This window comes from Lathyrus oleraceus, chromosome 4, assembly GCF_024323335.1.
Source record: "Lathyrus oleraceus cultivar Zhongwan6 chromosome 4, CAAS_Psat_ZW6_1.0, whole genome shotgun sequence".
Taxonomy (NCBI): domain Eukaryota; kingdom Viridiplantae; phylum Streptophyta; class Magnoliopsida; order Fabales; family Fabaceae; genus Lathyrus; species Lathyrus oleraceus.
Window position 1 is genome coordinate 167,179,334 of NC_066582.1, and position 72,089 is coordinate 167,251,422.

Genomic DNA, 72,089 nt, shown 5'->3' on the forward strand with positions numbered 1-72,089 from the left:
AGTGTGTATCTTCCTAACTCACAAGCACAAGGTAACCCATAAGATGTTCTAAGAGTACAACCACATATTTTCCTGTTAGTTCTAACATAATCAACTCTCAATAACTCTTCAGCAATACGTCTCAAAGCAGCTCGAGATACGGAACCACGCAAATAACCATAAAAGGGACTTATGTGCGCGTGCTCAACTTCGTAAAAACTCTTTTGAAAAGAAGCTCTAATGTTTCCCAGTTGTAACCTCAAGTTGTTATTCATGGCTCCCCAACATTTGACCATGTCACCTATATTGTTTCCTAACATCTGCTTTAACTTCCAATGAGCAGATTCAACCCTAAAAATATTGAAAATAACACATAAAAAATACATATAAATAATATCACATATAAAAATAACACATACAAAATTATAAGACGTACCGATTAGTCGTTGTGTTACCCAAATGTAGCACTCGATTAATTCATGCTCCAACAAATCTATGCCTATGTGGAGTCAACCATGTGTCTTTCACATAATTAATAAATCCAATATAATCAACACATGCTTGCTCAAGTTGATGCAACCGTTTACCATACTCAACCTCATCACTAGCCCAGACAACTTCCATCCATAATGTGTCTATCGTCTTTTGCAGGTCATTCACCACATGTTGTTTGCATTTGGCACCAAGGTTTTTGTTAATGTGAAATCTACATAGAAAATTAATCGACCTGGGAAACACAATTTCAATTGCTTTCATCAAAGCAAGATCTCTATCTGTCAAAATCACTTGTGGACACATGTCTTTCTTCACAAACAACTCTTTTAATTTCTCCAATACCCAGCAAAAATTCTCTGTTTGCTCAAACTCCATATACGCAAATCCAACAGCAAAAGTCAACTCGGTCGATGTCATGCCAACAATTTCAAACAAAGGTTGTCTATATTTATTTGTCTTGTAGGTGCTATCAATAACTAACACAATCGGAAAAATATTCAACAACTTAACTGAATCAGGATGTGCCCAAAATATCTCTCTCGCCACTTCCGAGTCATCCTTTTTTCTACTCCAATAGACATAGCCTGCATCCTCAATAAGCTTAAACAGATGTTGTATCTCACTCCTAGGACCTCTTATCTCTTTTTGTATCACCCTCTTATGCTTTTATACTTGCGTAATCCGAGTGACATTCTCAGGATATCGGTCTTGCAAGGAAAGCAATATGTGTCTAGGTGGTACATGTCTCTTTGCCAAATCAGCGACATGTTGCTTCTCATCTGTGGTCAACCTACCAATAAACGAATGACCTTCTAATCTATCAGGTAAACCATGATTATGTAACCCACATTTTACATCAATCTTCCAACCAGATCCATCTTTCGCCGGAGTCGACCTGATTTTAAATGGGCATCCACATTTCTTGGACGCACTTTGGGTACCACTATCACTAATCTTGTGTTTCCCACCTTTATCACAACCAAATATTATTTTGTTACTTCTCCCTCTCTTCCCCGTTTCAGTATCTGAACGACTGATAATAACAGTTACTTTATTATCGATTCCAACCTCTTTAATCCATCTGAATCTGATAACCTCTTCTCGTGTACCAAATCTTTCCGTCGTCATAAACGCATCAGTAGTATCTACACATATTTGGGGAAGATTTTCCATTCCTGCAAAATAAAAAACAGATAAAAAAATTTAAAAAAAATAAAATAAAAAAAAAACAAACCGGAACACTTCTTGAAAGAGTTCCGAAACACATATTATACAAACCGGAACACTTCTCCAAAGAGTTCCGGTATGTGTAAATTTGTTCACCAGAACTCTTTCAAGAAGTGTTCCGATTTGTAAATTTTTTCTGATTGAACTGGAACTCTTTCATGAAGTCTTCCGGTTCATTGTTTTGTGTGTTCCGGAAGTCATTCTTGAAGTCTTCCGGTTTGGGAAAAATACATACCGGAAGTCTTTTTGCAGGAGTTCCGGTGCGAGGGGTGTGAAACGTGTAATTTCTGAAATTTTCAACTGAATGGTAAAAATGAAATGGTAAATTGGTTAAAACCAATTAAGGGTAGAATGGGAATTTTTAAATTTTTGTATGGGTATGAGGCTAATCGTAGGGGTACAAGGTAAAATTTTCTAACTTTTTCTTCTAATATAACTTAATTTTTCATATTATTAATTTCTAGATCTGATTGAAAGATTATATGTTTAGTGAGCATTGACGAAATAAGTATTCCACATAATTTACAATAAACTTGTGTGTATATATCACAATGGTTGCTTAGCACAACTGTTGTTAAATGTTAAGCGTTAAACTTTCATTACGGTTGTTTAATGTAACTGTTGTGATAGATAACACGTTACCTAGTTTATAATCACGATCACACGACCGCGGTGGAAAGTATCATATTTACAACCACCCTTACCTCACCACGGTTGGTCAACTGTGGTGGTATCCCTTTTTTAACCGTGGTGAATTGGATCTTATGTAGTAGTGATTGTATGTTATAATTTCCAAGGTTATATACTAACAAGTTTTATTATTTGAAATTATAGGTGTTTAAGGTCAAGACACCAAGAGACAAGACACACTCCTCACGTTGTAAATATTATTTGATTTAATGATGCATAAATTATATGTTGTTTTGTGTCATTTTGGTTTTGATGTAATACAACTTTTTTATTCTTAATACTTACCAACTATGTGTGTGATTCAAAAATGGTTAGTGTTGTTGTTTCTGGTGTATTTATGATTCACAAAAATACAGCTTAAAAATGTGAATTATCTAAAATCAAAAAATTTGTATTTAAAATAAATAAATTATTTCACCATGGTTGGTTATTTCAACTGTGGTTATACGTAGTGCACTATCCATATTAATAAATGCCAAAAATAACGTTGTTGGATATCGAACCCAGGCCATTTTAGTTTTTCACTATTGTTATTTATTACAACCATGATGATATGTAGAGTATTTTCCAGTTTATTACCATAATCAATAGTCAGTGGTGGTAAGTATCTCTCTTACTATCACACGCTACTTTACCACGACCGTCATCCATGGTTATATGTTTGTTTCAACCATTGTGAAATCAGTAATATATAGTAGTGAGAGTTTTTCTTTTTTTTTGCTTCTTCTGTTTTTTCACTTTTGGCCCATTAAGGGCTTTTTTTATGTAACGACACAACAATTCTATTTTAATCAAGTTTTTGTAAAATGATCTTTCATTTGTTTCTTTCATTTTCTTACTTTCTTGTATTTTTCGATCTCATGGTGTTCGATTTGAGAACTTGTTCATTCTTGCGACATCTTGTTGGTCCAGAGACTGATGTCCCGTGTATAGGTCTTGGGTTAAGCAACTCGGAGAGCCCAGTGGGTTCCGGTCAATTCCCTTTTGTAGAGGTATGTTAAATAACTTATAGAGCCCAGTGGGTTCCAACCAATGCCCCATGTGGAGGTCTTAGGTTAAGCAACTCAGAGAGCCCATTGATTTTTGACCAATGCCCCATGTGGAGGTCTTGGGTTAAGCGACTCTGAGAGCTTTATATGTTCTGGTGTGTGCTTCACTGATACCTGAAAAAACATAATTTTATTGTAACGCCAAGCGTTCATCATTAAAAACCTTTCCATTGCATGGAAAAATATTGTTACCCCAGGCCGTCCTTCATTGAAATTTATCAAAGTTAAATTTAAAATTTATTCTCAACAACAAGAAAAATCAACTAAAATAATACCTTAAGCTCGTCGCATTCTAGGTTTGAGGGAATTCTTCTCCTTCTAGGATCTACAACTTATATGCCCCATGCAACAACATCTAAAATACCTTGTACGATTCATCCTAATTGAGGTGCAACTTGCCTTTCCTGGGCGGATCCCCCACCCGATTCAAAATTAGATTGCTTTTGGCTGCACTTTGGTGTTGTACCTCCTTTATGCCCTCTACTTTGCTGCATATTCCTGAATGTGGGCTATTTTCCATAATTCTTCAACCAAGTGTGCAACACATCTTAATTCTTCCTGGTTGTCTTCTTCATTAAAGTGTTCTCGCCTCCAGGTAGGAGTGTTGATTTCTACAGAAAGCCTGGTGTCGGACCCGTAAACCATTCAAAATAGGGTGTCCTTGATTAAGGAGTGTGGGATTATATAGTACGGTCACAACACTACATGGAGTTGTTAAGCCCACAAGCCCTTGGATTTGTACAAAATTTTATTCATACCTGACAACACGATTTTATTGGAGGTTTCCGCTTGTACATTAGCCTAGGGATGCTTGAAGAATATGAATTTTGTTTGGTTCCCTAGATTTCAATATACATTTTTCACGGCTGAGCTGGCGAACTGCATGAAATTGTCGGAAATGATGGTTTTAGGGCCAACCAAAATGATAGATGATGTTTCTCCAGTAAAAACATATAACTTTCTCAACCGTTATCTTAGCTATTGTTTCCGCTTCTACCTACTTATTGAAATAGTCGACCCCGAGCAATATGAATTTCAGTTAACCTGGCGCCAGTAGAAATGAACCTAGTATGTCCACGCCTCATTTATTTATGACCATGGCGAGATGAATGAGTGCAATAGCTCAGTAGGGGTGTGGATGAAAGGTTCATATCTTTGACATTTGTTGCATTGATTGATGAGTCTAACATTATCTCTGGCATCTCTAGCCAATAGTACCCGACCTTAATAAGTTTGCTAGTTAAGGATCTCTACACTATGTAGCTTCCATAAATACCTCCATGTACCTCGACCAAAACCAAATTTACTTCTTCCTCCTCAATGCATCTTAGCATGGGAGTTGATTTTCCTATTTTGTAAAATTCGTCTGCCACCATGGCATATTTGGAAACAAGGTTTCATATCTTCCTAGCTTCCAACTCTTCTTCTGGTAGATGCTCATTGGTCAAGTATTCAATGATAGGAGTCATCCAGCTTTCTCCGCTCTCAGTCATCATAACCTTCTCAACTTCAGTTCTTGGGAGGTCGAGAGTTTCCTCTATCACTGTCCTATTTAGGCCCAACTTTTTAGTACTTGCAAACTTTGCCAAAAGATCAGCCCATAAATTTTATTCACAGAGGACATGCATTATTTCAAATGTATCAAACTCTTTTGACATATTGGGGATTTATTGTAAGTATTTGGATAGTAATGGCTCATTTGTTTGATAATATCCTCGTACCTGGCTAGTGGCCAACTAGGAGTCACTTATGGCTCGATGATGGGTGGATCCTACTTCATGATCCAACTTCATTCATGTTATCACATTGATAGTTGCGAAAGCACTTCTCATGTCCCCTTCAACAGGTTACCACTCTGCTCCCTTTAAATTGGATGACCCATCCACTGATAAGAACCAAAGTCATGTGGACTCTGCCTCGATGGGAGTGTTGAAATCTACCAAGATATACACTAGGACTTGGGATTTGATGTTGCTTCAGAGTAAGAACATTATGTCATACTCGGACAGTTTCACCGACTAGGCCACCATTTTCCCTTCTAGATTCGGCTTATTTAGTACTTGTTTGACCAGATAATTGGTTCTAACAATGATCGAATGTCCTTGGAATAAGGCCTCAATTTCCTAACTATAGTCACTACTGACAAAGGCAATTGTTCTATCTTTTGATAATGTTGTTTGTCTCCCTATAATATTTTACTGACGAAGTAGATCGACCTCTCTCACTCCTCGCCTTCTTATACCAAGACTAAGCTCATAGATTTCTATGTGACAGATAAATATAGTATCAATGAAGACCCTTCTTTTTGTGTGAAAGTCCCGGTGGGGATGACAAGAAATTTTTCAGCTCCTTAAAAGCCTTCTCACAGTCTTATTTCCATTAAAAACTTTCTGCCTTCTTAAGTGTAGCGAAAACGTGTACGGACTTATTGCCCGAATAGGATAAAAATCTAGAAAGTTTTTATATCCTTCATGTAAGTTGTTTTACCTCTTTAATCGAGGTCTGATTTCTTATGTCGATGATCTCTTGGAATTTGTCTGAATTGGGCTCTAGGCCTCACATGGTTAACATGAAGCCTAGAAATTTCTCGCCTGTACCCTGATGACATTCTGTCATTACATATTTTATGTTGAAGAAATAAAGAAAAAAAAGTTGAAGAGGATCAAATTTGATGAATAATGGCCAAAGAACAGAGCAAATGACCACGTGTGAAGAATTGGGGCCTTAAAGAAATTTGGTTGAAAAAGGAGAAAAAGCGAGCAAGCTACTGGAACATTCATACGCTGCATCGCACTCATGCGATGCATCGCGCGTGTGATAAAAGAGAGGAAAAGTGGAATTGGGTGCCATCGCGCGTGTGGAAGAGCTGCAAAGGCAGCATCGCACGATGCAGTCTATTGCATGCGCGATGGCCCATTTTCTGGGAAATTTCTAATGCATTCTGGTACGAATTGATGGCTATAAAAAGGCAGACTTTGGATTTTTTAGGGGTTTTACGATTGGAGACTGGATTGTACGATTTACAACACCAGGAGTGAGTTTTGAAGCGCATTCGAAGCCATTTGGGCCAGATCTTCAAGGAATTCTTATGAACTTGTTTCGAACCTGTTGGGACATATGTTTAATTTGATGTTGCATGATTACCTTGGTTATATTTCTATTTAATTGCTTCTTTTATGTAAAGCGTATTATCTGAGATACTCTATTAATGTGATTATGGACGTATAAGGAATACTAACCCTTAGCATATATGTCTGATCTAGGACAATTATCATACTTATGTTGGTTGAATAAGGATAAGAAGTAGTGGCCTTAGAGTTAACATAGTGTATCATCGCCTAATTTCACTTACGTTGGTTGAATAGGGATAAGAGACCTCTAGTAGGAATCATTGAGCTATACACCAAGGAATTGGGTATAGTGGTCTTGTTAACTCGTTGTGGAAATGTAATGAAGCTTGGTTTATGTAATGCATTAGACATCAACAAGGGAGAAGTAGGGAATTCTAGGAGAAACCATACCACTTTCTCTAATTTTTCAGAACACTTCTTTTATTTTCAACTCTAAACTTGAATACCCCCATTGTTACTTGCACAACTATTGCTTTGTTAAATAGCAGTCCCATGTGGATATGATACTCTTTTTATTACTGTGACAATATCGGTACATTTTTCGAGAAGCCATCAAGTTTTTGATGTTGTGGATAATTTGAATAAGGAAACGCTTGTGCAATGTTTTTAAATTTAGTTTTTATTTTTGTTTCCACATAATTTTTTTAATTAAAGTGCCAGTGATGTATTTCTTGTTTGTGAATGCGCAACTCGGGATCAAAATTGACACCGCTTGATCACGAAATTGAAAGGACTGCACGTTCCAGCAGAAGAGCGATTAGAGAAGCGACACTAACTCAAGGGACATTAATAGAATAAAAATCACTAATTTCTTTGGACTGCAAAGAGGAAATCATCATGGCAGCCGTGTGTGTGCATCTTTCTGTTTAGGTAGGTTTTTGTATGATGTCAAAACTAGGAATTAGCGTTTATGTCTATTGGACGGTATCATCTGAGTCTAGATGTGCATTTTAGCGTTCTTGCAAAAGGGAAATGGATTGGAAAAAGATTGTGCATCAAAATATTGTGTCATTCATGAAAAATAGGTTTTAGTTAAAATTTCACATTATAGGTGGATACATGCGTGAAATAGGTCGACACATAGCTCATCTGCAAATGCATAGGTCTACACATTGTAGGAACAAGTCGACACATACACTGCAAGGAAGTAGCAACAACAAGTGAATTAAAGTGACATTGTTGGTGTCTTGATCAATCTTTGATCAAGGTTTTTGGCGTGCTAGAGTCAAGAACAAACTTAGGGTTTGTGGGACTTGACCTCTCATATCTTGTATACATACATTTGCAAATTAAAATTTATTATAATAATATCTCAATTCAAATTCAAATTGAGGGAAGACGTACCCATAACGGGGTCGATTGGGGAATTGCCTAAACAAATCCTTGTGTACTCTCTCTCTCTCTCTCTCTCTCTCTCTCTCTCTTTTTTTTGATTCGCAAATTGTCGATTTCTTTTATCATTGGATCAACATAGTTTGGATCATAATTTTGATTACATTTTAAATCTTGTGTTTTTTGTGTTGATCATTAACCATTTGGTTGTGATTGGATTTCTTAGAATAACAAACACTATATAAAATTCCAAACTTTGTTTTTCACACACCAAGTGTTCGACAAATTGTTTGACTTAGTTTTTTGTATGTGAATATCATTGGAGAGACTTTTACTATTGTAGAGTATTCAATTAGTTATGCTTAATTTTTGTTGATTGACTTGTGGATTATTACCATAACATTGACACCTTTATGCATATCCGAGCTATTCAATAGTAGGTTCGGTTAGACGATTTTTGATCCAGGAAATATTTGAAACTTGCTTCCGCGCCATAAGTTTTTCTATGTTAAAATTTGGATAACTTTTTTTTAACTTGGGATCTATTCACCCCCCCCCCCCCCCCCCAATCTAGATTTAAGCTTATCGTCTAATAAGTCGTACTACCACCACCCACTATGGGGGACTACTGCAAAAGGATTGATGAAAGACATGCTTTTAGAGGGTTTTTTCTGCCAAACCCCCCTAACTTTAACATAAAATATTTTATGCTTTCAGGTTTGAGAGACAATCCATTCGACGAGAACGCAATTCGAGACCCATGGGAGCACCTTGCTCGCTTCTACGAAGCAACCTCAATGTGCAGGTTAGCTGATGTTAATGAAGACCAAATACAGCGAAGATTGTTTAGTTTCTCGCTAATTGGAAGAGCTAAAGATTGATTGATTTTCCTTCCAAATGGAACTATATGAACATGGAAAGAGTTGGAGGACGAATTCTTAGAGAGATTTTTTACTACCACTCAGCTTTTGATTTGTTTCTTTTTTCTTCTCAATTTTGCTGCTATTCTTTCATACAATTCTTTCTTTTGTGTTCATCTTCTTCGATCCATCGATTCAAACCATGCCTCAGCACGTTGCTCCACCAGGTCAACAAGGTGACAATGAATCAAACTACTACATTCATCCCAATGAAGGTCCCAATTCGGTTTGCATTTCTCCAAAGCTTAATGGTTCCAATTATCTTGCATGGAGAAAATCCATGCAACGAGCTTTAGATGCAAAAAACAAGCTTTAGTTCATTGATGACACTGTTGATATTCCTTATAATCATGACCTAAATCTCAAGCAATGGGAAAGGTGGAATTACTTGATCCATTCTTGGTTGGTAAACTCTGTTTCTAAGCAAATTGCATCTAGCATCATATTTCATATCAATTTCATTGATGTATGGAATGACTTAAAAGAAAGATTTTCCAAAGCTGGTTGTATTCGTATTTTCAATCTTCGATCTTTAATAAGAAATTTGAAGCAAGCAACTAAGTCTGTTATGAATTACTTCATTGAGTTGAATGGTTTATGGGAAGAATTCAATGAACATCGTCCACTTTCTGCATGTTCATGTACTCATCGGTGCAGATGTTTAGCCATGCAGAATGTTCGTGCTTATCAACATGAAGATCAAGTTATGCCATTTTAAATTGGTTTAAATGATCAATACTCAGTTGTGAAAACTCAAGTTTTGTTGATTGAACCTTTACCACTGATTAACAAAGTCTACTTCTTAGTCGTGCAAGAGGAGAGTAATCAAAAACATGCCACAATCACTAAAGAAGATAGCTCATTATTGGTCAATGAAGCTCAAAGATTTGATCATAAAGGTAAACATTAACACTTCAAGAATCCTCCTAGACAATGTACATTTTGTAATAGGCGTGGCCACACTGTAGATTTCTATTATCAAAAGCATGGCCACCTAAATTTCAACAAGAATAAATCCCAAGTTAATGTATCCAACAAACAAAACTGTGATCTTTCTCAAACAAGTGATACTTTTGCAGTTACTTCCCATGCAAGTAAAAATTCTACCATTTCTCAAGAACAATAAGACCAATTAATTGGCTTGCTCCAACAAGTTAATTTTCTACCTTCATCAAATTCTTGTAATATTGTTACAACCTCCTCCATGATTCATGATAATCCATCAAATGTTACCTCTTCAGGTATTATTTGCACAACTTATAAACTACTACCTCATAATCAATTTTGGACACTTGACTCTGGTGCTAATGACCACGTATGCTCTTCATTTCATTTGTTTACTTCAATTCATGATATCAAACCTCTTAACATCATTATGCCAAATGGCCATTCTATGTGTGTCAAACAAGCTGGTAACATCCATTTTTCATCTACCCTTTATTTGCATGATGTTTTGTATTCAGCTAAGTTCCATCTCAATCTGATATCCATCTCCAAGCTTTGTCAATCCTTAAAATGTAAAATTATTTTTCTATCAATGATTGTGTCATACAGGATTTGAGCACAATGAAGATGATTGGTTTGGGTAAGCATATTGAAGGGCTACACAGATAGCAAATGGATGATTGTTCCCTTGTTGATGACACAAGACCATATCAGTATATGCCTACTGTAACACCCCGAATATTGTTAGATTAATTTAAATATTATTTTAATATGATTATTTGAAGGTAAAATGAATTATTAAATAATATTGGGAATTATTATTATTATTATAGATGTTATTTATTTTAATAATAATTAAATAAATAAAATAAATGGAATATGAAGAGTGGAAGGGTAAAAGTGGAATTTGATAAAAGAGGCCAAAGTGAGAACTCAGAGTGTTTTCACGTATTTTTGCCTCAGAGTCAGAGAAAGGGAGAAACGCTGAAGAGAAAGAGAAGGAAGAGGAAAAGGCCAAAGATTGCTCAGAACTTCCTTCAATCCAAAGAGGTAAGGGGTCTGAACCTTATTAAACGATAATATGCGAGCAAATTCATGATATATGTTGGATTGTTGATGGATTTTGGGGATTTTAGGGAGATTGGGAAAGTTGGGGTTTTGATGGAAATTCTCCGATCGGTGAGTTTTGTTGAGTTATATGCATTATAATCGAAGTATGTTGTGTATATATGACTGTTAAATGTTGATATTGGGTTGTTAGCTGTGGGGTATGAGTTATGGCGAGTAGAGAAGCAAAGCTGCGCTGGTTTCCGTAGCAGATGGCTTCTGTTCGCGCGCGATTCGCGGCGCGAAGCCCAGTTCGCGGCGCGAACTGGGCAGGATTCAGAGGAGTTTTGTAACGCATCGTTCGCGGCGCGAACCCTGCTGCGCGGCGCGAACTGAAGCGAATTAATTGTTCGCGACGCGATCCTTCGTTCGCGGCGCGTCCTGGAGTAATGGAGGAGTTCGCGGCGCGTCCCTATGTTGGCGGCGCGAACTGTGTTGTGAAGCTAATGTTGGTGAGTTTTTGAGTACGTTGAGTTGCGAGACTCTTAGTAAGTCGCTGTAATTGTATTATAAACAATTAACAGTGATTATATGATTGTGTATGAGGTGTTTATGATGATGAGATGTTGAATTTACGTGTTTAGTTATAAATGTGTTATGTAACGATGTGATATCGTTGTAATGTTGTTGTTGTTTTGTTGAGTTGTATGTCATGCTATTAATGATGATGATAACATGACTATATGATGCTGTTGTTGCTATGTTGATTATGATGCATGTTTGGTGTGCATGCATTCATGAAAGGCCGATGCCTAGTGATGAACGGACTGAGTTCCAATGATGTTGTTGACTCCGGGCTTGTTGAGAGGCTTGGTTCCTTGCGGGGAACTCGGATTCTATGGTGATGAATCTGGGAGTGGTGATCCTGTAGTTGGTCACAAAATGGGTATACCGAGTCGTGTTGAGTCATGCATGGGTGTGTGCATTGCAATTGATATGTTGTTTTGTTGATGTTCATGAGTATGTTGATTATGATGATTATGATGAGCTGTGTTGGCATATGTGAAATATATTTATGTTTATATTTCTGTCGTTATATTATTATTTAATAATGTAATTCTCACCCCTTCTGCATGTGTTTATGTTCATCTATGATGAGCAATGTGCAGATAAAGAGGAGTAGCTATTGTTGAGGTTTGAAGAATAAGTGTAGAGTTATTCTACAGAGTCGAGTCAAATGCTCTGGTCATGTGACACCGGGGTTATGGGATTCGATAGATAATTGGTTATTATTTACGTTGTTTATGATGACTAATATGTTGAGATGCTTTGTTGAGATAATGTTGAAACATTATTATGAATTGTTATATGATGAATGATAATATTTGTGTTGTTGTCCGCTGCGAAGTTTTAATAAAATAAATAATATGTTTTATGTTGTGATGCGATAAGTGTTATGTTGTAAGAAATGTAAACTCTTCTACATGTTGTACTCTGATAATCTATTTAAATATGTCGTTTGGGTAGAAGGGTGTTACACCTACCAGTATCAATACCATATTACTTAGTAATTCATCATGGTACTTTAGGCTAGGTCATTTTTCAAATAAAAATCTTAGCCATATGACTTTGTTGTATCCATCTATTTCCTTTGATAATAAAGTTACTTGTGATATTTTCCACCTAGCTAGATAAAAGAAACTTCCATTTTTTCATAGTTCTAGCACTACTAATTCCAAGTTCGAATGCTCCATCTAGATATATGGGGGCCTTAATTTATACCCTCAGTCCATAATCACAAATACTTCCTAACAATCCTTGATGACTATACAAGATATGTATGGATTGTTCTTTTGAAAACCAAAGTTGAAGTCTCTACAAAAGTGAAATAGTTCATCACCATGATTCAAAATCAATTCCACATTACACCTAAAACGATAAGAGCAGGCAATGGCCCTGAGTTTTTGTTACATAACTTTTATGAGCCCATAGGAATTAATCATCAAAGGTCTTGTGTTGAAACCCCTCAACATAATGGGAGGGTAGAGAGAAAACACCAACATTTACTCAATATTGGAAAAGCATTACTCTACCAAGCCAAACTTCCTAAACAATATCAGTCCTATGCATTCCTTTATGCCACATTCATCATCAATAGAGTTCCCATTGCTACCCTAAGCAACCAGTCCCCATATCAGGTATTCCATGACAAAATTCCAGAGATTGATTTATTTAACGTTTTTGGATCACTCTATTATGCCTCCACACTTAGTGTCCATAGAACAAAACTTGACCCTAAAGCCAAAAAAAATCATATTCTTGGGTTATACCAATGGCATGAAGGGTTACACTCTACTAGACCTTAACACAAAAGAAACTTTTGTCTCAAGAAATGTGTCATTTCATGAGCATATACTACCATACACCACACAAACACCACAAACATCTCAATTATGGACATATTATCCTAGTACATCCATTGAACACTCCAAAACCTCTACACCTTCTTTTACTAACTATGCATCAATCACTGATCCACATACTAGCTCTACACAGCACAACTTACTACATCCTTCCATATATGATATTCTTGAAGACCATCAACTACCACACATTACTAACCAACCTATTGCGCCACTCATTGACCTGCATACAAGTCTTGCCCAACCAACTTCATCACATCATTCTAACCTTGACAGTCATGAGATTCATCAACAACCACCTAACATTAACCAACCTACTGCACCTACTTGTACATCTTCAAGGGTCACACACAAGTTATCCTATTTTCATTATTATGTATGTTCCACGTCTCAAAATCCCAATTTATCATCTAAAGGTGTGTTATATCCTATTTCTCTTTCCATGTCTTATGATAACTTGTCTACACCATATTGTCACTATTACTTGTCTTTGTCATCACATACTAAGCCTAAATCTTATGATAAGTCTTGCAAGCTTGAATGTTGGAATCAAGGTATGCAAACTGAACTTACTGCACTTGAAAAGACAGGTACTTGGATCATAGTTGATTTTCCTCCAAATACTAAGCATATTGGATGCAGGTGAGTGTACAAGGTCAAACACCATGTTGATGGCACAATTGAGAGATTCAGAGCTAGGTTAGTTTCCAAAGGCTATAACCAAATTTAAGGACTTGACTACTTTGAAACACATTCTCCAGTTGCCAAGTTAACAACATTCAGAATAGTTATAACTCTTGCTTCCATTAATGGCTGGCACCTTCACTAACTGGATATGAACAATGTTTTTTTGCATGGAGAACTTCAAGAGGATGTATATATGAAAATTCCACCAGGTGTTAAAAATGATAAACCTAATCAGGTATACAAGCTTGTTAAGTACTTATATGGATTAAAACAAGCTAGTAGAAAAAGGCATGAGAGGTTGACTGCATTTCTCACCAAACATCAGTACAAATAAGCTACTGCAAATATGTCATTATTCACAAAGCAAGACCAAAATTCATTTACTATAATATTAGTCTATGTAGATATGTTATTTTGGCAGGTAACTCACTATAAGAAATGAAACAAATTAAGGAGAAGTTGCACAAATAATTCAGAATCAAAGAGTTATGTTAGTTAAAATACTTCCTTGGAATAGAGGTTGGTCATTCCAAAGTTGGCATTTCGTTATGCCAAAGAAAGTATTATGTTTACCTTTTACAAGATTCAGAAATGTTATGTGCAAAGCCAGCTTCCACTCCATTGGATCCATCAGCAAAACTCCATAAGGATGCTAGCATGCGATACCATGTCATTCCTGCATACATAAGACTAGTTTGAAGGTTGTTTTACCTAAATGTTATAAAACCTGATATATACCATTTTGCACTCAACAACTGAGCCAGTTTCTACCTGCTCCAACAATGAATCATTTCAATGCAGCCACTCAAGTTTTAAGATACCTAAAGTCATATCCTGGCATAGGAATATTCTTACCAAGAAACTCATAGATCAAGTTGCAGGGATACTCGGATGCTGATTGAGTTGGATGCTCATATACTAGAAGATTCATCACATGTCAATGCTTCTTTCTTGGAAGATCCCTTATATCGTGGAGGACCAAGAAACAACTAATTATATCTAGATCATCGAGTGAAGCTGAGTATCGGGCTTTGGCTGCTGCTACATGTGAGCTCCAATGGCTTGCTTACTTGTTCAAGGATCTGAAGGTCGAATGCATAATGGCACCAGTGTTATATTGTGATAATCAAAGCACATTACACATTATGGCGAATCTCGTGTTTTATGAAAGAACCAAACACCTGTAAATTGATTGTTACATTGTAAGAGAAAAAATGTTGAAAGGATTAATGAAATTGCTGCCATGTTCTTCAAAAAATCAACTAGCAAATTTCTTCACAAAACCATTACTGCCTCAACCCCTCAATAGCTTGTTATCCAAGTTGATGATGCTTGACATTTATCAGCCATCAACTTATAGAAGGGTGTTACATGATACAGTTTCTTACCACACAAGTAATGAAGAAGACATTAAGAGATAACCAACATAACTACTTTCGATTATGACACTTATGAGTTAGTTATGGAATATACCTTATAGGTGCTTGTGTAATGTAGCTAACATAGAGCTTACCTATTCTATAAGTAACACTTGTAATCTCCATATTCAATCAATGAAGATTAGATGAATTTTACCAAATATGCTCATTCATAATTGTTCATAATAATAATCGTAGAAACGCGGTTTACAAAGAGAGCCAAACAAGAATATATATATGTACTAAAATATCATATCAGCCAAAATAAAGACGATCATCATAAATTTTAAAGAAATCTTAAATTCTTTCAGGAGAGTGACAACACACATAAAAGGCAAAAGAAAAACGCAAAATGAAATATAAAATAAACACAACCTCAATTATATTTTATTTGACGGGATAAAAACAAAAACATAAAAGTAAAACAATATCAGACCAAAATAACAATAAACAGAATACGATTAAAATATATTTTTTAATTATCAAACATGTCATACTCTGATACTATTTGTTGAGTCAATAACGAGTCATATATACATGCTCATACTTTATGTAGAAACCAATTTAATAATCATACAAACGTGTATAAAATTAAATGATCGACAAATTGATCTTTAGAAATATTTGGATCTATTAAGAAAAATATTTTGACAATAATCCTGAAAAACAAAGGTTTAGAGATAAGCAACAAATACTTGATGTCTTCTTGAATTCTTTTTCAAATGCAAAGAACAAATCATTTACTTATGTAGGATACATTAGAGACCATAATTTATATATAGGATCATAACTAATTATAGTTCTCATTATTTTAAAATAGATCATTCTCACATTCATTCATATTTAATCAATTAAGACTCTTAACATCTTTCAAGTTTTTCCTGTGACATGGAGTCAATTAAAATTAAATGAAAGGATAATGATAGTAATTAAAATTTGTAACTTTGTTGAAAGACTTTTAAATATGTAGATTCCATTTGATCAATATATACTGTAATCATTAGTTTGCATGCATATTTGCATGACCAATTTCGTGGAGACAGAAATTCTAGAGTGCATGATTTTGTTTGAGAAAAGAGGTCGAAAACGGAGTTTTTAGTTATGAAAGAAAACATACATTGCAGGACCAGACCAGGAGGAATGTTAGGAAATAGAAAAAAACACTCTTTTTGATTGTAGTAATCATCACTATATCCACCCAACAACCACTAGAGACCAATTATTTTGCACTAAAATTAAACTATTTTTGTGAAAGATAAATAAAGAATCTCCTATTCACTGCCTTGGTCAAATTTGCTTTCTTTTCATTCACCATGCTCTCTTTTTTTCTTCTTTGATTTGGACTAGCTAATTAATACAATTATTTGTTAGCAACATATATTAGGTTTTTATAGGGAAGAATCTATTTTATGTCTCACTTTAACTAGAAACATGGTCATTAATAAGGTTTATAAGTGAATATTTCTTACTTTTTTTCAGGACCAAAAGGGTTTTTACCTTAATAATTAAAGTTTAAAGATTGTGACTACATAAATCTAAAAGCTAAGGCAATTGAACAATCATCACCTTCCCTAAATTAATAATGGAGTATGGATTTGTGACTTAAGTTTATACGGTAATTCACAAGTTAGTTTGATAGCTTAAGATTTATGACTATCTGTCTTTTTTTTTCTTTTTTAGTTTAGATTCAAATCTTTTAGATGTTAACAATTGTTAATACTAAAACCTATTATTAATTCAGTTGAAATTAGGGTGACATACGGGTATATTTGTTTTCTTAAGTTTGTTCCGGAAAAAAAAATGGAACGTGACGGACATTGTAGGATATGAATTTAAAACCTTGACATGTCCTGGAAAAAAAAGGGTGGGATAAGATGGATATGGAACTTGACAGACATTGTAGGGTATGAATTTAAAACTTTGACCTGTCCCGGAAAAAAAAGAGGGTGGGATAAGATGGATCTGTGGGCACCATACATTTTTAGTCTAAAAATTATAAAAATTATAAAAACATCTGTAAATGTTCACCTCCACAAAAGTCTACAAAAAAAACGGGACATGTTCACGTCCACAAAAGTCTAAAAAAATGGGACATACATAAAGATGGGTCTGCGGGCACCACACATTTTTAGTCTAAAAATTATAAAAACTTCTGTATATGTTCACGTCCACGAAAGCCTATAAAAAACGGGACGGATATATTAGAGGGTGTGAATCTAAAATCTTAATCCGCCCTACAAAAAAGTGCGGGCAAAACGAACATGTTCAATAGGTCGGATGCGTTTTATCACCCCTAACTGAACCCCATCGGTGGGATTGATTGCTTAGATTAGTATTAGATTAGTCGGATATCAAATTTTTTTAAAAAAATTATACTACAAGATATTGTTCATATAATCATGTAGTTGCATATCAAATGTTTGGCTACAAAATGGCATGTGTAATCTACATGTGTATTATAACAATTAGCACCATGCTATTTTACCCCATTTCTTACTAAAACAATAAGTAGCTAGTATAAAGTAACAAAATGATATTTTCATATCACATTACAAAACAGTATATAAATTATTCCTTTGACTCAAACAGTAAACAGTAAACATTGAAACAAGAATTTTGATCATAAAGAAAATGATCATACAAATTCTCAAATCAAACCTTTCTATTAAGCCCAAAACGTGAAGAAAAAAACATGTCTCTAACCCAAAGAGGAGACCAAGAAAGTAAGGCAAACAAACCAGTCATGTGACCAAAAACAATTTGCTTAGGTGGTTTAGAACCCAAAACCTTATTAACAACATGTCTAGCAAAAACTCTACCATCTGTTGCTTTTTCACCTTGAGAAGCTCTAGCTCTTTCACCTATAACTTCCTTAAAATCCTTATAAAGCTTCCAATCATAATCACTTAATTTCTCCAAATTAGCTTTCCCCAAATTTGATCTAACTGAACCTGGCAAAACCAAAACAACATTGATCCCAAATGGCTTCAATTCTAACCTCAAACTATTTGTCATTGCATGAACACCACTTTTGCTAGCACAATATGACCCTGCCCATGGTGTTGAAATATTCCCAACTACACTTCCAACATTAACTATGGTTCCAATTTTTCTCATAGCCATGTGAGGTACAACTTGTTGCACCATTCTTAGTTGTCCCAATGTGTTAATTTCCCATGCTTTTCTAACAGTATCGAGCGGTAACTCGGCTAACGGACCCGTGCTACCTATTCCGGCATTATTAATCAGAATATCAATACGACCGTGTTTTGATATAATAGTGTCCACCGCTGAAGTAGCGCTTTGATCAGACGACACGTCGAGTTCGAGTGTCTCTATGTTGTCGTCTGACTCCAAATCTGACATGTCTTGCATCCGCGTTGAGATGTCAGAGGCAATGACGCGACATTTTTTCTCGGAAAATACTTTGCAGTATTCGTAGCCTATGCCGCCCTTAGCACAACCCGTCACTAGAACAATTTTTTGGTCACTCATAGTTTGATTTCTTCAATTGAATGCTTATAATTATATATGGATGTGTACTAATTTAAAATGAACATCAAATTATCCATCTTATGTGAATGTTGGACATTATTAATTTGTGTTTTTTGTCACATTATTATTATGCAAAGGAATATTCTTTTGAACATATGCTTATTTGTTGTTGGATTGGCCGTCTGGCCGGCTATATGTTGGAATTGTTTTCTTTATGGTTGCAGTGTGATGGAGATGTTATATTCCTGTCACTTTCTGCTGGACAATTTTGCAACAAAACAAGGCTCCATAGGTACAAGACATTTTCAGCTTTTAATGACAGCCACTCTGAAATTTTTTGATAATGTTATGAGAACCTCTAACGTCTTCAACCGAAATTATGGTTGCAATATTGTTGATGTGGTAGTCTCTGCAACCGCATCATACTGCAATCCAAATCACGCATTCTTCCACATTAGGAACCGCATTTGACATCTTTACTAAAGTTTTTTAATCATTTTAGAACCCAATATTTAGTAACCTTAAGTATTTTTTATGGTGTATTTGAAATTGTTCTCAATCAAAATTTACGGTGCAACAATGATAATGTGCATCGCCGCAATCGCAACCATAGCTGCAACCGCAATTTAAAACCATGTTCTCAATGTTACAAACAAAATTCAAATTTTATTGTATACTTACTTAGACGATAAGTAACAACTGGATTCATCAACACTTGATTGTGACTACACACAAACTAAATATGTAAGCATTTACTTAATTTGTCAAAAACATCATTTCTAGTGTGAAATTGATTAGTACATGAATAGATAAACATGAATGGAGTATTATTTAGTCACAAAGTGTAAAAAGTTGGTCATAAATAATGTGAAGAGACCACAAGTAAAAAAGTGAAATTGGATAGCAACTAATCTGATTAGTATCCAAACCTGTTAAGAATACTAGAGTGTATGCATGAGAATTGAGAAGAAAAAGGTGTGTTTGCACTTTCTCTTTCTAAGTATATTTAAGTAAAACCTTTCATTGAACCCAATGAATGCCATTTTCTTCTGCACATCTTAGCCCCATTACTTCACTTTACCCCACGCCCAGTCCATTTCCTCCCCCCTCTCTCTACCATTAATGTTGCATGTCGTACTATTGGGTGAGAATCTACTTTGCTGACCACAGCATTCAGAATTCCCTTTTACTTTTACACTAATCTTACTTCCAAATATATCCAACTAAATATTGCAACACTATTTAAGAGTCGTTTATAAGTGTAAAGTCCGTTTCGTAAAGTTGAATTAGACTAAACCGTAAATTTTAAGATGGTATTAGAATCTAGTTTAAGATCAGTTGAGCCGTCTATTATTAGATTTCCGTGATTTATTCAATCTTGGACGTGTTTATAAGTGAAGATAATTTTCATTTTAAGTATCAGTTTTGTATCATTGTCAAAGAATTAAATGATTTTGAAATATTGATGTATCATAAATTGCATAGGACAATTGTGGGATCAATCCATTCAGAGATCCAACACATTTCTAGTACTCCTTTAGTTATGATACAGGCAAGACGACTACCTAGTCTAGATTAATTTTAGGCCTGCAGCAAAGACCTACTAGATTTTGTTTCGTAAGAAAAGATAAACCATAAGATACTTGGTGAAATTTGTGGGAAAAAATAAAAGAATAGCTGACCCTTTTGCATCCCAATTTATTAACGTCTATCCAAACTAAAACTGTTCACATTCCTAGGACAATGAAAGAGACCAAACAAGTGCAAAACAGGGTGGAATTGCAATGTTACATTTAGTGGTATGGTTGAGAGAGTATGCTAAGGGCTTGTTTCAATTCAAAACAGCAAAAAGCCAAACCTTTTCTCACACATTGGACTCACTCACAGGTTGCTATCATATATCTTCTACAAGTCTATAATAACTCACTAGCATGCTGCTTTTTTAGGTAATCATCAAATTCATCTTTAAAAAAAGTTTGTTAGTCTCTAAGACTGCTCTGGAATTACATGATTCTTTGTGGTAGTAAAATAATGATGCGATAGGTTAAGGGTAATGTTTTATTTGGAGTCTCAAACGTGCATTTAGGTTCAAATATATTAAAATGGGTTGCTAGTATTATATTTTTAATAAAATGGATTTCACTTATGTAAAATGTGGAAAAATATAAATGAATAATCCTTTAGTCAGTTACTTGTATATATAATGAAAAAATAGAATTTTACCTAAGGGTAATTTTGACAAAATACAATTAATACTATCTTGAATTTTGTAAGTGATAATTATCTTAAATTTTGTAAGTGACAATTAAAAAGAAATATATTTAAAAAGAAACGGATAGAGAGTAGTGGTTTGTAGCTAATAACTCGTAGCTAATAAATTAATTTGAGTATTTGATTAATTAATATATATAGCTGATAAATACAAATAACATAAAAGGATATTTTTTAATATATATATATATATATATATATATATATATATATATATATATATATAATTTCATGAAATATATGAAATAATAACATTCAAATAAACTAGTTTTTTTTGTCTTACTAAACATATTCTAACTATCTATTGGGAGTTTTTAAGGGAAGAATGGAGGGAAGAGTTCTTTAAAAAAAAGAGAATGAGTAAATGAAAAAAATTGAAAGATTTTGATTGGAGAAATTTAAGGGAACTGTTTTTATTCATAACATCAAAAACTATTTAATTTGAAGAATTCAAAATTTGTATTGAATGAGAGTTTTGGAGAATTTACGTAATATTTCAAAATATGTTTTATGTTAGTATTCTGAAAATTAAAAATACAATAATCAACACTTCTTTTCATTCTATATAAAATCACTTTTTTTTTAAAATATCAAATACTTTTCTTTTTTTTAAAATTTATTTTCGGAAGCTTTCTCTTTTCCTTTCTTCCAAACTCTCAAACAAAGTCCAAAAATTTTTAAACAAACAATTGAAAATCTCAAATTAACATTACATCTTCCACATATTTCCCACCCTCGAAAACCACTAAGTTAGTGTGCATTATAAAACACAATTTTATGTCATCCCAAAATATATTTCAAAACTCAAAAACAACAAAAATCAAGTCTTATCTCATTAAATAAGATTGCCTACATATATCAACTTTCACCGTAATATATTTCTAAACCAAAACACTTTTTTTCAAATTGAAAGTATACTTGAAATTACGTAGTTTAACAACAACAAAAAAGTGTTGTGGATAAAGTTGGGCTAAAATAATCCAGCTTGGGATAAGGGCCCAAATAATATAAGGCCAACACAAGTACCACCATGACAAAGCCCACTTTATTAAAATTATATTATCATCATTAGTGTTATTTTCAAATTTTCAGTTCTAGGTAAGTACAACAATTTACAACTTTCATTATAGTCATTCAAATGATTGAAACAAAAACAGCTTACATATGTGACAATTGCCATTTCTAACTCAAGTTTTGGTACAATATACTTAAGTTCACAATGAACTACTGTATGTAATAAATTACATAAGGTTTATAGATTGAATTATATAAATATGATTTTTATATGTTGGCTCTTGTATGATTCACAGTGAATCCTATTCTAACAACAACACTCTTCTTAAACTGAACATTCCTAACGTTTTGCAAATTTACAATTTTATACAGTACAGTTAAGCAACAGGAACTTTGCAGCAAACATCAAAAACATCATCTAAAGGTGCGTGATCACCTGTTCCTTCGTCTTTCCTTGCATATAATAGCTCTTTCCCTCTAAACACAAACATCCCTCCCTGACAGTACAAATTGATCAATTTAGGAAACCTTAGTTGAAAAGTAAAATATTAAGTTTGATTTCACTCTTTTGCAACCAGAGTAACATATCAAACCTGTTGCAAAACCCCACTTCTATCATCTGGAGTGGCTTCTATTGTGTAGTTTTTGGTCGCTTTTTGCAAAGCATCAAATCTCGATAGCACCTTTGCCTGTTAATAGCAATTTTGTAGCCAAAACATGTTAATCCGCATGCGAAATGGAAAATGTCTAACAAAAAATACATAGTATTTCATTTAAGTCCAAAGTAAAGATTACACTGGCTGGATTGAAGAAAGTACGCCCAAACCCATAGTAGAGGTCTAGAAAGTCATATGTCTGAAAGACGGGGAAATTGGTTAAAATAGACATTTACAAGATGAGATCTAGTGGGTGAATATTCAACATGCTATCCATGCATTACCTTGCGGTCAGGATCTGCATAAAGGCAATCCATTGGAAATGGTAACTGAACATACAATATCAATTGAAAAAGAAAATATTAGTTTTGAGTCTTGACATCAAGTACATGTTCATACTAATAGTATATAAATAAGTAAATTACAAGAAAGTTTTCAAATTTCAGAATACTTAAAAGTATAGAGATCCATATCTCTGGCTGACTTAATTAAATTAAAATGAGCCTATATTGATATTGCTACCCTTAGCTAATTTACAACACAAACGGTGGGTGACCTTTCAATAAAGTGGATTTAAAATTAAATTACATACCATTGAGCTGAAATATACTTGGGACTGGTAACTCTGTAATTTTCACAACTATAACAATTGATCAAAAAATCTTAATAGAAAACTAGTTGCCATGGTTTCCTACCTTTCGCCAAACTAGGGTCAGCTGTACATAGCATGCATATCTTTATCTCTTCTCTATCACTATCATCACTACTACTATAATCTACAATTAAACCTCATAACTGACAAAAACACACTCATGTCGATTCACCAAAACTCATAACTCTTAAACAAATTAACCAAATAAAGGATAATACAGCAAATGGTGACACTAAGAGGAGTAGAGCAAAAGAAAGGTTGTGTGAGATGAGGACTAAAAAAAGAGAGGTTGTGTGAGTCTACAAAGAAAATAGCTCATAAGAACAGCAAATGAGACAAACCTTAAAAGAATCTCTTTAGCCTTATCTCTGTTCAATCTCTTATATCTATTGTTTTCAAATTGGTGAAATTTACCCTAAGCTAGAAGCTACCATAAGACGGATAGAAACCAACTGATATAGAAAAGGAAATAGGAAAATCCCTTTGAATTATAGAATAATATTGCAGAACTTCGAGGGTCTGCACCTCCCTAATGCTAAAATGGCACCTTTCTATTCAAATCACATAGTAAACTCTATCCTATCTTCACATATTTATTCTAAACATAAATAACCCACATAATTGATAACACATAACTACTCATAATAACATAATAACTGCCACTAAAGTGCTACTAATAACATAATAACTGCTACAGAACTCAACAGTCAGTTTTCTTTAATTTCTTAATGAGAGGTCTAACAATACTCCGCCGTAAAGACTCACCTTGCCGTCTTTCATCTTGTCCTCATAATTTGATGCAGAAAGATTGAGTTGTACATGAAATAAGAAAATTTTCTCATATCAAATTTGCTCGCTAATGACAGTCCTCTCGTGATCAAATGTTGGGGCGTCGGCAGCACCGGTAGTGGAATTTTCTCGTTCCTAGACTTTATCTTAGGAATAGTAGCAAATGTCGTGGGAGACCCAACATCTACTAGTTTCGGCAATGGTGGTTGTTGGCCTAACTATTCTGGCGTTGATTGCTTATTTGGTCCATCACTGAGTCTCAATTCTCTAATTTTCACTATTGTAGGATTTCTTAAGCTTGATGACACAGGTGACATCATCAGACCCAACATCTACTAGTTTCGACAAGGTAAACCTGAGTCAGAATCCTTGTTTGGCGGATATGTTTTATATTTCTACCAGTTATGTTATATTAATTAATTGTGTGTCAATTATGTTGCCAGTTACTCCCTCTGTTCCACACTAGAAAGAAATGTCCCAAAATAAATGACTCATTTCAATTTCCAATACACTTTTTCCTTTAATTAATATCACTTTCATCATTTCCAATACTTGACAAGGGCATTTTAGTAAAAATATCATTCTCTCTTCTATTTTATTTTTTTTAATCGGTGTGAAATGGTCAACTGGATCACTCATTGTGGGACGGAGGGAGTAGTAACAATAAATAGAAAGAGGGCAGGGCATAGTTGATTATCTAGGGAAGTTATTCAGTGGTTGTTGGGAATGGAGAGAACCAAGCTCTCGGAAACTTGGTGAAACAGTGTCTGTGTTCTTGTTTTCTGTGTGTAATATTTCAATTCTGCAGCAGTGTACATGTTTGTACTCACTCTTTTGGAGACCAATCTCTCTTGCCAAGGATCTAGTGAGTCAAAAGTTCACCCAGATTTTCTCCATGTATTTCTTACAATAATATTTCATAATGTACCAAATCTTCCATCACCAATATTTTTCTTTGATATGAAATTTTAATTTCTGATATTAAAAAATAATACTTAGTTTAATTGAGATATTCTAAACTTATTTTCTCCTGCCGCTTTCATGTTTTCAACAAAGTGATATTCCTGAAGTTATATTTGCCTCTTCCATGTTTTGCATAGGGTTAATGGTTTGTTTTGGACCGGTTGAGTATAATTTGGTAACAAACCAATTGGGAATCAAGTGTCATTATTTTTTAAAATTCTTAGCAAGGTTAAAATCTAAAGCATGATTAAAATACTAGTATTCTTAATTGATGTCAAGTTTTTTGTAATTTCACCAGTAGCCTTCTATAGAATGTGTTTTACGCCAGATTTGTGAGCATTCATTATCCGTTGATGTTAGTTATATATGTGTCAAATACTAAGTTGAACTCAATTTGATGGTTTCTTTTCTTCCTCTATAGCCTATCTCTTCCCTAACAACTTCAGTCCCCAAATTAGAGAAAGTTAACCTGGATTGGATTTGCAATGAGACAACTTCTAGATGCCACAATGGGAGTTTTTATGTTTCTATTCGTATAAATTATACAAATAAAACTTAAACACTATATGATGCTTACACTAGCCATATGTGCATTGTAGAACCATGCATGTTTCAATTATAAGAGATCAAAATATGTTTGATTTTCATTTATATACTCAATCTTGAAACCCTAATAATTGAGACTGAAGCCATACAATTTGCTTTGGATTTCATGGAAAGATGCACATGGTATACAACTTCATTATTTTAAAGCATCATAACTAGCTAGAAAAATACTGAAATGACAAAGGAGGACGAAAAACCTTACTCGTTCGGCAAGGATACGGGCTTTATCGGGGGCACCAACACCCACTGCAATTAACTTGACACCAGCTGAATCAAACCTTGATTTGGATTCTTTCAAGGTTGAAGCCAGTTCCCAGCTAAGAACAAAAGAACACAATCCAGTGTAAGAAGAATTATCCCTCAAACAAATTCTGATTAATGATAACAAAAACCCAAAGGTGAAAATCATTTAATTACCAGCATGGGCATCCAAAGTGCCTCAAAAGTGCCACCACAGCTATTCCCTGCAAGAATTAACTCCAATCAGCAACCACAAATCAACCTATTATTAACTCAACTAATTAATCAAATAAATACTACTTCAAATTAATATTCCAGAAAGTAAAAACCAAAATTTTAGGTCAAAACGTTTGTGTGCCCAAAACCTATGAGATGGGTAAAAATCAAAGCTTTTGTATATGAATATAAGCATGCTGACCTGTTCTTGGTCCCAAAGATCTTTGAACATGACAGGCTCACCGGCGGCGGTGAAAATGCTAATGTCACCGAGGTTTTCTGTAACAGTGGGACTGTACTGCGAATTGGAGGCTTTGGAAGAAGACACTGGTTTGTTGCGGGCGACGGCGACAAATGAAGCCTTGAAGGTATTCGATTTGGGGGAGAAATGGACGGTAGAGATGGGGAAAGGGTGTGAATTTAGGGGTGTGATAGATGGAAGAAAAGGAAATCGTGGAGATTGAAGAGTTGTAGCCATTAGTTTGTTCCAAATCGGAATGAAGATGACGCCTAGAGAAGATGAATTCGCGGTGACTCGAAGCTAGCTGTGTGTATGGCTACTACGAACAGAGAGCGAGCGAGGAACAATAGTAGTTCCGTGGCGGGAGAGGTTTTCCTTTCTCCACGCCAATATATTTGATAATTTTATTTTTAAAAACGGTTTTAAAATTGTATATTAAAAATTGTTTTTTTTTCTCATTTCAATTTTAAAAATTATAAAGCAAATTTTTTTAAAATTTATTTTAGTTTTTTAAATTTTTAAAATAATTTTTAAAAGTATTTTGATAAAATTAGTTTATCGAACAAATTTTATTATTTTCAAATTTTAAAAACTATAAAATATTTTTAGAAAACCAAATCAAACATGTGTTAGACCTCTGAATGTCCATTTTTATAATTCATTAATACGAAAATTAATATTAAACATCCTTCTCTACTTGACTTTCATGTCACTATTGTCGCACCGCGAAAAATATCTGAACGCATCGCATGTTCGAAGATACAACAGAGTCGTCACCGAATATTATTTATTCCAAAAGAAAAGAAAAAATATCGATAGAACTCAAGGGGGGAGAAAAAGAGTAAGGAAGACGGTTATGCAATGGGAAGATATTAGCATCCCTCACATCTGTTATATTCAACCGGGATCATTTTGATTGTTCTTTGCTCGAATGGGTTTTACTATCTAAAGGTTACTTGTTACTGATTAAAAGGGGAAAAATAAATTTATTAATTAATGTGCTCGTCAAGGATTCGAATCCTCGTGCGTATTCTCATAGTGCAATGAGAAAATCAGAGCTTCATAGTTCGTGGTAGAAAATACGAATGTGTTGGTTGTTTTTAGATAACAGTTATAATTGTATCCTAGAAGTGTGTATACATTAGCTTATTTTGATATTTGTTTGAATGCTCTAAGATTTTAGTCAAACTGCTAAGGAAGGATTATAATAGTTCTTTTATGAGAAAGAAAGAAAATTATTTTGAAAATTTTGTGTGATAAAAGAAAAAGAAAGAGTTGTTTGACTTGAAAAAAGAAAGAGAACTTGCTTGAATTGAAACATAATTGCTTAAAGTGTAAAAGAAATGTTGAAATGAGAAAAGTGTTGTGAAATGAGAAAGGAGTCATTTGTGTGTAGTGACAATATTGTTTGAACCAAAGGTTGTGTTGTTTGAATCCATATTCTAGGTGTGTCTGAACCAAATAGTGTGTGGCGTTAATCAATAGATGGTGTGGCCAATGTAAGGATTGTAGGATTTTTCCTAGATCCAAGGATCAAGACCTACAAGAAGGGAATTGCCAGAGCCTGGAGCTCCACAGGGCAATGTATGAAGGTTTTCCAAAGCATGAGGCTCCATAGGTAAATGCATGAGAGTTGCCAAAGCATGACGCTCCATAGGGCAAAAATAAAATAAAAGGGTTTTCCAGAACATGAGGCTTCACAGAACAATGCATGAAGGTTTCCAGAGCTTGAGGCTCCACAGAGCAATGCATGAAGGACTTGATTCAGAGATGTGTATTTAACCATGAGGTGATTAACCCAAAGAATATATGAAAGTCGAACTATGTAATGTTTGGTCCAAATAGGGAGTGTATTGTTGATGAAGATTGTTGCAATGTTGAGATGTTGTTTATGGAGAAGAAGACTTGACACTTATTTGATTTGAATTGCACTAAAGTCTATGAGTGGAGGTGAATACTTTGAACAAGTGGGTCAGGCGTCCTGTATCCAAATATATTTAGAATGAGGATATGAATACTCTTTCTTATCTCTTCTCCATTACTTAAGGCTCGTGGTGCACAATTCACATCATAACTAACAAGTGTTTGTCGCTATCGGGGTTTTGAAATTGGGTAACGAAACTGGGACCATCATTATGTTTGAATAGAAAAAACAAGAGAGTCAAACAATAAATGGAAAACGCACGCGCAAGGACCAATAGGAATCAAACAACACATATTTTTGAATTCGAATCAGAAAAATCATGCGCGAAGAACATTGCATTCAACCTTCAACTATCCAAAATCAAAACCTCAAAACACGTGTTTTTCACTGGATTTTATCATGGAAACAACTTCTATACACATAAGCAAATCAACCTCCACACTTATGAGTCATTAATTAGCTCTGAGTGTGGAGTATTTTCCAGAAACTCGGAAGAACGCACTTGACCTAAATCAAAAATTAAATGTTGGATAATGATTAATCAGAACTCAAAACATGGGGTTAATGATCAGTGAGTGATTTCAAGTTGAATGGTAACTTGTTTGAGTGAAAGGGGTGAGTGAAATTACCTAATCGGAATCAGTTTCAGGTATGAACTACGATGAGTTGGTGTAGCTCAAGTGAGGTGTTGGGAAGGTGAGTTAGTGTTTGGAAAAGTTTTAGTGATGTTCAAGGATGGATTCTGGTGGTTAGTTTAAACTGAAAGACTTTAAAACTTAGAAATGGTATCTTTGTTTTTTAAGATGGAAATCGATTTTACAATAGAGTGTATTGGGCTTTTTAAGCTTGGTTTTTGAGTGAGACACCTTCCCCTATTTATAGGGAAGGTGATGGAGTGGTTTGGAGGGGAAATGAGAATGGTTTACTTCAGAAAGGGTGAAGCTCGAAAATATGCATAAAGTGAAACTTGTGGAGACATGAAATGGTACAATCTGATTTGGTCTGCTCCACCAATCAGTTGGTTTTGGTTCTTAGCACCAAATGGGGATAGACACGGGCAATGATAGGGTCTGTTATGCATTTGGAACCTATCCATTTTAGGAAATTCTAAAAATTGCATATAGTATCGGGTTTGAGGATTGGAAAGGTTTCCACATCAAAGTTGACCTCCATTTGGGCCTTGGTATGTTACATAACATGCCATAAGTCAATATATATCAGATTGGAATGAATTAAAACCTTGGTGGTTGGATTTGTAAATTTTGGCTGACATGTACATCATGATAATTTCCAATTTTTGAACCAAGGTCAAATGAAATTGGTTCGTGCATTTTGGATGAAATTTGTTCCAAATTTTCCTTGCCGTGTCCTTCATAAAATGTAAAAGGAACCAAGTCAAAAGGAGTTGTGGTTTGGAAATGTCAATGTGGTAAAGTGGTGCTCTTGGTCATGTTGCTAGGGGCATGCTAGGCACATTGGACCAACTTGGCCAATATAAAAATTGAGGTCCTTGCTCAATGAATTAGGTCTTGGACCTTGAAACAAATTTGAAGAGGAACTCAATTAGGACATTTTGCTCGAAATGGAACTTGAAAAGCTTGCAAGATGATAAAGTTACGGACTTTAAACCAAATCATAGGTCATTCTTGCCAAAATGTGACCAACCAACATGACCTAAAAATGTGACTTTGAAATTTCTTGATTTTCAAGGCACAATGGTGGATGTTTGAAGGTCATATGATTATATCATGATGTAAAATGAGGCTTGGAGTTTTGTGGAGTGATTTTTGGTTAAGTTCAAGGGTAAAATAAAAGGCATTGAAAGTCCAAAGTTCATGACCAAACCAAGTATTTGTAACATGAATTGAATGAGTGTTTGAATGGTAATTATGGTTGAATATATCTTAAATTAATGTTGAATGAGTGGTGGTGTGATAGGGTGATCAAATGAAGCAAGGCCAATGATCAAAGGATGCCCAAATTAGGGTTTCTTGAATCACAAGTTTCATCCAGAACCATGGTTAGACAAATTAGGGTTTGGTGGTGCAAGGGATATATTGAGATGTTTCAAAGGTTTGGGGTATGAACAAACTTTGGATTTTGGGGGTCCTTAATGACATGGTCAAGATTCAAGGTGAACCATGAGTTGTACAAGCGAAAGAGGGTCAAGAGCTAGGGTTAGGGTCCTTGGGTGACTAGATGAGTCTTGATGTATCTTCAAAGGGGACTCACCATGCAAATTGGGTTTGGAGAGTGAGTGAGATGACTTGAGTGATCCTCCAAGCTCGTTGGATGCTTGAGGATAGAGATTATGGTTAAGGTGGATTGGACACACATCAACATGATCAGAGGGTCTTGAGCGTCACAGATGAACCATATGCCTTTGGTTTGTGGGGCATTATGGATCATTAAGTACAAATGCATATGAGATGACATATATGGGATGTATGTTCATGAATTAGGGTTAAAGGGGGTGATATGGAGGTAGGGTAAATTTGAGGGTATCACACTGTTGAAAGAAGAATCTTTTTGTTGTACTTGGTGATCACTACAACAAACAAGACCTTAGACAGCGCTTTTTTTAGCCTTAGACAGCGCTTTAAAGCGCTGTCTAAACCTCCGCTGCTAAAGGTTTAGACAGCGCTTTTTTAAATCTTAAAAGCGCTGTCTAAGCCCCCCCCTTAGACAGCGCTTTGGCCAAAAGCGCTTTATAAGACCCTCTTATTTTAAATTTTTTAGGTATACCTTAGACAGCGCTTTTGAAAAGCGCTGTCTAAGCCCCACCCCTTTAGACAGCGCTTTGGCCAAAAGCGCTTTCTAAGACCCTCTTATTTTAATTTTTTTAGGTATACCTTAGACAGCGCTTTTCAAAAAGCGCTGTCTAAGCCCCCCCCTTAGACAGCGCTTTTGCCTAAAGCGCTTTCTAATCCCCCCCTTAGACAGCGCTTTTTACAAAAGCGCTGTCTAAGGTATACGAAAATTTTTGAAGCTTTTGTTTTAAACCACATTTTTTCCAGGTTTATAAACCAGAATTGTTTTCAACCAGATTTTGACAGACAATTATCACATTTTATATATGCCATTTTGGCCTTTTTTCTACCAATTTTTGGCTAACAAATATATATATATATATATACCAATTCAAACCAATTTTGCCTTAAATGTATCAAAATATATACAAATTTATGTACACATTTACAAGTCATAACATATACTACAAATGTACACATTAATTACACAAATTTCATATGATGGGTAGATTAATGGTTGCATCATGAAAATTATTACAACAGTCAAAAACGAAACAACAAGTGGCTGCCGAAATCAGATGTGATTCTCAATAACCAACAATGTATCAAATTAAATGAAATGGGTTCACTTATCGTGGAGGAGGAGGCGGTGGTGGAAGGTTCGATTTTGCTAACCCCACCCATGTAACAATGCCAACAGCCAAGATTATCCATCCAAATATGTCATATTTCAGATCACTGTCTATCTTTTTCTTTTGAGTCTGAAAAAAAAAACAAATATTAGGCGAAGAATGAACAGACATGGTAAAATATGAAGAATAGAATCTCCACCTATCCATAATAACCAATTTTTTTCTCCAAAAGTCCAGGATCCAATAATAAACCAGACAGAAGATGCATTGATCTCAATAAACCAGACAGAAGATGCATTGATCTCGAGAGAAAACTGGGGAAAAAATAGTTTTCATTTTATGTTTACTATGGAAAAGAAAAGCATTTATTATCTCCACCAAAAGGGCAAATTCACTTGGATACAAATCCAATCTAAAACACAGATACAAAATCAAGATATATCACTAATTACAGAATCAAGATATATCAATTTGGTGCACTAATGGTAGAATCTACAAACTCATCACATAAAACGTGTAGCAAAATGAAAATTTGAAAAAAATGAAAATTTTGAAGAAAAAACAATGAATTCTACTTTTTCATTACATTGCAAAAACAGTTCATTAACATTGTCTTGCATTGCATTGTACAAGAGAAAACTTTACAATTGCATTGCATTGTACAAGAGAAAACTTTACAATTGCATTGCATTACCACAAAAAAAAACAATAGCAAAGTATAGACAGGCAACAGTAACTTTTATTTCTTGTTACCTTTGCACCAGAAGAAGAAGAAGGCCCAGCCGACCCTGCTGATTGCTGACCTAATCCATGCTTATGGATTTCTACATGTAGCTCGGGAGCCTTAAAAAAGGTATCAGTAAATGAAAAGGTTCAGTGACTAGTTTAAGACGAAGTGATTTCGTTAATGAAAAAGCAAGATTATATAGTAGCAAGAAAGAATGCACGAGAAGGAAGAATTATATACCATCCCATAAGACCAAATTACGTAAAACTATGAGAAATAGAAAGAGGAACATCTTAGCTTAAAATGATCGCATCATGACAGAACATACCTTAGCAGCGACTTCCAATGATTTGCGGTAAAGTTCATTTGAAGGGTCCTATATAAAACAAAGATCACTCGGTTACTCTCAGTATTTTTACAAGTCAACAAGTAAAATACTTCCCACATTTCAATCATAAATTTATTGATACTGACTGAACTAAAACTGTACCTCATCAACAGCTTGTTGAAAGTACACAGCTGCCCTGTCAAAATGAACTTTAGCTTCATCCGGGTCTGGGTTTAAAAATGCTTGTGAAGTGAGAGCATTTCCCAGGCACCAAAGAGCATCGTGCTTGTTGGGATTCAGAGAAATGGCCTCCTCAAGCTTTGAAATAGCCTCTGCAAATCAAGTTTCTCAAGTGAGAAATCCAGAAAATACAAATGAATTTCAAAACCAAAAGTTCAAGAGTAACGATCAGATATGCTGGAGTCAAAATATGATGAGCCAATGCAGTCAGCTAAAACCATTAGATACAAGGTCGCATGACTCAAATTTTAGTTTGAGCCAATGCTGGAGTAAATTGATCACAAAAAATAACTATATACATGGATCAAGGTAGAGGACGTTCAATCGGCCACCTGAATGGCAGCATCCTCCCATAGAGTCTCTATTTCCTTTGCAAGATCCTTAGTGAGATGAGGATAATCCAGCCTGCTTCCAATTTCTGAAAGTTTTTCACCAATGTCCTGCCAAAAAAATTAAGCTCTTTATGAATTAAGAAAACTTTGACAAAGCGAGACCTTTCAGATTAACATACAAGATTGCACAATAACTCAGTAACGACATACAAGAACATAAACTACTCAACCATTATTAACAAACCATAGTAATGGATAAAGGAGGCTTTATAGTAGTGAAGTACCTTGCTCTCATCGGATATAACATACTTTGCAGAATTAAGATCGTTTTGAGCCAACTCCTTTGCCCCATCATGCAGTACCTATTTAAACACATCAAGCAAAAACTAAGGTTTACAGTTTTTCAACTAGTTCCATAATTATTACTCAACTCATGTAAATAATTTTCAGAATATGAACACAGAACACTGATCCGATCTATTTGTAAGAGGAAAAAAAATTAACACACCCTTTCAGGTATTGCATACTTTTATAGTCTGATACACATTAGCAAAAATGACTGGTGTGTAGCTTCTTAGCTCAGCCTCATCAAAGCCAGTTTGAAACAAAAGTTTAATCTGCATATTGTAAACATGTCAAATAAATTTCATTAATCTAGCAATCACGTGCTAACCTATAAAATAGGTGAAAACGCAACTTCTTGCCTGCTTAAAGATTGTAGATTTCCCGGACTCTCCCGCACCTAAACAACCGAGACATTGATACTGATTTACATAAGTAAAAGAAGAAAAAAAAATAGACTATTAAGAAATTGTGGTATGTATGTATATATAAGATTCCTCCAAACACAGAGAAAACCACTCATGCTATGTAAAATTTCAAAAGCTACTACTAGATTCTCAGAATTGACGAGCTTTAATTAAGAAAAAGCTACAAGCAAAGTATATACAACTAAGATAAAAAGGGAAAACAAACCTAGTAGTAGAAGTTTCTGAATATGTTTCTCAGCCTTTGTTTCTGACTCTATTCTTCTTTCAATTACTGCTGCCTGTAAACCCACACCACATTAATCGAGTTAAAACCTATTTAACAGTATAATATTTTTTTAACCTAACAACAAATATAGTACAATTTATCAAGTATAACAAACCTGTGCATTTTCTTCAGGATCAGAATCCCGATAACGCCGACTTCTGCTGCAGACTAAGCCCATACTTTCTGTTACAAAAGACAGCAAAAAAAGATACACTAGTCAAACATGTTTCCCCCTATCATAAGCTGAGATATTTCTAGCAACTTTCAATACTATACCTAAATACTAGATTTGAATTCCACTGAATAAACCACAATCTGCATTGAAATTAGTCAAATTAATTTCCAAATTAGATCTGAAATTCAAGATTAAGATGCTAGTTTCGTAAAAATCCTGAATTTTACATATTCTGGAATCTTTAGCCTAAACCCTAAACCAGTACAAGCAACTCCACCTCAAGCATGATTTTTATTTAAATCTTAAAATTTCCCAGGATAATTAAGATTGTAATACATTTATGATAAGCTGAAAGAAAGAAAAAAAACATTCATTTTTGGTTTCATTTAGAGCAAACTTATCATTCCCACCACAAGAAGGTAGAAAGTAAAGTACAATGTAGAAAATCACTCTCAGTTTTCTCTGGTTTGCTGCTCATTCTCTAATCTTTCAATGTGTTGTGTTGTTTATTAGGGTTAACTATAATTGAATTGGGCCAGGACCACCCACCGAAGCCCAAAAAATAAATGTAAGTAATAGTCAATTTGTATTGAGTATATATAAAAAAATCATGTTTTAAAAAAATAGTTATGGGCTCAATCGGAATCGGCCTTCGATGGGCCAAAATTACATAACTAATTTCACCCATTTGAATCCAAATAAACTCATACTTTTAAACCCCAACCAATCCATAATAACCCAATGAACTTGTTTTGTATTTGGAAAACTCTTAAAAATAATGTTATGTCTAATGGAAATCCTTGTAACTTATCCACAAAGTCAGTCCCTATCCCATTCCAGTCTTCTCCAAGTCACTATCACCCATTCCTCTCGTGCCCATGGGCACATGCGCACCTCTATGGCCCAACAAGTACATTACTAAGTCACTGGCACCATTTCCTATCTTGCCCATCGGCATCTCTCCGTCCATTCCTCTCTAGCCATACAAGTACATTCATTATCAACTCACTTCAACAGTGTAGCTAATTGTGAGCAATTTTAGTTTATCACTGTATGGTTCTAAACACTAGTAACAAACAACTTATATAGGAGTTATTCATGAAAGGTTTTATCTACTGCAAGGGAATTGGAGACAGTGTAAATATGCAAACAATTATGATTAAGATGTGAAAATGATGAGATTGAGAGAGAAGAAGCAAGTTGTTTTCTCATTTGATGAGGCACTTGAGGCATATTTAGATTAGCTTATCTGAACTCATCTCCCAACATAAGTAAAACTATTTTGCTAGATATATTACCAGGACAACTAAACATATATAAAAACAACTCAACATTATTTTGTTAATTGCTAGCATATTTGAGATCATCCACTGCCTCTAAATTTGATAAGCACTAAGCTGCTTATCCAAAAAAGCACTTATAATCTGCTTATCCAAAGAAGGAAGAAAGGATACAATACTTACTAAAACTAATCCAATATTATGAAACCAATTACAAAACCAATGTGATGTGAGCTTTATGACGGAAAAAATCACCATTCATGAACCCTAATAAAACCCACCATAAAACCAATAAACCAAATCAACTCACAGATTATTAATTCAGAGTCATAAAACTAGCATCATTCATACAATTCCATACAATTCAGAATGCAAAAAATATATATATTAAAATTCCATTACAATAACTTAAACCAGTTCAACCATAACAAAAACATTTTTCGAAAGTAAAACAAATCTAATAGTCTTGACATAACAAAAATTTAAAAAAAACTTAAACTTAAAACCTCCTTCCAGGAGCACCAGCGCCGCCACCACCGCGACCAAATGGGATCGGCTGAACTGCAACCGGATCAACCTGGACGACGCCGGGAATCTCAGACATACTGAGAGCGGCAAGCATTTCAAGAGTTTCCTTATCGACTTCGATCTGGTCAGTCCTAATGGCAGAGACTTCAGGAACAAAGTCCATACGACGTTCACGCTCCTCCTCCTGCAGCTTCAGGGAGATTCCGCGAACCGGTCCTTTCTGGATACGCTTCATAAGGTGAGTGGAGAATCCTGCAATCTTGTTTCGAAGCCTCTTGGTTGGAATCAGAGCAACCTCCTCTAGAATCTTCTTGTTGGTGTGGAAATCCAGAGTCATTCGAGAGTAGTACCTCTCGATGACTTGACGGGAGGATTTCTTCACGGTTTTGGTACGAACTCGCCCCATGGTTGCAACTTCGTCTCGGTGACTACGAGCGGCTGCGGCGGCAGTAAGGAGCAGAGAAGCGCAGGTGATTTAGGGTTTGTGGCTGCAAAGGATTTTGAGAGGAGTTACAGAGAGAAATAAAAGGAAACAGTGTTTGTATCTCGATCTACATATGCAACACCAAACGCAGAGATCTTGAGAGGTGCGTAAATAAGGAAGAAAAAGAAAACGATTGGGAATGCAAGAGAGAAAGGAGGAATACCCGAAAAGAAGGAAAAGGAACTCTTTATGTTTTGCAGAGAGAGAAAGATATGCCTTAGACAGCGCTTTCCAAAAGCGCTTTCTAAACCCCACCTTAGACAGCGCTTTTGGTTTTAATTTTTTTTTAATTGAAAGACTTTAAACAGCGCTTTCTCAAAAGCGCTGACTAAGGTCTATATTTAAAAGCGCTTTCTAAAAGCGCTGTCTAAGGGGGGGGTCTTAGACAGCGCTTTTTAAAAGCGCTGTCTAAGACCCCCCCTTAGACAGCGCTTTCATTATTTTTTTAGAACATTTTCCGTGTTTTATTTTTATTTTAACCTTAGACAGCGCTTTCTTTTAAAAGCGCTGTCTAAGATGCGCTGTTAAAAGTCATTTTTGGCGTAGTGGATGAAACAATGATTCCGTCTTGATGTCCTTTTGTCTTCAAAATCTTGAATGATAATGTCTTGAATTTGAGCTTGACTTGAAAAAAACGGGTGTAAGTGCCAATTTAAATGACTAATACTATCAAGTGATCAAGAGTCTTATGATCACTTGATTGGATAGGGGAAACAGATAAAATGTAAAGTGATTAATTGATCAAATTTGACTTTGATCAATCAATCATTCAAGGGCATGATCAAAATATCAAGCGCACGTATTTTTATTAAGGACTAAAATAATGAAGCAATTACAATGTTAACACTCATTAATTTCTAAAATTAAAACTAAAATTATAATCAAGAATATAATATTAACATGTGTATCAATTTCTAAAATCTAAATTGCAAATAAATTCTAAGACTAGTGTTGATTAATTGCTAATAAAAGATCTAGTGTGAATTATCTTTATTGATTAAAAGGGTGGATTAATGAAGAAAATCCAATTAAAATCTAACTACTATCTAAGTAATATCATGGAATTTTCTAAAATAAAATGTGAAAATGGCATTAAAATTATATTAAAAAGAAATAATTATTCATGCATTGAATTGATTAAAAAAGTGTTGAAAATAACAAAAAAAAACAAATGAATAAAAAAAATAAAAAATAAAATTACAGGTAGGGGGTATGTGTTCTCCAAGGGGAGTGTGGCAAGTAAAGCATAATTGGGCTTAGTCAGCAGCCCAAGACATTATAGTGTTTACAGAAAGGGGGTACACAGTGAAAAATGGGGGCTTAGTTGCAAAACATTGGCCTAGTGCCTTGGAAGGACCAAACCAAAGTGGCAAAGTTTAGTTCATAGTGAAACAAAACATGTTTCACTCAATCAAATACGTCCAACTAGGTCACCTAAAACACAATCCCTTAGCCACAACTTCGTCGTGCCAGAAATTGCCTTCTGCGGTGGCGGAGGTCCAACCACCCTAAAACCTACATCATTTTGTTCATCTTCCTACCCTTTTTCACAATCTCCACTTTGTTTCTCTGAATTCCCCATCCAAATTCCAAATCGAAGCAAACCTTACATGAACCCTAACATTTCAAACTAAAATTAAATCATCAAGGAGGGGAATCAAGTCACGCAACCTTGGGGATTTGATTCCCCTCGTCCTACTCTACATCGTGGTATGCATTTGGAAGTAAGCAAAAGGAAGGAAGTGTAACCAACTTACAAGGCCGCGACTCGCTTGGGAAGTTGCTAAGGATGAAGACGATGAAGTTAAAGAATCAAGAATACTAGAGAATATCCAGGTAAAGTTCTGAATCCTTTGTCTTACCTTTATATTTCTTCTTCTTCTCTTCTTCTCTTCTTCTTCTTCTTCTTCTTCTTCTCCAATGTGTAGTCCGTAGGTGGAAATCCCTTACTTTGTGTTATTGTTGATTGCGCGAGGGAAGTGTTGAGATTAAGAGTTTAAGAGAGAACTCAAAGAGAGAATGTATTGAGAGAGAACTGGGAGGATGATTTTTCTTCAGAGTGTTATTATTGATCAATGACTGAAGAGGATGATGATTATATAGAGGATGAATCCTAACTAATTCGGACATTGGAATTAAAGCAAGTAATTATTTGTTAGGGCAAGGTTAAGTTAGTGAATTCCAATGATAAAGTTTGTTGTAATGATTAACATTGTTAGGGTTCTGTTAGTTAATTATGTTATGGTTAGTTTTGGATTCAGTTAAGAGGTTAGTTATGCTCAATGGTAATGAATTGAATTGGAGGTTGGTTAACTGATTAGTTAGAAATGTTATGAAGCGTAGGAAGTTAGAGTTGTTATATGGGTTGGTGAGCATGTTAGTTGAAGTTAGAAATTGAATTGAAGTTAGAATGAGTTGCATTTAAAGTCAGTTTATGTTAGTGAAGAATGGATTAAAGTTAGTGAGTTGAGAAAAATAGTTAGGTTCTATTAGAGTTGAGTCAGTGATTTAGAATATTGATGAAATGTTAGAGTTGTGTTAGAGTTTAGCATTTACAAACAGAAAAAAAACAGTTAGTTATTCTGCTACTGTTATTGGATTGGAATTTACTGAATTTGATTGCTAGCATAGGGACTTGTTATCAATGGATTGTTAAAGTGCACATGTTGTTATAGATTAAACTAAAATCGAGCTACTAAATGCGCGTTAAAGGAACTGTTAGTGATAAACTGAGTTGTTGTTAGAGTTTGAGTTTGTTCTTAAATTAAAGTGAAATTTGTTAGCTTTGTTCAAAATGTGTAATGAGTTAATTCATGGTTGTTAGTGTTATTAACTAGGAAAAGTGTGCTAATAAATTGTTAGTGTTTGAATTGGATGTTATGTTAAAGTTTTATGAAAGTTAGTCTTGAATTTTAAGTCGTGAAATGGGTTGCTATTGTCTTGTTAGTGTAGTGAGATTATCATGTGAATGAATTACTATTATGACTGCATTGCTTGAACTGGTATGACTCTATGATACTTTATTTGCAGGTTATTGGTAACTTGTCATGGAAGTCTGTTAGGATGTTATTGTTAATGGTTAATGATTTAAATGGGATGGCATTAGAAATTGGTTATGAGATTATACTATATTAGTGAGTCTTGTAAGATTGGACTGACAGTAGGATCAATTTATCAAGTGCATCTGTTTTTGAATTTGTGATTGTGATTGTTAGTAGTTAGGTTAGTGACTCAAATCAATTAATAGCTATTATGCATGAACTATTAGTGTAATGTGTTTTGGTATATATTATTGTCATGGTTTGTTCGATTGTGGTTTTACTTGGATGTGTATATGAATTGAATTGATCTTTCAGATGTGGAGGTGTAAGACCCCAATTTTGACCCTAAGATCCCTCATGTTATTCTCATCATATGCACTAGGATTGGGATCACACCTTGGCATGCTCCTTACCCCTCATTCATTGGGTTTGCACTGGAGAGATCACCAAGAACCATTTAATTGTATCATACTTCATTTTTCTTTATTTACTAACCAAAATACCAAAATATGTCATTGTATAGCTTAACTCTTTTGTAGGTAGTGCACATGCTCATCTATGCTCTATCAAACTCACATCTAGGGTTTAAGACCCTCATTGCAAGGGGCTCAATCAAGAATTGATTTACTATGGCTCTAAGTATCATATATGAATCCCCATGATCTTCACATGTTATTTTGATCAAGAAATCATCAAGAGTTTGGAATTGGTTTGCCTTGGAAACCCTAATTCATATGGGTATCTTATGTGACTTTCTCAACAAGTTTCTTCACCAATTGATCAAATATTTCAAGATATACTTCAAATTTCATCATCTTATGCATGTATGATCCTCCATGAGTCTCAAAAGTCAAGAGAATGTCAAGCTAGCAAGTTGGTTCATGGTGGTTGACCAGAGGAATTCAACTGGTCAAAACTGGGGTTCCCTAGACCCTATCTCCTACAATTTTTGTCATATGAAAATGATTCCAAGAGTAAAGTTACTATAAATGACATTCCAAAAAACTTTCATGTTGAGGTCAAGAGTTATTTTTGCTTGGAAAGTCATTTTTTATGGTGAAATATTATAGGTCATATTGTTTAAACCCTAATTTGGAGGTCGACTTCCCAAGACCATAACTTGATCAATTTTTATGATATGAAATCCATTCAAGTTGCATAATCAAATTCAAGATGTCCACTTAAACTTTTATGTTTGAAGGAAGTGCAAATTCGATGTTTAAATGCATGTGTTATACGGAAACATTATAGGTCGTTTTGGGCCAATACCATTGAACAAGTGATTTTCCTCAACTTCTAAAATACATAACTCCTTCATGTTAAATCCAAATGAGGTCCAATTTGTGATCAATTTGAAGGACTTTGAGATATATACAACTTTTATGAAGGAACTTTTCTCATTTGAAGTCCATAGAAAAAGTTACTCAAGGTGGAAGAAGTGAACATATGGCTTAGTACTTAGAATTTTTTTTTGATATGTTTGATTTTCCAAACTTCCACCTCAAAATTCATCATGATCCAATCTTCAAATGAAAACGTTTTCAACATGAAAATTGTTCCTCTTGATCTAACCTTTCCAAAAAGTCCAAATTCATCTCATTTGGACAAAGTATGAATGACTTTCTCATGGCTTAAAGTTGAAAGACCATTTGGAAGATTTGAAGTTCCACTTTCCATACACGAATACATGGCCTTTCCACATGACTTCAGCATTGCTTACACTCATTTTTGGACTTAAATGCATCATTACATGGGCCTATCACACGCCCATGCATCCATGCAAAGGATATTGCTATTTTTGGAATTTTGAAAGAAGTGTGCAATTATCAATCACTTGGCCTATAAATAGAGCCCCTCTTGCTCAGAATTGGAGACGCTGGCGCACAAGCTTTGATTCAACAACCCTAAACCTTCACATTCAAAGGATAAGCTTGGTGATTTTCATTGAAAATCAAGTTTGAATCTCTCAACTGTTTTGAGATTGAAATCCAAGAGTCCTCCTTCTTCCTTGATCCATTTCCACTCCATTAAGCATCTGAAGCAAGGCCAAGCACAATTGAGAGCAAGAGCGTGTCCATCTGAACCTACATTGAAGGTGATTTTCAGAATTTTTCATCTCTTCGATTCTCACTCAATTATCCATTATTCTTGTTGATTTTTGGTTGTCTGAAGTCTTACCAATGTAGGCAACAAGATTGAGTTGCTTGGAGGTCAAATCGAAGCAACTCAGATCATGATCCTCAAAATTCAACTCCCTGTATCTTTCTATATACTTGGAGTTAGGTGACATTGAGGCCAGATTCGAGCTCCTGAGCATTTTTACTTTAAATTCATGTCCTCCTTTTTTATTTTGGTGATGGTTGAGGGTGGACCAGTTCGGTGAGGTCCACCGGAGAAGAAGACCGGAGCCTTGGCTCTGGCGGTGCGTTGGCATGCTCCTAACCACATGACCTGTTTAAATTTTTTTAATCTCACGCGTTGGTTTTGATTACCATCCCTACAATGCTATTGACTAATGACCATGTGGAACGCGCGCTTGGATCCACTTGATCTACCACCTCAATTAATGAGGGAGATCAAGTGATCCACGTTTTTTTGTATTTTTTTATTTTCATTTTAATTGCTTTATTTTCATTAATTCATATTAATTTTAATATTGATCCAAAAAATATGGGACTTTCACCAAAAAAATTCAAATATTTTTCTCTTTCATTTTCTGAATTAAAATCATTTTTTGGATCAACATTAATATTTTTCATGATTTAGTGGTTTTTGTCCATATTTTTAATTGTTTAAAAATAATTTTAAGTTTCAAAAAATAATGAAATTTTTTCCCCAAGGTCCTTTGACCTTATTTGACCTATGATAAATCTCTTGACTATTTATTTGGTGTTTTGAAGAGGTTTTAGGATTTTGATCAACCATATTTTTATTTAATGTATTTTTTAATTGATTTTTAATTGTTTAATTGTAAATAAATTGTGTTGAGCTATTTTTGTTGACTTGTTGAGTTTGACTATTATTGTTGGGCATTGGTCAAGGTTTATTTGACTTTGTTGGATTAAAAGCATTGGATTTAGGGGATTGATGAATGATTTTAATTTGATAAAAGTCAAATAAACTGTGTTGAGCTATTTTTGTTGACTTGTTGAGTTTGACTATTATTGTTGGGCATTGGTCAAGGTTTATTTGACTTTGTTGGATTAAAATCATTGGATTTAGGGGATTGATGAATGATTTTAATTTGATAAAAGTCCTCCCATGACCAATTTAAGTTTATTTCATTTCCCCTCCCTCTTCATCTTCAATCTCTTTCTATCCCATCCATTTCATTGACCTATGATATCTCTACATCCTAAGGCTAACTGGTCCATAAACCAATATAAGTATGGATGAGATTAGGTCCACCCTTTTGCCATTTTCTTTTAAGTGTGGTATATTTTAGGAGTATGGTTCATAATACCATATCTCTAACATGCATTAACACTAAAATTTCTATTGCCCGACCTCAAATAGTTGTGACTTCTACATAAGTCCAATTACGATTGCTTAACATAGCGCTAAATTTTAACGCAAAAGCATAGCATTCTAGTAAGCGAGATTGTAAGTCTCCCCCTTTCATGGTATTGTGTGAAAACTTGGCATTTTTTCCTTCCTTTAGAAGATGTCTTGGTTCAAGGATCCATGCTTGTGAATAGAGGGTTGAGTGTTCTCTAAAGAATGACTTAAACAATTGAAAAGCAAAAGCAATACTAACTTCTATTCAACTAACATTTGACTAACTTTTAATTTCAAGTAATTTACTTTATGCACTTTAAATTCAAGTCTTTATCATTTGCCATTATTCATACCATTTAACTTGTTTATTTTAATGCCATTTTCACTTTGCTCACTTGAGCCATATCTTGTGATTATATTGTGATTGTATATGCTTGCTTGTGTATTTTTGTTTGTGATTTGTGGTCTTTTGACCTCAATGTACATAATAACAACAAAAACCCTAAAAAAGATATGTGTGGACTGTTGGATTTGATCTGAGACATTGGACTTAGAATTAGGCAACATTCCCTATGCAAAAAGGACTTAACCAATGCCAACGTTTCTGAAACCAAGTGCTTGTGAAGTGAACTTTCATCTTATTCAAGTGTTGAGATCCCTTTGAGTTCATCTGCTACATGGTCTTAATGAAGATGTTACTTTGAACCTGTGTCTAATGCCTCATTCTGAGCTATTCAAGGATTATTTCATCTGATACATGGGGAAGATTATAGAGAAGACTATGGAGTTGCTAAGCTTGGATGTGGCTATCTTTATTTGATGTCTTGCCCTTACTCTTGCTATGTGTATTGTTATTGCTTGATTCTAAAGGTCCAAGGGAAAATTGGGTTTCTATATGACTTCTTGTCTATTGGATTGCATCCCATTGGTCAGATCTTTTCAACTCTTAACTTTTAAATTTTTGCTTAGGATTAGTCTCTTCATCTCCTCCCACTTCTTTAATTTCAAATCTCTCCCTCCTTTTAAAAAAACTTATTTTCTTGTGATTTCTAAACTTAGACTCTTTATTGCAAATTAGAAACTTTGGCCTTATGCCATTGCATTTTCAAACTCTTTTTCTTAATCAAATTTGTAAGTGAATCTAATCACATTGACTTAAAATTCAAAAAGACAAAAAGAACTAACACTCATTCAAACTCTTTTAGGCCTTTTGTGCCTTTTTTAAACTTCAAATTTTGTTAAAAGCAACTCATTCACTTTGAAATTGTTACCACGAACTACGAGGTTTTGATCCCTCATTTTATGTTGGTACGTAGGCACAAGTCCGAAGGTCTTGTCAAACACAAAAATATAATCAATGAATTCTCTTCTCATCCCCACACTCTATTTATTGCAAACATAATTTTATACCAAAGCACATGTACACACAAAAAAGGGATCCCTAGGAGTACCTAGGACACTTTGGGTGTTTTCACCTTCCCTCTATGTAACCAACCTACTTATCTGTAATCTCTAGCATTTTATTAGTTTTGATTTGAAAACTTCTTATCTTTGGGTTTTGTTCGTACTTTCCCCTTTTCCCTTGGAAACAATAAAAGTGCGGTGGCGACTCTGGTTTAATTGACGTTAAGTTTATCCATAAATTAATGGTCATGAATTTACTGCTACAGAAAATAAGTGGCGACTCTGCTGGGGAGTAGTCCTCAGTGGGTTTAGCCTACTTTTTTGTGTGTATATAATTGTGTATTTGATGTTTGTATATTTGTTTGTATGATATAATCTGCTTGTTATGCTTGGTGATATCTGAATGGTGAGATAAGTTCTAACCCGAACTTGTGTGCAATTAAGATAAGAGGATGGTATAGTCATGTTCGACTTGTGTGGAGTAGTCCTTAACAAGTTGGCTTGAGCCCCATCTACTCAGTGGAGATCCTTTTGGATATATTGATGTCACACAAGTTATTTGTGGTTAGGCATTACTTTCTCTGATTTGGGGTCCGGGAAGCTGAGGATCATAGAACATTTAACCCAACTTGGCCTATTTAGGATGTAGTGCGGAGACTGTTCAGGTGTAGACTTGATAACAGTTGTTACGCGGTACTACACTCAGACGAGTTTCTCTTGAGAATATTATGGGTTGATGAGTCAATCATCCTAACCTGTAATTTTCGATAGATGGAATTAAGACCCTGGGAACTTTTTAGAACATGATCTACAGGTTTTATCCTTAGTACACTCCTTTGGGATTGTTCTTAACCTGACTCCATGCTCGTGACTCACAATAAACCCTTGATTCTTGGTTGATCCAATCAAGTCTTGTCAATATCAATGGAACTTGGATGTTGATAAGGTGAAAACCATAATCCACCAAAATGGATGATTGATCTTGACAATGACCTGATTCATCCCTTGGCCTTTGTTTGTTTGACTTGTGTGTGATCCTTTACTTGTGATTGTTTTATTCATGCATTCATGCGTATCATGACATTCATCACGCGAAAAATAACTTCAAGGAACCGAGGTTTTATTTGCAAATATTTTTAGACCATGGGTTGTGGACGAAGGAACACTAAGAAGTACAGTTTCAGATGTCCGGATTTGAAAGAGTTAAGGAAGTTATCATCTTTTGTATTAGATCCCTTGGACTTCAAGAAACGTCATGGGAAGCTTCTATCTATTTTGTCTGCTGATGTAGTTGAAGGACTCTTGAGTATGTTGGTTCAGTTTTATGACCTTCTCTAGCGTTGCTTCACTTTTCCCGATTATCAGCTCGTGCCTACGTTGGAGGCATATGCCCATCTCTTGGGAATACCTGTTTCTGACAAAGTGTCATTTAGTGGATTGGAGGAGATTCCCGGATCTCATATTATAACTGAAGCTCTTCATCTGAAGAACTCTGATATTGAGGCTCATTGGATGAAGAAAGGAGGAATGTTTGGATTGACTTTTGAGTTTCTTATTGGGAAAGCTACTGCCTTTGCTCAAGCCAGTAGTCTTGATGCTTTTGAAGCTATCTTTGTGTTGCTCATCTATGGGTTGGCTTTGTTCCCTAACATTGATGGTTTTGTTGATATTAACTCCATTAAAATCTTCTTGATTGGAAATCCTGTGCCTACTTTGTTGGGTGATATGTATTTCTCTTTGCATCTAAGGAATTCTATAGGTGGTGGAACTATTGTATGACGTTTTCCTCTTCTGTGCAAGTGGTTTATTTTGCACTTGCCTCAGACGCCTTCTTTTGTGGAGAACAAACAATGTCTAAGGTGGTCTCATAGACTTATGTCTCTCACTAATGATGATATAGTTTGGTATGATTCTTCATTGGGTAGCTTGGAGATTATTGATTGTTGTAGTGAATTGTCTAATGTGCCTCTCATTGGTACACAAAGAGGAATCAACTACAACCCTGCTTTGGCTCGTCGTCAACTTGGGTTCCCCTTGAGAGACAAACCTAATAACACTCAGTTAGAAGGTCTTTTCTATCAAGAGGGTAAAAATCCCCAACTTTTGAAGCAGAAGATGGTACATGCTTGGCATAATGTGCATAGGAAAAGAAGATCCGAGCTTGGTCTGTGCAACTGTGTAGCTTAGGAAGCTTACACTCTTTGGGTGAAGAAGAGAGCTTTGGAATTGAAGATGTTGTATGCTTGTGAAAGACCTATGTCTATGGTTGTGCTTGAGCCATTAACTCTCCCTAAACAAGATGTAGAGGAGTTGGAAGACACACTCACCAAGATGAAACAAGAGAAAGATATGTGGTAAGAGCGGTTCCACGCTTTAAGCCAAAAGCATGAGGAGTTACAACTTGAGTCTAAGGATAAAGATGCACTTATTGAGCTTCTGGAATACCGAGTAGTGAAGAGGCAGAGAGAGCCAGAGGTTTCATCTTCCTCTAGTATACCTCAGCCTTCCGGTGCTTGGAAAAAGATTGTAGATCAGCTTGTCCTTGAGAAGACTCAGATGAAGACATCTTTTTAGACCGAGATTCGACGCATCCAAAGGAAGTACGCACCTACAGCCAAATCATCTGACATTGTTTCCAGAGGATCCTTAGGATGACTAGTTTCATTTCCTCTTGTAATTGTATTTTGATTTCTGAAATTGTACTCAGTGTAATCCTTCCAAATTATAAAAGAGATGTTTATGGTCAATCAAATTGCTACAACTATTATTATATGTTTGCAAATAAAATAGTATGTTCCTTGAAAATAAAAACAATCAAAGCATTGCATGTCATGCATCATTTGCATATCATGTTTTTCTTCCACCAGGTGTCTTATTGGTTATTCTTTTGTGCTTCAACCAAGCTGACTCATCGATACAATACTCACGTCAATTATCCGAGAATCATGGAACACTTAGAACAAGAGAACCGAGAGTTGAAAGACGAGATTGCCTGCTTGACTGCCATGATGGAGTCTGTGTTAGCTGCTCAGAGTCAATCTTCCCTAACGCCTTTAACTCCTCCTCCTCAAAGGACTGTCATTTCAGAGGTTGTTACTTCAACCGTGCTTGCTGTAGCAGTAAATTCATGATCATCAAGCTATGGATAAGCAAGGCATCAAATAACAAGAGTCGCCACTACGCTTTTATTGTTTCCAAGGGAAAAGGGAAAAGTACGAACAAAACCCAAAAATAAGAAGTTTTCAAATCAAAACTAATAAAATGCCAGAGATTACAGGTAAGGGGGTTGGTGATCACACTGGATCACACCGTGTTTTTGACTCGGATTTCACATGTTTATTAGGTCTTTATTATCATTTTTCTTGTGTTATGCTCTCTTTTATGTTGTTTTAAGATATTTAGCTCTTTCGGGACCCTTTTAGAAGAAACGAAGCAAAAAGACCAAAAATTCGGGTTTTTTGGCAAATATTGTACACATGGTGTTGCACATGGCGGCCAATATAGGAGAAGCCATGACTCATCAGCCCTCAACCAGGAGGTAACCGCCATGTTCCCATGATCTTTCCAATTTCCACACATGGAGGGCGCCATGAAGGGGTGGCGGGCGCTACCTTTGCAATTCACGTTCCCACTAAGGAGAAATTGAGGGGCACCATGGTCTTTGCAAGCTGCTGAAATCCTCTATAAATAGGTCATTCCATTTCATTTTCAAATCATCCAACTTAGTTTACAACACTAAGACTATATTTATCATCTGTGAAAGCGGTAATCCGTCACATCGGGGGGTTATCGCACCATAGTGTAATTGAGTTGGGTCACTTTGATTTTGCTGTCGTCTTCATCTTCAGAGTCAAAGGTTTATCTTCCTTGTACCAGATTTAAAGCCTCCGTTTGGAGCAGGTTCTTATTTAATCGCTTTTATTTATTTTACTGTTCATGCTTTACTTTATTTAATTTCTGTCCACGCTTTACTTTATTTAATTTCTGTCTACACTTTACTTTATTTAATTTCTGTCTACGCTTTACTTTATTTAATTTCTGTCCACGCTTTACTTTATTTAATTTCCGTCCACACTTTACTTTATTTAATTTCTATCCACGCCTTACTCGTTCTTTACGCCTTACATTCTAAAACAACTTTTCATCATGATCAATATCGTTGTGTTTGTTTGTATTACTATATCTAGCTAAATCTTTTAAAGCTTAGAATGTAAGGATCGCGGTTAAAGAGATGTTTCACATATTTAATATGTAGAAATACTTTAAAGGCTGTTTTGATTTTTAATTTGAGTTTTCTGAAACAAACTTGGTTAGTTTTAACTACTCAAGGAGTGCGAAAGCACCCTGGCTTAGTTAAATAGGAATTTTTATCACTTTAAGGAAAAATGATTTTTGAAACTGTTTTCGGACGCGTTGATAGATTTAAAATCAGGAAACTCCTTGGGTAAACTTTCCAAATCAAAATCACTTTTCAACTAAGTTTGCGAGTCTTATTTTTTAAAAATAACTTTACTACTTTAGCGTTCTACGCACCTTTTATAAGTGACAATAAAAGGCCTTAATTTAAGGGTAAACTCGGTTCTGAATACACGAAAGCTACAATTCTGGTCAAATGGATTCTTTACAAGAGTAGAAAATATTGCCTTATAAGTAGTTCTATTTAGACAATCGAAACATCACTTAACTGACATGAAATACATTCAAACATGTCTTTACCTGCATTGTATTTATTTTCTTTATTTACCGTTATTTTGCAACATCAATATCTCTTTTATACCGCCTTAGATAAACACCATAACGATAGTAATCGATAGATTGACGATTTGGTCTCTGTGGGATCAATATTCTTTTATATTACTCTGACGCGATTTGTGCACTTGCGAATATAGCGATCAAGTTTTTGGTGCCGTTGCCGGGGACCAACTTCGTCAAATTTTGTACCCTGTTGTTACACCGTCTAGACTAAGGCATTATTAGTCGGTAAATGCGAAGAACCTGTAGTACCGAAAATTTAGTAGATCCTTTAGCGGAACCTGAATGTTACACTCGTACACGCTTCTTACTCATCCTAATTAAGAAAGCTATGGTCGAGAATCGCGACCGGAGACCTCTTAAGGAATTTGCCCAACCCTCTGAAGAGGAACCTAGTTCGAGTATAGTAAACCCCCTTATTCCTGCCAACAATTTCGAACTAAAACCATCTTTACTGCATTTAGTGCAGCAGAACCAATTTGCGGGTCTCGCTACTGAGAACCCAAATCAACATTTAAAAGTTTTTATCCAACTGGCCAACACTTTTAAATCCAACGGCGCTTCACTTGATGTGATTCGTTTGAGATTATTTCCTTTCTCCCTTAGGGATAGAGCACGTTCATGGTTAGATTCACTTCCAGCTAATTCAATAACTACCTGGGAAGACCTTAGGAGAGTATTCCTTGATAGATATTTCCCCCTAGTAAGACTGTTGTTCTTCGAAACCAAATAACTAGATTTACTCAAAACCAAGGAGAACCGCTTTTTGAAGCTTGGGAGAGATATAAAGAGCTGTTAAGAGTCTGTCCACACCATGGCCTAGAATAATGGTTGATCGTTCATACCTTTTACAATGGACTCCATTATAACACAAAGATGAGCATCGACGCTGCCACAGGTGGCGCGCTGATGAACTAACTTTACCCTGAAGCTTGTGACCTAATTGAGGATATGGCCCAAAACCATTACCAATGGGGAACTGAACGAGCATCAATAGAGAAAAAGGAGACCCAAGGTGGAATACATGAGATAAACTCTATGGACATCATGCAGGCGAAAATGGACGCTTTAGCCCTTAAGGTCGAACATATGTCTATAAACACTAACACCACAACGGTAGTCCACACAGAGTGCGAACTTTGTGGATCTAAAGGGCATGAATCGGCGGAGTGTAACCTTTTGAACGACCTGAACACCGACCAAGTGAATTACGCCCAAGGTAACCCATTTTCAAACACTTACAACCCTGGATGGAAGAATCACCCGAATTTTTCCTATAAAAACCAGAACCCTATCCAAAATTATGCACCTCAGAGACCACAAGGTTATCAAGCCCAAAAACCAAATCAACCTATGCAAGTTGTGCCCCAGAAGCCTAACCTTGAGAAGATCATGGAGAGCTTTTTATCGGGCCAGACTCAACAAAATAAAGAGTTCCTAAACCAGAACATTCACGTAAACAAACTGATAACGCAATTAGGGACCAAGGTTGATCAGATAATCACTCACAACAAGATGCTTGAAACCCAGATCTCACAGGTAGCACAAAACCAAGCCCCACAAACTACACCTGGAGGATAATTCCCTGGACAACCTTAACTCAACCCTCGAGGGAAAGCTAACGCTATCTCATTACAAAGTGGGATCACTTACGAAGGACCTCATAACCCAGCAATGAGCGAGTCTAAAACTTCTAAAGAAAATATACCTACCAACCAAGAAGAGGAACCGGTAGAACCCGAAAAACAAACCGACCAAGAAGGAGAAGCTAAGGATAAAACTTACAAACCACCACCCCCGTACAAACCACCAATCCCATATCCGCAAAGACTTAAACAAACCAAAATCAATAACCAATACCAAAAATTTATAAAAGTGATAGAGAAGCTTCATGTAGAGATTCCTTTCACCGAAGCCATCACCCAAATTCCATCTTACACCAAATTTCTCAAAGACATCTTAACCAACAAGCGTAGGCTTGACGATCTCAAACCCTTGGAATGCAACTTTATTTCTGAGAATAAACTTGCTAAGAAGGAGAAAGACCCTGGAAGTTTTTCTATACCTTGCATTCTAGGGAGTCATGTGATCGACAAAGCTTTCCTAGACTTAGGCGCTAGTGTAATTTTAATGCCCTTAGCTGTGTGTAAAAGGTTAAACTTAGGAGAATTACAACCAACTAAGATGTCCCTTCAATTAGCCGATAGGTCTGTTAAGTACCCTGATGCATTTTACAAGACATCCCAGTTAGGATCGGTCAACTTTATATCCCAACAGACTTTGTGGTCATGGATATCAAGGAAGACGACGATATCCCTATCCTTTTAGGTAGACCATTTTTATCAACAGCCGGAGCTATAATAGATGTTAAAAGAGGAAAATTAACTTTCTAAGTAGGGGATGAAAAGATAGAGTTTATTCTTTCAAAATTCCTGATGGCACCAATCATAGGAGACACATGTTACGCGATCGATATCATAGATGAATGCATAAGGGAATTTGATCAAGGAGAACCTGTGATCAAACCATTTTCAAACCCGAATGAAAAGGATGACGAGCTAGAGGAAACAAAACCTCACACTAACAAATTTTTGGATCTTACTCCAGACCTTTAACCAAATTCTCAAAAACCAGCTCAAGAACTTAAGGAATTACCTAAGAACCTAAGATATGAGTTTTTGGATAAAGAAATGAACCGCTCAGTAATAGTTAGTGCCACCTTAAACCAAAATGAGACAAACCAAATCTTGAATGTCTTAAGAAGATACCCCTCTGCCTTAGGGTACAACATCTCTAATTTAAAAGGTATAAGCCCATCCGTGTGTATGCACAGGATCTCGCTAGAGGAAGATTCAAAACCTTCCAGAGAACATCAGAGAAGAATCAACCCTATAATGAGTGAGGTGGTAAAGAAGGAAGTCCTTAAACTGCTAGAAGCTGGTATAATCTATCAGATCTCTAATAGTAAATGGGTAAGTCATGTACATGTGGTACCCAAAAAAGGAGGCATCATAGTCGTGCAGAACGAGAAGGGAGAGCATGTAGCTAAACGTATAGAAGGCGGATGGCGTATGTGCATAGATTATAGGAAACTAAATAAGGCAACTAGGAAATACCATTTCCCCCTTCCATTCATAGATCAAATGCTTGAGCGTCTTGCCAAACACTCTTACTTTTGTTATCTAGATGGATATTCTGGATTTTTCCAAATACCCATACACCCCGAGGATCAAGAGAAAACAACCTTCACTTGTCCTTACGGAACGTTTGCTTACAGACGAATGCCGTTTGGACCCTGTAATGCACCAGCTACTTTCCAACGTTGTATGATGTCAATCTTCGCGGGTTATCTCGATGGAATTATGGAAGTATTTATGGACGATTTCTCGGTGTGTGGGTTCGACTTTGAGAATTGTCTCATTAATCTTGAGAAAATCCTAGAGAGATGCGTAGAAGTTAACCTTGTGTTAAACTGGGAGAGGTGCGACTTTATGGTTAAAGAAGGCATAGTGTTAGGACATATAATATCTGAAAGAGGCATTGAGGTCGACCAAGCAAAGATAGAAGTTATAGAAACCCTTAACCCTCCTAAGACAGTTAGAGAAGTCCGTAGTTTTCTTGGACACACCGGTTTCTACCGACGCTTCATCAAAGATTTCTCTAAAATAACAAAACCCCTTACCGGCCTTCTGATGAAAGACATTGAATTCATTTTCGATGAAAAATGTATTGAAGCCTTTAATCAGTTAAAATAAGCGCTAATTTCAGCACCCATTTTACAAACTCCAGATTGGACTAAACCACTCGAAATAATGTGTGATGCTACCGATTTCGCTATAGGAGCTGTTTTAGGGCAAAGAAAAGATAATAAGTTACATGTAATATATTACGCTAGTAGAACCCTAGATGCCGCTCAACTAAATTATACAACAACAGAGAAGGAACTCCTAGATGTGGTTTTTGCAATTGATAAATTCAGGTCTTATCTTGTCGGATCTAATATTATAGTCTATAGAGATCATGCAGCTATCCGTTACCTTCTAAGTAAAAAGGATGCGAAACCTAGATTACTCAAATGGATCCTTTTGCTACAAGAATTCGACTTAGACATTAGAGACAAAAAAGGAACAGAAAACGTAGTTGCTGTCCATCTTTCCAGATTAGAGCATTTGAAGCCAGACCATTTACCTATAAATGATGATTTCACCTATGACAAATTGATAGCTAAGTTAGATACCGTTCCCCTTGAACCTGATAGAGACAACCTTGGGACAGTTTCAGAAATTAGTAGAGTACCATGGTACGCTGATTTTGTGAATTATTTAGCCGCTGATATCATACTACCTGACCTCAATTATCAACAGAAGAAGAAGTTCTTTAAAGATATAATACATTTCTATTGGGACGAACTACTCCTTTTCAAAAGAGGAACAAATAACATCTTTCGACGTTGCGTCCCAGAAGAAGAAGTCAGAAATACCATAAAGCATTGTCACTCTTCGCCTTATAGTGGACATTCAAGCACATCCAAGACATACGCTAAGATCCTTCAAGCTCGTCTTTATTGGCCAACACTATGGCGTGATGTCCATACTTATATTGTCCAATGTGATCGGTGCCAGCGCACTGGAAACATCTCAAGACGCAACGAAATGCCTTTGAAGAACATCCAAGAAGTGGAATTATTCGACGTTTGGGGTATTGATTTCATGGGTCCTTTTCCATCTTCGATGGGAAACAAGTACATTTTGGTAGTCGTTGGCTATGTGTCAAAATGGATAGAAGTTATTGCCGCACCCACCAACGACACAAGAGTAGTCATCAAGATGTTTAAAAATAATATTTTTCCCAGATTTGGAGTACCACGACTTGTCATAAGTGATGGTGGATCACATTTTATATCCAGGATATTTGATAAACTCTTAAGAAAGTATGGAGTAAAACACAGAGTAGAAACACCATATCATCCCCAGACTAATGGTCAAGTGGAAGTATCTAACAGAGAGATTAAGCAGATCTTGGAGAAAACTGTTTTAATATCCAGAAAAGATTGGTCTGAAAAGTTAACAGAAGTATTGTGGGCTTATAGAACTGCTTATAAAACCCCTATTGGGACTACACCATACCAGTTGGTCTACGGGAAGTCATGCCACTTACCTTTTGAACTCAAGCACAAGGCATATTGGGCCATCAAGACCCTGAATTTGGATTACCTAACATCTGGCGATAAGCGAATCCTCGATATCCACAAATTGGAGGAACTCCGCCAGAACGCTTACGAGAATGCCATTATATACAAAGAAAGAACCAAAGCATGGCATGACAAAATGATTGTGAAAAAGGACTTTAATGTAGGCGACTATGTTCTCCTTTTCAATTCGAGATTACGACTTTTTCCAGGTAAGCTGCGTTCGAGATGGACAGGCCCCTTTAAGGTTTCCAAAATCCTAAAATCCGGAGCAGTTGAAATCCAGAACAATTCCTGTAATCCATTTGTGGTAAATGGACAAAGACTGAAGCAATATCAAGGAGGAGACATCCCCACAGAATTCCCTGGCCATACTCTGATCGACCCTCCAATTCCTACCTCTGATATATAAAGTTCGAATCGTCAAGCTAATGACGTTAAACAAGCGCTGCATGTGAGGCAACCCATGATTTCTTTTCCTTTGCTTTACTTTTACTATTTCAATTTACATTTTCATTTGTTTTATGTAGGTATATATCTATGTTTAGACTAACATTTACAATATTTGCGATTTCAGGTGTCCTCTATTTTTAACCTAACTTTTCAGGATGGAAAATTGCGACACTATGCCAGTGATCTTTCGTGACCCAGTTCAGGAGCAGCGCTACGCCATGCTTTCCCAGCATCCAATGCTGCACACCAGATATCCTGACTCGAGCTGTATGGAGGCATTAGGCATTGAGCCTAGTGTCAGGCATTTGTGCAATCAGTTCCAATGGGATGAATATACTGATGTGATGCATGTGACTTACAAGAACCTCACTTTGGAGTTCTTGAGCTCGCTGACCTACAAGCCCTATGTTGGTCACGCTAGTGATGGTGGCTACATTAATTTCAGGTTGTTTGGGACAAAATACACCTTCAACCACAAGCGTTTCGGTGACTTACTTGGATTTCAGACTGCTTATGATGCGTTATCTGAGCTCCCCATGAGCTATTTCCTGAGCAGAGACGTTGAGAAGTTCTGGAGTGACATTACATGTAGAGGTAGCCCTGACCCTTCCATCCAAATCTCTAACAAGATCCATAATCCTGCTTTCAGATACAATTAGATGATTATTGCCCACACCTTCCTGGGGAAGAGTGACCCTGATACACATGTAAGTGCTGAAGAGATTTTCTTCATGTACTGTACCATTCAGTCACGCCCAGTAGATTGCAGAGCTTTTCTGATTGAGAGTCTCTATCTTAATGCTCGCTCCATTGTGAGCCCTATACACGTTAGAAGCACGGTGACTCATATAGCCTCCTCCCTAGGACTTGATAGAAGACTATTTCACCTGACGTCTTACTGCAGCTACACCTTGATGGATATTGACTTCTGTCTGGACCGTGGCCTCATGAGGAGATCTTCCTTCCAACCGGATCAATACAAGCTCTTGATCGAGGGTGAGACTATTCACTACTTAACTTTACCGGACCCTCGGGTAACTTGTGTTATTGATTAGGCCAACTGGGCCTATACCATAGAAGGCCAAGGCGAGACAGTCGACGAGCAGAGAGTCGCACCTACCAGAATAAAAGTGCTTACTAATAATCCAAATCTTCAGAGTCCAAGCATGCAGTCTGAGCTGGTTAAGCTCCGTATGGAGATAGCCCAGCTTCGTCAGGAGCTTGCTGACGTTGCTTTGCAGGTCGAAGTATCAGTCACCATACATGCCACTGAAATTGATATACTGAATGATGAGATCTCCGACCTCCGACACCAGATAGCAGAGCTTCGAGGATACGAAGTCGAGGAGACTCCACTATACCCTGAGCATTGTGTCGCATCCGCGAAAAAACAACCGGCGGGACTCAAATAAAAACACAACACAGAGCCGCCACTGCGCGTTATTTATCCCAAGATAGGGAAAGGAAACGCTCAGAGAAACCTGGAAAGGAAATGGTCTCGCGACCAAAGAGAAAGGGTAAGGGAGTCGGTTACGCAAGGGGAAGGTATTAGCACCCCTCACGTCCGTCGTACTCGACGGGATCCACGTTCTAAGAAAAGAAAAGGTTGCTAAAACATCACACACACACAGGGAACGCAGGTGGGGTTAAGAGAAGGGAGCTCGATAGGACGTCGCATCCTATGCCTACATATCTCGTCTGGAGCGAGAATCAGAGCCACTGTAGTTCGGCTTACGCACGCCAAACAACACAAACAAACACAAGCAAACATGGAGCCCGACTACCACTTGATGGAATTACGTCAGCATCCGAACCAAAACACACACCAAAGGGCAAACGCGGAGCCCGACAACCAATTACTGGACTTACGTCGGCATCCAAGCCAAACACACAGTCAGATAACAAGTGAACACACGCAAAAAAGAAAAAGGTTGCCCGGAGTGGTCTCGCACGACCACCTGCCTACATACCTCGTCTGGAACAAGGATCAGGGCGATGTAGTTCCCCCCAAAGGGAAAGAAAATCTAGCCAGAAACCACGGGAAGACGCACTACCAGGGAGCTGGACTCGAGCCTAGTGTTGTCATGCATCATTACCCTACGTTCAGGTTTCTACCTACTTGCACAATTGCAAACTAATCCTATCCAGGAAAGAAGCAAGCATACAAGCATACAAGCATACAAGCAATTCAAGCATTTCAAGCAAACATGTCAAACAAATATTCACATAGCACACACTATAACCAGTCAAGTGGGCTCAAACAATGGGTTTGACTGCCGAAGCAAGTCATCTGTACATGGATATTATTCGCTCTTAACCTTGCCATTACGAGGCTAAGGTGAAGCAGATGAAAAGGTGAAGTGAGGATGAGACCTCACAGCTCTTATCCCTAACCAGGGAGAGCTTCAGACAAAGGAGCGTGGGTCCAGAATGGAGGGACCCTTCTACGCTCAAAGACTCTGACTCGATTGTGCAACAGCACAAGATCTTGGGTTTGTGTCCCAATGCATCAACACACAGCCGTGTGAGCAGAGGGACGACTCACAGAATAGTGGGGGATAGATTGCATATCCCTTGGCTTCCACCCATTGCCTCAGAGAGGACTTCACCTGCTTAGGCACAATATTAAACAATCACAAACATCGCCTCTTAAGGAGGACTTCAGACAGTTTGCCCGGCCAAATAACAGACCGGGTCTCCAGACTACATGAAGAATAGAAGTCCTACCTCAAGTGGTTTAAAAACCAAGCAGCAGCAAGCAAGTTCTTAAAGAACTGTAAGCAACTAAATGTACCTGAAATCAATCAAGCATCATCAGTACTCAGACAGACAAACAGTAAACAGCAAATGTTAATCAGTCAGACTATACAGATTAATGCCCACAAAGGCAAGCTATAAGCTCAAGCTCAAGCTTCACAACCTACAAAACAAAGTTATGTTAGTGTACAAACATCCAACAAACTCAATTGAATTAACTTGATTCAATCTCCTTGAGCATTGTGCTTTTCATCCTGAAAAATCAAGCAAATGTAAGAAACTAGACCACTAGGCCAAGCCTAGGGTCCAAAAGTGACAAAAATGTCTAAACAGCAAGGGATATTCAACCAAACTCAAATTAATGCAATTCAAAAGCAAGAGCAATTGATCCCATGTTTATATCATTCACCATATTCATTTTATGCATAAAACAATTCAATTTAGGTCAAATGGAACATCCAAAGTCCAAACAGAACTATTGCATTCAATTCCATATCAAAACAATTCCAAAAATCCTCAAATAATTTACACCTAAACAGGACCTATTCAAGGTATAGCATGTCAATTTTCAGCTCAATTGGACAAAAGGAACTATGTCAATGAAAATCAAGAAAAACAGACCCAATTATATGAGCCAAACCATGGCATCAACACATGCATTCACTTCAAAAAATCATAAGTCAATGAAAACAATAAAGAAATGAATGGGACCAAAAGCATCATGTCCTATCATGTGTCTATAACCAGCACACCAAATTTCATGTTCATTCAATACCATATGAGCATTTCACAAAGATAATACCAACCTATGTCACACAAGCTTGCATATTTGACCAACAGAGATGAAAAATGCCAATCAAATTGAAAATGCCACATAAAAATCCAGAAAAATTCACATAGCATCTTAACATGTCAATGATCATACATGCAAAATTTCAATCCATTCTAACAAGCCTAGGTCATGAAAATAAATCCAGAAAGTTGACCTAGCTAGGTGTGACACAAATTGTCACACCTAGATTCAAAAATTCACAACTCAATCATCAGGTATCCAAAATTCATAAAATTTACATGTAAATCACCATTGATATGTCTACAATCACCACAAAAAGTTTCAAGAATTTCTTTTAGAGCATGAGGATTTCACAATAGGAATGGCAAAATGTGTCAAAAATACATACATGTCAAACAACCCTAGGTCAAACCTAATTTTTACCATGCACAATTTCTAAAAATATGTCCATAAAATTCTACAGGGAATTTGGAAACCATAGAAAAAATCCTCACATTTTTCTGACTTTTAAATAATTTTTTATGAATTTTTTAAGGTTTGTGTGATTTTTTTAATAATTATTTGAATTGTTTTAATTAATTAAATGATAACAGTGGCAGTATGGTAAATAAGCACACGCGGGCGCGGGAAACACTACTTTTAAAAGTTCAAACGAAAACACGGATTAAACGCCACTTTTGTCCAGAACTGCATCGTCTTCAACCCAGAACTCCAAGAACACATGAACATTGAACCTTCACCAAAATCCACAATCAAATAGGCGTTGGAAAGGTCTCCTAACGTAGAATCCAAATATGTCCATGGCTTAACCTAATTGTCTCTAAATCTCACGGATCGAAGGAGTTAGGGTTTGGCAACATAACTTTGAATCCACATAACTCGAGCTACAATCCACTATTTCATAAACCAAAAGCGTCACGATGATCTATGATAAACACTCTACCAAACACATACAACAATTTGAAGAATCATGCAACTCGAATTTTGAGTACCTGAGGATGGCAGTGTCGAGATTGATGTTCTTCGCGCGTGTAATGTCAAAACAGATGGACTAGAAGCTCCAAGAAGTCGAAGGCAATGCTCAGGATCAATTGCTATGGCTTCTAGAAGAAGAAATCCGGATTCACCATGGATGCACCTTGTATAAACAGCTGCGATTTGGTGTATGTTTGTTGTTGAATTACCAAAACAGATGGAGCATGAGATGATTCGAGATCAAACCAAAAAGAATTTTGCAAGATGATGAAGAATTGGAAGAGATTCGATGGATTTTAGCTTGATGTGTTCTTGAGGTTTTTTTGAGAAATTGGAGAGTTTGAGATTGTGATTTTGGGAATTGTGAAATCTGTTAGAAGTTGGTTATGATTAGGAATATATACACATGATTAACCAAGCCTTAATCACTTTAATTAGCCAAATGCCATGTAATTAGCAAAATGAACTTTACTTAAGCAAGGGCAAAACGGTATTTGCACACAAGCTTTGTGACAGCTCATTGCCAGCTCACACATGTCCTAAATATCTGTCATGAGCTATTGCAACTTGTCTCATCTTCATTGGCCATGTAATTTGCAATTTCACTATGTCATGGTAATATTATTCATTTTCAAGTTCATTCCAAAAGCTAAATCTCAAACCATGAGGCCTAGGCATGTTATGATGATTCCAACCATTTCCAAATATCATTTGTGAGGTGTTGCAAAAATCCCCATTCAAAAATTCCCATTATTTCTCAAGTTGGACCATTTTGCCCCTGGATCTTTAACTGTACACTTGAAATTTGACTTTTTGCATTGACCATTTTTGATGAAATCCAATTATGCACCATGAAAGTACATGTCAAATGGAGTTTGTGCATAAAAAGATCATTCAATTTGGACACTCCATGTGGAAGTTATGCCCCTCTGATTATGGGTCATTTTTGAAATTGACTGGACCATAACTTGCCAACCATACATGGGATTTTCAAGTTCTTGGACTTTTTGGAAAGGTTAGAACAAGATCTACAACTTTCATGTTGAACAAATTTTCATTTGAAGCTTCCTTGGACATGTAATTTTGAGGTCAAAAACTTTCCATTTTTGGAAACTTCCATTACAAGTCACTTTCTATTTTTGGCAATTTTTTGTCTGACTTGATTTTCTTCATTCTTGAGCTTTGCAATGTCAAATAACACTTGTTTCAACATGAATGAAGTGTATCCAACTCAATCCCACCTCCAAATCCATTAAATCATGCACAGTTGACCACAGTTGACTTTTTCCATTGATAGATGAATCTGGCCATGCATTGATCCAATCTGAGCTCCAATCTTCAGATGAAATGGCTCAAGGGTGAAACCCTAGCCTCAATAAGCACAATAAAACCATAAGATGATCCCCATATACCTCATAGACCCCATCTCCTGATCATGCCCTGATTGGCCCAATGCAACTGATTAGGGTTGACCAGTGGTCAAAACCCTAATCTCAAGGAATGTGCTTCAACACTTGATGAAACCAAATCATGATGATGATGATGAATCATTTCAAAAAAGATGAAGACCAATATCCTTTGAGAATCATGAAACCCTAATTTGAACCTGCACATCCTCAGATGATCAATAACCAGTCCAATGAAACCCTAGCTTGCCTTTTGACTTCCTCATCTTCTGACCAAGACTTGTGAGGATGACTTGCACAATGTAACCACATGATATGCAATATGCAATGCCTAATGACCTAAAATGATATGCAAATATGTTAGCTAGTCCCAAGAGAGGAGGGCAAATTTTGAGGTGTTACAGCTGCCCCTATTCAATCCAATGTGAACCTGTCGATATGAATAGCCTCGGCTTTCAGATGATCAGGATGAAGAGTGATTGAATACCAAGAACAGACGAACAATTTGCACTCTGATTGGGAAATAATTAACAACGCCTGTCAGCATCGGCGAAGAAAGCAATCTTGAAACAAAAATCCGTCTGAAACGGAAAAAGTCGGCTTGAGCCCCAAAACATAAACGTCGACCTGGATACCAAAACAACACTGTCAACCTGGATACCAAAATAAATGGTAACACAGGGATAACCCATGGCCTGAACACCACTCGCTCGGGATTACTATTCTCTCTCCTTTTTTCATTTTCTTGAACCCCGGAATTTTCTCTTCTTTTTTCATTTTCTTGGTCTGAACACCACTTTGGTCTGAACACCTCTTCGGTCTGGATACCACTTCGGTCTGGATACCACTTCGGTCTGGATACCACTTCGGTCTGGATACCACTTCGGTCTGGATACCGGGAAACTGGCCGGATTGCCGCAAGCTGCATCGATCTAATCATCGTGAGCTTCTTCGATCGGGAAATCGGAACTGGCCGGAGTGCCACAAGTTCTTCGTCCTGACTGTTGAGAACCTCTTCGATCTGGAAATCGGAAACTGGCCGGAATGCCACAAGTTCTTCGTCCTGACTGTTGAGAACCTCTTCGATCTGGAAATCGGAAACTGGCCGGAATGCCACAAGTTCTTCGTCCTGACTGTTGAGAACCTCTTCGATCTGGAAATCGGAAACTGGCCGGAATGCCACAAGTTCTTCGTCCTGACTGTTGAGAACCTCTTCGATCTGGAAATCGAAAACTGGCCGGAATGCCACAAGTTCTTCGTCCTGACTGTTGAGAACCTCTTCGATCTGGAAATCGGAAACTGGCCGGAATGCCACAAGTTCTTCGTCCTGATGGTTGAGAACCTCTTCGATCTAAACATCGGAAACTGGCCGGATTGCCGCAAGTTCTTCGTCCTGACTGTTGAGAACTTCTTCGATCTGGAAATCGGAAACTGGCCGGAGTGCCACAACGACCCATGCTGAGGATGACAAGCCCTGAGCCGACTGCTCTCTATTCAACCCTGGCAGACAAACACTTCGCGTTTAGCTGGGGATTATCTTCTTTCTTGTTTTTCTTTTTGGACCCCGAAACTTTCTTGATTAACATTCCCATCTCTGCTCGACAGAAACTTACCCTCCAGTATCGTACTACTAGGGAATATCCTTGATTAAAACCATGATGCTAGACTCCTTGGAGTAACACCTTCACTGTCTGATAAAACCAATCCTCAAGCGGTAACCACGGCTTGAATCGCGCTGATCGCGTAACGTCCTCTGATTTTATTTCCATCTCTGTCCGACGGAAACATTTCCTCCAATATCGCACTACTGGGGGAACATTGCTGATCTGACGTCATGATGGTAAACTCCACAGAGTAACATCTTCGCTTTCTGGCACAACCACCTCTCAAACGGTAACCACAGCTTGAGACTAGATCTATGCTTGCAACAATGATGCATGATCTTTTTCTGCGTAATGCTCCATAATTATGGAAATGCTATGCGATTTATTATTTTTTCTATGCAATATGCTATGCTTATTTTACATGATGAATGCATAAAAAGCATCCCCCTCAAGGGACTCTTCTGGGAAGCACGAGACACTCTGCTGAGGAACTCGTCAACACCCCGATCTCCACCCTGCTGGGGAATAACACTGCTGGGAAAAGGTAACCCTTGCTGGGGAAGAAACTCCTTTGCACCCAATCCGCTCGAGAAACTGCTGGGGATACGCACCACCACCACTTTGTGGGGATACAACAGTCTTCGACTTGCTAGGGATATCAATCCCGACTCTGCTTTGGGAAGCCCTCACAGATACCCAACGACTTCTCTGGGGAAATGCTCACTGATACTCTACCGGGAAACAGCCACCTCAAGACCTGGCGACTGGGGAAAACATCAATTTGACACCTGCTGGGGATAACCATCCTGACCCTGCTAGGGAAGCGAATGCCACTCCGCTGGGGATTACCCATGCAATCCATAGGTAGAATCAACTCAGCTGGGGATGACCCATGCAATCCATAGATAGAATCCACTCAGTTGGGGATGTAAATATCCGTCTGCTACGGAAACTCGTCCAATCCACTGGTAGAAGGAACACTGCTGGAGATATATTTCATTGAAACCCGCTCCACTCGGGGAGTAGCAACCTTCAGGTCTGGCTGCTGAAGAAACATCATTGTAAACCTGCCGGGAATAACCATCCTGATTCGGCTGGGGAATCCACAGACCTGGATCTGCTAGGGAGTTGGTCCTCTACTTCTGCTTGGGGACCTCGCTGGGGAAATGAGAAAAGTTGGTACAGAACACCCGTCGACTCGTCGAACCACGGTATCCATCTCCCAATCTCGTATCAGCCTTCCACTCTTGAGAATTTCCAGACTCGTCTGGACCTTTTCTGCTCCATCATCTTGTATTCCAAGTCGCTCCGTGCTCGACGGAAAGCGTACTCCTGGGACTTATACATACTTTTCAATCTTCCGACTTTGAAGAGTCTTCTTGATTAATTTCAAGGGTCGTCAGACGTCTCGTCGTTCTTTCATTCATTCGTCCCTGCTTGGACCCCATGGGGATTTGTCTTGTCAAAAGCTTCCACATCACAACCTGCAAGTGAGTGAAAATACCTAACAGCACCTGCAAAACAGACCGTCAGATAAAACCGTGCCCCAGGCGTGTCAAGATTTCAACACTTGGGTCACTCATCCTTCCGAATAAGATTTCAAGCTTTCAATCTTATAAACATGCATTGGAAGGAAACATGTATGTCTTAAGATGCAAGATCCTTTATCAAAAATTTCTGGATGTTTTTGCAATCAAAGCGGTAATGAAAAACAAAAACAAAATTATTTAACTGAATATGCATTTTATTGATTGAAAAAGTATGGCTCAAATTGAGCAATACAAAAGGAAGCAATTCCTGAAAAGAGGTAATTGCACTCAAAAGGAAAAATCTATCCTAATGGCAATGTGAAACCCGTAATCTCATCGAGTTCCAACCTGGTTACACCCCATATGTCCTCAGACTCTCCATGCTTTCTGCCTTCTGAACAAGACGTTTCTGATTGATCCCCACCAGATATTCTCCATGATGCCTTAACCAAAGCGCAAACGATCATGCCAGACGCAGTTGTTCGTTTCAATCCCTCTTTTGCCTGAACCGCCCTTTCGGGTTTTCAGTCCACCGGGATACCCTTTTTTGCCCAAGTCGCCTTTCCAGGTTTTCGACTTGCCGGGTGTACATTTTTCTTTTACCCCTAATTTTTGCCCGAACCTCTCTTTCTGTTTTTGGTTCGCCGGGATGCCCATTTTTGCCTGGACTATTTTGTTCTTTTCGTCCAGCGGGTCTCTTTATACGAAGTATTTTTTAACTGCGTCCGCATTCACATGGGATGGAAAATCCTCGCCATCCATGGTCGTTAACAACAAGGCTCTGTCGGAGAAAACCTTCTTGACCATGCTGGGGATTCATAATTGGGTGTCCATTTGCCCCTTCGATCGTTTTGAGGAGGAAGGATCCTTTTCAGCACCATATCACCCACGTGATACACCCGAGGTCGCACCTTCTTGTCAAAAGCACGCTTCATCCTTTGCTGGTACAACTGCCCATGACAGATGGCTGCCAGCCTCTTTTCCTCAATCAGGCTCAACTCTTCATACCGGGTCCTTACCCATTCAGCCTCTTGCAATTTCACGTCCATCAGGACTCTCAAAGAGGGAATTTGGACCTCAACCGGTAGCACGACTTCATTCCATACACCAACGAGAAAGGCGTTGCCCCAGTAGATGTGCGCATCGGAGTTCAATACCCGGGCTACAAGCTTCGTGCTCAATCACACCGTCGGTGCATTCAAACGTTATCCGGGCAACAAAAGCTCATTCACCTTAACCTCCCCATCAGACATCAGAATCCGTTCGGATTCAGGGTCAGGCCCCTCCTCCGGGATCGGTTACTCTCAATCTTTCGATTAGAGCACCTCAAGATGTCCTCATCAGGGAATTCAAACTTCATTTGTTGATAATCCTCAACGGGTTGCGGGGCGATGTAATCAGGCACTACACCCCTTGATTTCTTACAAATCAGTCAACATTATTTTGCACTCTCCCAACCCATCCGGTCGATGCTGGATTCTCAAACCCATACTTGATCGGATCCGTCTCGGACATCCACAAAGTGGTACGAACCAGCATAAACTATCTCAGTCGGCGAGCAGCCTATGCCAAAGTACAGCAAGTTTTCTCGAACAGTGAATGTACTGTTTCACAGTCGGTAAACTTTTTGCTAAGGTAAATTGCATGCTCTTTTCGACAAGACGCGTCATGCTGACCCAATATACCTCGTAGACCCCTCGAAGGCCGTCAAGTACCAGATTAACAATTGTTCCTTCCACAGGAGACATCGGAATCAGAGGTTCCTGCAACTTTCTTTTTATTTTTTTTCAATGCCCCTTGGCAATCATTATTCCACCTGACCGTTCGATCTTTTTCTTAAATGGGTTCCCACGTGGCCGTTAGGTGAGATGTGAACCATGACATGTAGTTCAACCTACCTAGGAGACCACGAACCTTTTTCTTTATTTTTCTCGGTTCAGGCATTCTTTTTTTTTTTTTTTTTTTTTTTTTTTTTTTTTTTTTAAACAGGATCAACCTCGATTCCTCCCTTACAATGAACCCCAACATCTTACCGGACCGCACTCTGACAGTGCACTTATCTGAATTCAACCTCAGTTTGAATCATTTCAACTGGTCAAACGACCTGCCCCAGTCTGCCAGATGCCCCTCTCCTGTTTGGGACTTTGCTATCATGTCATAGCATTTGATTTCATGACGAATCATATCATGAAACAAAGTCACCATGGCTCTCTGATACAGGCACTGGCGTTCTGCTTCTTTAGAGGACAGTCTCCTTTCCATGGTAGCTTGTGCACACCGATATTGGTATCCGACCCTGGCATATCCTGACACGACCAGGTGACGGTATCCACATGCTCTTTCAACAGGCTACCATTCTGCTCTCGGCTTGCCTCTGAAACGGCCCCAACTTTCACTTCCTTCCTGACCTCGGCGGTACTCGGAATAACAATCTCAATCTGCTCTTCATGCGGCTGAATCACCTTCTCCTCTTGTTTTGACAACCTGGCTAATTCCAGCGGATCACAATCTTCTTCGCCTTCTTCTTCGGCATGATAGATCGGTTTGTCGAAGTCATACAGAGGTGTAACCAAATTGTTATCAACGAGATCCGGAGAATTATTGTTTCGAAGTCGGAACGAGACAAAACACAAAAAGAAAAATGAAAATAAACATTGCCATTTTTATTTGTTTTTAAACTGCAAAAATAAATGAAAAACAGGGAACACCGTTTTTTGACTGAAAAACATCCATTTATTCATGATGCAGAATTTGCAAATTTTAAACATGATGTGGCCCTTACAATGGACCATTACGTGTCGGGCAACACGTATGGCTTTCATGCAAATAAAAATCAAAACAGAAATCATTACTCTTCCGAATGAGTAACAGTGATGATCTTTTTTAGGCCTTCCAGTTCTGGATTCCCATCCCTGGTGCGCACGGCTTTATCCAACCATCAAACTTGCAGTTACCATCAGTCTCTTCACCTACCGCACAGGCGTAATCCGTATCTTCAGTAATTGCACTCACCATTGCCTGACCATGTGCCGGCATGGGATTGGCATTAACATTCGGAGATGGTGCGAAATTGATAGCCTTGGAGTCTACCAGATCCTGGACAACGTTCTTGAACGCTCTACAACCCTCAATGTTATGCCCCGGTGTTCCAGAATGAAATTCACACTGGGCGTTCTCATCATAATTGGGTGGCCTCTGATCTGATCTCATCGGAACCATCGCCCTCGGCTGCACCAACCCAAGATCCATCAGCTTTTTGAATAGAACAACATATGTCACGGGCGGCTTGTCAAAATGGCGATCAACCCCTTTTCCTCTCACCTGGTACCCGGCTCTCTGTTGAGGTGGTTGACGTTGCTATTGTGCAGATGAATCACCAACAGGAATGGTTACGGTGGCAGCATAAGGGTGGTAACGATCCTTACCGCATTCTCTTTTAGTCTGCGCACCACCTGATTCAACCTTCTTCTTGGGCTGACCAATGTCAAGGGATTTCTTCACTACAGAGCCAGAGGGATTTGTTACTTCGGATGACAGAACCTTTCCCTGAACTTTCTCCTTGATCATCCAACCCTCAATCCTTTCCAATCTCTCGGCCATGGCTTTCTGCCCCAAGGCAAGCCCTTGCACAACACTGAACAAATCCCTCACCATCTCTTTCAGTTCGAGGATGTCGGCGTTGGGAAGATCCATCAGTTTGGATTTGCGTCTGGTGAAGTATCCGTGAGGACGAGTTGAGTGCAAAGGTACAGTTCTGCGAGCACGAGCAATGATTCCTGCAAAACAGCAAACACGTTAATATGCATGAATGCAACGTCTATCCATATGAGGAAGCTTCTGTCCTTTGATTCTGGTTTCATCGAGACAGATAACATTTTGACATCCATATTCTGAAATTCAAGATGTCTCTCAACCAGATTCTCAATCAATAATGCTCCCCATATGGCCAGACGTAGGTTTGATGCAGATGAATGCAAACTGAGAATGATGCAGATGTATGAATGCAATGCACTGTGCCATCCTCTAAGTCATCTGATCATCTGTTGCTCTGAACCACAACTCGGATCCCTGGACTGATCACAACCATCTGAAGGAAAACGTAACCACCAATCCATCTCAAGGGTTCCGAAATAAACGGAAGACAGATACATCATCATCATCACCCAACAACCTCTGAACAGGTACCCAATAATCATCTGAATCGGCCCGGGAAATCCTGAAATAAACGGATCCCCACTGATAAAATCGGCCCAGGGAATCCTGAAATAAACAGATCCCCACTGATAAATACCACGGACAGCACTCCGGCGTCTCGGCAATAAATGGCCATAAATCCGACTTATAAATATGACTCTGATCAACGGAACCAACAGTCACCATCTGAGTCACCATCTGAACATGCATCTGAAAGAATCACCCTCCCCTCACAGGTAAATTCTAATCAGGTCATCCTAAGGCGGATAATAGTCTCGACAATCGGGCAAAGATACTCAATGGGTTTGCCCTTTCGGGTGTGCCATTGTAGCTCTCCTGAGATCGTCTAGACCAAAGATCCGGGAAATGATCGGTCACCAGAGTCAATAGCTCAAATGACGTAACTCAACCAAAGCGAAATATTCCACAATGGAAAGCACTATCAAATGAACCTCGTCCGATTTGTGGTATGTCACGTTGCAACATTATGCTGATTTAGCAAATGAGGAACGTGAGACCCACACTAATCCTAGGTGTATACTCGGGCCTGGGTTTTAGCCCCACTCAGAACACCCACCCCAAAACAGAGGAACCACCTGCACAGAGGACGGCAATAATGATAGTATGATGCATGCAAGTATTTATGCAAATATATACACCGTCAGAATAATAAATGCAATAAATCAAACATCACAAGCAACCTAAACTATCCTAAAACGCTAGGAAGGACTCGCTTAGGGAAGATGGACCAGCACAGGTCAACATCTATAACTCCCCAGCAGAGTCGCCAGCTGTCGCATCCGCGAAAAAACAACCGGCGGGACTCAAATAAAAACACAACACAGAGCCGCCACTGCGCGTTATTTATCCCAAGATAGGGAAAGGAAACGCTCAGAGAAACCTGGAAAGGAAATGGTCTCGCGACCAAAGAGAAAGGGTAAGGGAGTCGGTTACGCAAGGGGAAGGTATTAGCACCCCTCACGTCCGTCGTACTCGACGGGATCCACGTTCTAAGAAAAGAAAAGGTTGCTAAAACATCACACACACACACAGGGAACACAGGTGGGGTTAAGAGAAGGGAGCTCGATAGGACGTCGCATCCTATGCCTACATATCTCGTCTGGAGCGAGAATCAGAGCCACTGTAGTTCGGCTTACGCACGCCAAACAACACAAACAAACACAAGCAAACATGGAGCCCGACTACCACTTGATGGAATTACGTCAGCATCCGAACCAAAACACACACCAAAGGGCAAACGCGGAGCCCGACAGCCATATACTGGACTTACGTCGGCATCCAAGCCAAACACACAGTCAGATAACAAGTGAACACACGCAAAAAAGAAAAAGGTTGCCCGGAGTGGTCTCGCGCGACCACCTGCCTACATACCTCGTCTGGAACAAGGATCAGGGCGATGTAGTTCCCCCCAAAGGGAAAGAAAATCTAGCCAGAAACCACGGGAAGACGCACTACCAGGGAGCTGGACTCGAGCCTAGTGTTGTCATGCATCATTACCCTACGTTCAGGTTTCTACCTACTTGCACAATTGCAAACTAATCCTATCCAGGAAAGAAGCAAGCATACAAGCATACAAGCAATTCAAGCATTTCAAGCAAACATGTCAAACAAATATTCACATAGCACACACTATAACCAGTCAAGTGGGCTCAAACAATGGGTTTGACTGCCGAAGCAAGTCATCTGTACATGGGTATTATTCGCTCTTAACCTTGCCATTACGAGGCTAAGGTGAAGCAGATGAAAAGGTGAAGTGAGGATGAGACCTCACAGCTCTTATCCCTAACCAGGGAGAGCTTCAGACAAAGGAGCGTGGGTCCAGAATGGAGGGACCCTTCTACGCTCAAAGACTCTGACTCGATTGTGCAACAGCACAAGATCTTGGGTTTGTGTCCCAATGCATCAACACCCAGCCGTGTGAGCAGAGGGACGACTCACAGAATAATGGGGGATAGATTGCATATCCCTTGGCTTCCACCCATTGCCTCAGAGAGGACTTCACCTGCTTAGGCACAATATTAAACAATCACAAACATCGCCTCTTAAGGAGGACTTCAGACAGTTTGCCCGGCCAAATAACAGACCGGGTCTCCAGACTACATGAAGAATAGAAGTCCTACCTCAAGTGGTTTAAAAACCAAGCAGCAGCAAGCAAGTTCTTAAAGAACTGTAAGCAACTAAATGTACCTGAAATCAATCAAGCATCATCAGTACTCAGACAGACAAACAGTAAACAGCAAATGTTAATCAGTCAGACTATACAGATTAATGCCCACAAAGGCAAGCTATAAGCTCAAGCTCAAGCTTCACAACCTACAAAACAAAGTTATGTTAGTGTACAAACATCCAACAAACTCAATTGAATTAACTTGATTCAATCTCCTTGAGCATTGTGCTTTTCATCCTGAAAAATCAAGCAAATGTAAGAAACTAGACCACTAGGCCAAGCCTAGGATCCAAAAGTGACAAAAATGTCTAAACAGCAAGGGATATTCAACCAAACTCAAATTAATGCAATTCAAAAGCAAGAGCAATTGATCCCATGTTTATATCATTCACCATATTCATTTTATGCATAAAACAATTCAATTTAGGTCAAATGGAACATCCAAAGTCCAAACAGAACTATTGCATTCAATTCCATATCAAAACAATTCCAAAAATCCTCAAATAATTTACACCTAAACAGGACCTATTCAAGGTATAGCATGTCAATTTTCAGCTCAATTGGACAAAAGGAACTATGTCAATGAAAATCAAGAAAAACAGACACAATTATATGAGCCAAACCATGGCATCAACACATGCATTCACTTCAAAAAATCATAAGTCAATGAAAACAATAAAGAAATGAATGGGACCAAAAGCATCATGTCCTATCATGTGTCTATAACCAGCACACCAAATTTCATGTTCATTCAATACCATATGAGCATTTCACAAAGATAATACCAACCTATGTCACACAAGCTTGCATATTTGACCAACAGAGATGAAAAATGCCAATCAAATTGAAAATGCCACATAAAAATCCAGAAAAATTCACATAGCATCTTAACATGTCAATGATCATACATGCAAAATTTCAATCCATTCTAACAAGCCTAGGTCATGAAAATAAATCCAGAAAGTTGACCTAGCTAGGTGTGACACAAATTGTCACACCTAGATTCAAAAATTCACAACTCAATCATCAGGTATCCAAAATTCATAAAATTTACATGTAAATCACCATTGATATGTCTACAATCACCACAAAAAGTTTCAAGAATTTCTTTTAGAGCATGAGGATTTCACAATAGGAATGGCAAAATGTGTCAAAAATACATACATGTCAAACAACCCTAGGTCAAACCTAATTTTTACCATGCACAATTTCTAAAAATATGTCCATAAAATTCTACAGGGAATTTGGAAACCATAGAAAAAATCCTCACATTTTTCTGACTTTTAAATAATTTTTTATGAATTTTTTAAGGTTTGTGTGGTTTTTTTAATAATTATTTGAATTGTTTTAATTAATTAAATGATAACAGTGGCAGTATGGTAAATA

At 37.2% G+C, this 72,089-nt stretch overlaps 5 protein-coding genes and 1 non-coding gene across 6 annotated transcripts; all 6 read right to left on the bottom strand.

The window, feature by feature from the left end:
* Positions 1–17,933: 17,933 nt before the first annotated feature.
* Positions 17,934–18,846, bottom strand: LOC127135319 (short-chain dehydrogenase PC-15-like). Its single transcript, XM_051062059.1, has one exon. It carries the CDS (start codon positions 18,836–18,838, stop codon positions 17,996–17,998), a length of 843 nt encoding a protein of 280 aa, XP_050918016.1. The 5' UTR covers positions 18,839–18,846; the 3' UTR covers positions 17,934–17,995.
* A 3,405-nt stretch (positions 18,847–22,251) lies between these two features.
* LOC127074341 (thioredoxin-like protein AAED1, chloroplastic) lies at positions 22,252–26,880 on the bottom strand. The gene is made up of 7 exons (XM_051015647.1): positions 26,448–26,880; positions 26,207–26,253; positions 25,992–26,106; positions 23,064–23,108; positions 22,919–22,978; positions 22,717–22,812; positions 22,252–22,620 (listed from the first exon to the last, which is right to left on the bottom strand). Exons 1-7 carry the CDS (start codon positions 26,721–26,723, stop codon positions 22,501–22,503), a joined length of 759 nt encoding a protein of 252 aa, XP_050871604.1. The 5' UTR covers positions 26,724–26,880; the 3' UTR covers positions 22,252–22,500.
* A 4,782-nt stretch (positions 26,881–31,662) lies between these two features.
* On the bottom strand, positions 31,663–33,186 carry LOC127136538 (mitochondrial import receptor subunit TOM20; the record flags this gene model as incomplete). Its single annotated transcript, XM_051063085.1, has 4 exons — positions 31,663–31,921; positions 32,546–32,635; positions 32,848–32,895; positions 33,010–33,186. Coding segments are annotated over 4 exons (447 nt in total), but the record flags the coding sequence as incomplete, so codon positions are not given.
* Positions 33,187–33,352: 166 nt separating this feature from the next.
* On the bottom strand, positions 33,353–35,074 carry LOC127074342 (guanine nucleotide-binding protein alpha-2 subunit-like). Its single transcript, XM_051015648.1, has 7 exons — positions 34,731–35,074; positions 34,570–34,637; positions 34,395–34,467; positions 34,124–34,161; positions 33,947–34,036; positions 33,704–33,781; positions 33,353–33,527 (listed from the first exon to the last, which is right to left on the bottom strand). Exons 2-7 carry the CDS (start codon positions 34,630–34,632, stop codon positions 33,408–33,410), a joined length of 462 nt encoding a protein of 153 aa, XP_050871605.1. The 5' UTR covers positions 34,633–34,637; positions 34,731–35,074; the 3' UTR covers positions 33,353–33,407.
* A 1,198-nt stretch (positions 35,075–36,272) lies between these two features.
* LOC127074343 (40S ribosomal protein S17) lies at positions 36,273–36,931 on the bottom strand. Its single transcript, XM_051015649.1, has one exon. The coding sequence runs from the start codon at positions 36,841–36,843 to the stop codon at positions 36,409–36,411; it is 435 nt and encodes a 144-aa protein (XP_050871606.1). The 5' UTR covers positions 36,844–36,931; the 3' UTR covers positions 36,273–36,408.
* Positions 36,932–50,330: 13,399 nt separating this feature from the next.
* On the bottom strand, positions 50,331–50,437 carry LOC127077827 (small nucleolar RNA R71). Its single transcript, XR_007787597.1, has one exon. It is a non-coding gene; the product is annotated as a small nucleolar RNA R71 (small nucleolar RNA).
* Positions 50,438–72,089: the final 21,652 nt, after the last annotated feature.

Coding starts and splice junctions, on each gene's coding strand:
- LOC127135319 (XM_051062059.1), bottom strand. CDS start 18,838: ATGAGTGACCAAAAAATTGTTCTAGTGACGGGTTGTGCTAAGGGCGGC.
- LOC127074341 (XM_051015647.1), bottom strand. CDS start 26,723: ATGGCTACAACTCTTCAATCTCCACGATTTCCTTTTCTTCCATCTATC. Junction 23,109..25,991: donor CCCGTATCCTTGCCGAACGA/GTAAGGTTTTTC, acceptor TTGTATGTTCAG/TTACCATTTCCAATGGATTG. Junction 22,621..22,716: donor GAAGTGGGGTTTTGCAACAG/GTTTGATATGTT, acceptor TTGTACTGTCAG/GGAGGGATGTTTGTGTTTAG.
- LOC127074342 (XM_051015648.1), bottom strand. CDS start 34,632: ATGGGCTTAGTCTGCAGCAGAAGTCGGCGTTATCGGGATTCTGATCCT. Junction 34,468..34,569: donor ATCCTGAAGAAAATGCACAG/GTTTGTTATACT, acceptor GTGGGTTTACAG/GCAGCAGTAATTGAAAGAAG. Junction 34,162..34,394: donor TCAGAAACTTCTACTACTAG/GTTTGTTTTCCC, acceptor TCGGTTGTTTAG/GTGCGGGAGAGTCCGGGAAA.
- LOC127074343 (XM_051015649.1), bottom strand. CDS start 36,843: ATGGGGCGAGTTCGTACCAAAACCGTGAAGAAATCCTCCCGTCAAGTC.